General features: G+C 41.6%; 4 protein-coding genes across 7 annotated transcripts; 3 read left to right on the plus strand and 1 right to left on the minus strand.

Moving 5' to 3' along the window:
* Window positions 1-8,363: 8,363 nt before the first annotated feature.
* LOC311491201 (uncharacterized protein) lies at window positions 8,364-24,445 on the plus strand. Its single transcript, XM_084549060.1, has 22 exons — window positions 8,364-8,656; window positions 9,853-10,074; window positions 10,186-10,240; window positions 10,649-10,792; window positions 10,890-10,952; window positions 11,035-11,211; window positions 11,496-11,678; window positions 11,774-12,385; window positions 16,547-16,723; window positions 16,810-16,934; window positions 18,451-19,980; window positions 20,069-20,305; window positions 20,490-20,714; window positions 20,795-20,849; window positions 20,950-21,096; window positions 21,587-21,649; window positions 21,743-21,919; window positions 22,001-22,183; window positions 22,276-22,893; window positions 23,227-23,357; window positions 23,634-23,814; window positions 24,139-24,445. Exons 1-22 carry the CDS (start codon window positions 8,441-8,443, stop codon window positions 24,423-24,425), a joined length of 5,808 nt encoding a protein of 1,935 aa, XP_084405186.1. The 5' UTR covers window positions 8,364-8,440; the 3' UTR covers window positions 24,426-24,445.
* On the plus strand, window positions 12,857-14,877 carry LOC311490860 (protein mono-ADP-ribosyltransferase PARP15-like). Its single transcript, XM_084548600.1, has 3 exons — window positions 12,857-13,074; window positions 13,486-13,657; window positions 13,926-14,877. Exons 1-3 carry the CDS (start codon window positions 12,967-12,969, stop codon window positions 14,210-14,212), a joined length of 567 nt encoding a protein of 188 aa, XP_084404726.1. The 5' UTR covers window positions 12,857-12,966; the 3' UTR covers window positions 14,213-14,877.
* Window positions 24,446-25,954: 1,509 nt separating the features above from the next.
* f13a1b (coagulation factor XIII, A1 polypeptide b) lies at window positions 25,955-35,738 on the minus strand. 2 transcript variants are annotated; one of them, XM_084548579.1, is made up of 15 exons: window positions 34,602-35,738; window positions 31,546-31,769; window positions 30,511-30,699; window positions 30,136-30,384; window positions 29,909-30,027; window positions 29,723-29,830; window positions 29,438-29,612; window positions 29,036-29,174; window positions 28,419-28,522; window positions 28,242-28,330; window positions 27,939-28,092; window positions 27,067-27,342; window positions 26,759-26,919; window positions 26,501-26,637; window positions 25,955-26,102 (listed from the first exon to the last, which is right to left on the minus strand). In XM_084548579.1, exons 2-15 carry the CDS (start codon window positions 31,730-31,732, stop codon window positions 25,961-25,963), a joined length of 2,229 nt encoding a protein of 742 aa, XP_084404705.1. In that variant the 5' UTR covers window positions 31,733-31,769; window positions 34,602-35,738; the 3' UTR covers window positions 25,955-25,960. The 2 variants fall into 2 exon arrangements, with proteins under 2 accessions (XP_084404705.1, XP_084404704.1); XM_084548578.1 differs by having other exon boundaries at window positions 30,136-30,699.
* A 4,201-nt stretch (window positions 35,739-39,939) lies between these two features.
* On the plus strand, window positions 39,940-50,069 carry LOC311486301 (uncharacterized protein). Of its 3 annotated transcripts, none has more exons than XM_084542106.1 (3): window positions 39,940-40,640; window positions 40,867-41,643; window positions 43,617-50,069. In XM_084542106.1, exons 1-3 carry the CDS (start codon window positions 40,637-40,639, stop codon window positions 49,139-49,141), a joined length of 6,306 nt encoding a protein of 2,101 aa, XP_084398232.1. In that variant the 5' UTR covers window positions 39,940-40,636; the 3' UTR covers window positions 49,142-50,069. The 3 variants fall into 3 exon arrangements, with proteins under 3 accessions (XP_084398232.1, XP_084398230.1, XP_084398231.1); XM_084542104.1 differs by having other exon boundaries at window positions 39,940-40,550; window positions 40,819-41,643; XM_084542105.1 differs by having other exon boundaries at window positions 39,940-40,550.
* Window positions 50,070-59,366: the final 9,297 nt, after the last annotated feature.

Consider the following 59,366-nt stretch of genomic DNA (forward strand, 5'->3'; position numbering starts at 1 on the left):
TATACCAAGAGCAAAGAGAAACTGTCACAAAGTCAAATTAAAGTCTGGTTAAAACAAATAAAATAAAAAAATTTAAAATCTTATCTTATCTTATCTTATATATGGGTAAACTGTGACTTAAACTGTATTCTCAAAGTATTCTTTTTGCCAACACCTGATAATCTTGCGTATGCTACAAGATGTTGTGACAAAACAATAATTTACAATTATCATATCCGTTACAGTATATAGTATATCAAATTCAGTGTTCTCATTAATATTACAGTAAACTGGTGAATTTGTTTAATTTTGTTTTCTTCTTTAGGTGTGTACAAAGGCAATCACAAAACGTCTTGAGAAGAGACAGCGCTTGGACGTTTTTCTCATGTACTACCTGAGAGACAACCCTAAGGCATCCAAATTATTAGGAAAGCAACTCTCTTCAGTCGGCTGCACATTTGAGTTAGATTTTGACGAAGAGGAGGCAGTCGTAAGGGGGGATATTGAGAAGGGACCTGGAGGAGCCTTTGGTGGTACTGCAGAGAAATGGGAGGAACAGGTGGATCTGGTCTTCATTGATATCACAGAACACTACATCTGCCATCATGTGTTTGAGCCAAAACAAGTCAAAATGCTTCTGCAGGACCGCTCCTTAGCAGCCGATGATATGAAAGTATACACAGAGAGTGGCTATGCTGTGGTTGTGGGAGAGGTTCAGGTTGTAAAGGCAAGGACTGAACTTCTGGAAAAGAGCATGCCGACCCGGAGGGAGCTGCCTGTTGTGGGGAAGCAGTTCAATCTGGTAGACGAAGAGTTTAGACGAGAAATGCGTGCACATTATCCAGAGGTTAAAATCACCGGGGGTAGTAGCATGATCACCTTGGAAGGCCCTGACAAGGAGGTGGAGTTGGGAGAAGCAAAACTTAATGAACTGATCAAGAGGATAAAAGAAAAGAGAGTTCAGCTTCCCACAGATTTAATAACCTTCTTAACATACAGTAGTGCCATCTCAAAGTACCAAGCACGCTTCCAGCAGAGCCTCAGGAATCCTGTTTCCCTAGAGTTGGGATCAGACCTGCTTCTGTCTAGTCTGTCCTCTGATGCCTTGGATGAGGCTGAGGCAGCAGTGTTGAGAGATCTCAGTGTGGTGGCTGTGGATCTAAAGGGTGCTGCAGCTGTACCTCCAGATCTGGACAGAGTGAAAGAAATCCTCAACACAGCCAAAAACAAGGAGAACTCTGGTGAACTTAGAGTGGATGTCAGCTTTAGCCCAGGACCAAGTGGAACTGCAGTGACCAAGGTTCGACTGGTGGGCTACAGCACAAATGTGAACAAGCTCAAAGAGGTTCTTCATGACTTCCAGATCAATCAGGTTGGGACTCAAGAAGTTCTGAATCTGCCGCAACCTGAATTAGTTGACTGTTTTGATAGAGTTTTAGACCTGATTGGTAAGAAGCATGGGGATGTCTCTTTAAGAGCCTCACATTTCCCGTATCCTTGTGTGCTTGTAGCTGGTCCCCGTTGTCAGGTTCAGGAGGTTCAGGTCGACTTAAATGCCTCTCTATCCAGGCTGATATCAGATACACTGGTCCTGAATGGACCCGGGGCACAATGGTTCTTCCAAGGAGAAGGTAAAGAAACCAAGGAGCTGGTAGAAAAGTCCTGTCAGGTCCTTGTTAGGGAACAGCAGCCAGTGCATTCACCAAGTACGATAACAGTCTCCAAAGTGGACTCAAGATCTCAATGCAGCAGCACCCCCAGCACCAGCACAGCCAACATGGCCAACAGCAGACAGCAGTGCACCATTACCAGCAGTACAACAAATACAACTGTCAATAAACCTATCGTGCAAATCAAACTTGGCAGTGTGGTGGATGAGCAGGTTAGAAACAATCTGTAGACAATTACGTAATTTCTGTTCAAGCAACAATGCACCAATTCATCTTATGTACTTTCCACAGGTGAATGTGCTGGTGGCTCCTATGATCTCCAAATATCTTAAGTCTACTAAAATTGGGAAATGTCTACTGGAAAAAGCAGGGAGTGCAATGCAGATAAACTTTGACCTGGTGGCTAGGAAGATGTCCACCAATGCTAGTAATGTTATTGAAGTTGATGCGCCTCCATCTCTGGGCTGCTCCAAGATCATCTTCATCGAGTGTCTGCCATGGGATGGCGTTAGGGGCCGGAGCATCCAGGTAAAATATGTGGTCAGTTTATACGTAACACCGGGTTGGACAAAAGCGCAACAGAACCATGGAAGGCAATGCACAGTATGATATGGGGTTTTTAATCTTTGTATAGTTAGGTAGTGGTAAAAAAAAAATGCATATACAGAAAGACTGTTGGTTTTGCTCTACTTAGTTAATGACGTGTTGAAAAATAAACACCTTTTGTTTGATAGTGAAGTTTGAAGTTGATAATGGATACATTTGGGTGTGAATATTGTAATCACTGCTGGTAACTGTCTTCCAAGATCTTACTCTACAAATATCTTTGGATCAAGAGGACCTTTGTAAAAGTAGACTTAATATTTGAGCCATAAAACATCTGATTGTGATTCATAGGCTCTTGGCACTGGACTGAAGAGGTGTTTGGACCTCTGTGTGCAACAAGGCTGGTCTTCAGTTGCCTTGCCAGTCATTGGACCTGGCATGGCTTTGAAATACCCCCTGAAAGAGGCCATTCAAGTGCTGACTGACACCATCCAACAGTTCGGATTGTCTGCTTCAAACAGTTCTCTCTCCACCATCCATGTTGTCATTAGACCAGACTATCCTGACTCCAAGGAGGTAACACTTTAATGTATAGGTTTAACTCCTGTGCATACTTCAATATACTGTTTAAAGCAAACATGTATTTTGCAGTGCTACCATGATGTCTACAGACACCTCAGCTACAACATGAACAAGGGAGGCCAAGGTACGCACACATCTGGTTAAGCCAGGAATTTAAACCACATGCACAATATCAACTAGCATTCCTTATAATCAGACTGAGTATCAGATAAATATGAAACACACTGTGGTGTTCTTCCTCTCAGTTATCTTCAGGTCCCTCACAGGTGATCTTGATGACTTAACTGTAACAGTAGGGGGCAGAGTTAAACTACAGGTTGTGTTTGGTGATATCACTGATGAGACTACAGATGCTGTGGTGAACACAACCGACTTCAGATATTTACAGACAGGTAAGAAATACACAGCAGCCATGTTTTGTCCTTGTGAGTATGTACAATAATGTGGAATTATATGTAACTATTATATTTATTATTACTGATAAGAAAAAAAGACAAAATTTGATAGATTGTTAATTTTAGAGTCAACACTTTGTCACATCTCTGTCACTTTTTAAATATCACGTTGAACGAATGTTTTTATTTAGTGTTATCTGCATTTATTTTTGTATTAGTTATGCTTATCCTAAGGCACTCTCTAACTGTGTTATATACATTAAGCCGTGTGCAAAGACATCCTAACTGTGGCTGGATCCCAGGTCGAGGCTACACTGAGAAACGGTGAGAAAAAGGCTTCAGGATGTTCATACATGTCCAAACATACACTGTACATTACATTTCCAGCTCACTGTTCACAGCATCTTACTTGTGGTTGTCTTTGCTGTGTTTGTGTAGCAACTGTGAAGAGAGGAGAAGTTTTTGAAACCCTGCCTGGATCATTCCCCTGCAAAGCCCTTTTTCATGTGTGTGGAGAAAAGGACGTTGGCGTCATTGAACAACTGGTTTGTCGCATCATTCAACTTTGCGAAACCTCTGGATACAAGTCTGTGGCCATTCCTGCCATCTGTGCTGGTAAGTACTGCTTAAGACAGTCAAGATGCTCAGACAGAAAGATAAAAAAATACGTACATGTCACGTCTTCAGCAAAGGTTGTAACATTTATCTTCTTTTATTGGATTGATCATTCAGGAACTGGTGGGTTGGACCCTAGTCATGTGGCACGTGCCATCACCCGAGGGGTCCACACTACTGTTTTGTCCACTTCCCTTCAGAGTCTCACCAACATCCGCCTTGTCCTGATCAAGATCAATGTTTTCTTGGCATTTAAAAAGCAAGCACTTCATATGTTTCCTTCTGCTGCAATCAACACAGGTAAAGTCATCTTATTGAATCCTAACACCAGTGTCAAAAACTTGTTATTTTAAGGAATATTCTCTCTGATCATTGTTGTTGTATCTGTTTCACAGAGGTAGTTCCCCCTCCTCCACTGGTTATCAATGTGGACCCAAGCATTCTTTGCACCAGTTCTACCATTCAGCAGTCCGCCTTCAAGATTATAGGCCAGTGTAGACAAAATGTTGATGAAGCCAAGAGATACCTCAAGAGTCTTTATCAGACGCAGTGCTCCACACAGACTTTCAAAAAGGAGGAGCTTGCAGGTCTCACTCAGGACGAAGTGAATGATCTAAAGCAGCTGGTGGATGTCCTTGGTGTGTACATAGAGAAGGACCAGTCTGGCCAGGGCTGCTGGAAGGTGAGCGGGTTGAAAGATGGCGTCAACCAGGTGATGCAGATGATTCACAAATCCGGGATAAAAAAGTAAAAAAGTTCTGTGTGAATTCAGGACAGGTGAATTTGTGTATGAGCAATTGTAATGAGTAAGTATCTTAAGGCCCGGACTCACCAAATAGACACCAAAGAACTACTGGCAACAAATGGTGACTGCGAAATTGCAAGTTGCACTTGAACATACGGCAAAGACTACAACCAAAACCAGCCTCCACATACTGCATCAGCTGTTCATCCATGGGCTGACTGGGCCTTTCTGTGTGGAGTTTGCATGTTCTCCCTGTGCCTGCGTGGGTTCTCTCTGGGTGCTCCGGCTTCCTCCCACCGTCCAAAGACATGCTGGTTAGGTTAACTGGTGATTCTAAATTGGCCATAGGTGTGAGTGTGAATGGTTGTCTGTCTCTCTGTGTTAGCCCTGCAATAGACTGGTGACCTGTCCAGGGTGTACCCCGCCTCTCTCCCGATGACAGCTGGTATAGGCTCCAGCCCCCCTGCGACCCCCCAGAGGATAAGTGGTTACAGAAAATGAATGAATGAATGTTTCCACTTTTTTTTTTCCACTAAAACTTAATATGAGCTGCTTGTGTACATGAACAACAATCTCTCAGAAGTGAGGCTACATACTACTAAAATGAATGTTTAAGCTAGTTCATAAGACATTACCATTTTCTTTCAAATGATATTGTTAGCAGTATGACGGTAGTAGATATAATGTTGAGAATGAAATGACAACTGGACAACTACTGAGAGTGACTAATTGTGATTTCAACTGTACTTAAATAAAAGACAGCTCAGATGTCACCAAAATGTTCTTTCTGCCTTTTCACACAGAAAAAAAAAATGTAACATTATTTGTGGATTTTTAAAAAAAAAAAATTTTTGGTTTGAAATTGAGTCTAGTTCATGAAATTAGTATCACCATCACTGTCATAAATGCTTAGCCCTTTAAAGAACTATGTTTCCAAGGCCTCCATGTTGGATATAATTCAGTGAACATGAGTGTTTCTATGACAAATATTCATCATCTAATGTGACTGCAAATGTCCTTCTAGTAAGCTTCAAGTATCCCTGTCATTCCTCCACTATTTTCACTCTGTACCATTAAATGGCATTTTATCTGGGCTTTAATCTTGTCTTTATTAGCATCAAACAAATACTATCTATCTATCTATCTATCTATCTATTGGCAATTTTATAAATCTTTACAGTTTATTTTTTGTCTATTCTTCAATGGAACTGTCACCATCATTATCATTAGCCAAACATACACTTTAGCTAAATCTATGGAGCTAACTAAAACCCACAGAGTTAGCTAAACCAACAGAGCGTTCATAATTTAAACCCATGGAGTTAGTTAAGCACCTAAGGAGTTAGCTATCACAATTGAGTTAAACCTACAGTACACTTTAAACCAACTGAGTTGAGCAAATCTACACTTTAGCAAGGCCTACATTTTGCAAGATGAATGACAATAAACATCTGCGATAATCTCATGTGCATCCAAGGATCACCCTATTCAACCCGGGTGACTCCCAGTGGTCTTGTAATAGGCTCCTACAGGTTTTGCTACTGCTTAGACAGACACTGATGTCCAATTTTGTTCACAGTTCATGTTGAACTAAGCTCAATGAGCTACTTCAGGATTTTAATCAAATCTATGAAAAAAAAAAATACATGAATACCACATAAAACACAAGCTTGAAAAATGTATTTCGTATTAACAAGCTGCATTTGTAGAAGTTGTAGCCTCAGTAGGACATCTAGTGGGTTGAAGTTGTAACACTGTGTGATGTCCCTTTTAGCTTCTCAACGTTAAATATCAAATTGTTACTCTATGCCGGTGTAATAGTCTAAACACTAAACAATAGTGAAACATCCTCACCAGTGTTATCAAGTGACCATGGTAGCTGCATAGCAAAGCAATTAGGTAAAAGCCATATTCAAATCTAATGACTCACCTTATGAAGAGAAACGGGGTAGGCGTTCCCCAAGAGTCATTGCGGAAATGAAAGTGAAAGAAAGTTAAAGCTCTTAAGATCACACTGTTCATTCTGTTCAGAATAACACTCGCACAGTGGGCAAAACATCAGACCACACCAGAGAATGGGAGATACGAAAAAAGACGCACCGGGGAACATGATAGCGGAAATGCGGAAGAGGCTGGAAACATCTAATACTACCAGTTTCAACAAAAAAAGGTAACAAATCACACAAAATTAAAATCGGGTCTGTAAAGCCTTACTTGTTATTGTGTAATGTTGTTTATCTTTGTTTACCGTGTTCACCGTTTTACTTGAGTATCAGCAAAACTAAGCTAACTAACAATCAGCTCCAAAAACAACACACAGATGGAAGTTCTTGGCAATGTCATTCTTTTTTCTTTTCTTTTTTTAACCAGCTGGTGGTGCTAGAGTAAAGGTAAGAAAACCCATGCCAGGCACGTGGCATAACTAATAAAACAAAATGCTTTGCAGTTTCGGTCTAGATAAGCCACTGTACTTTGTTCTTTGCAGAAAAGGAAGTGGTTTGGCAGAGGGTTCTTTACAGAATCTCTTCTCAGCATTGTAAGAAGCTTAAACACACTATGTGTACAACCAGTTCACCTCAAAAGTTTAAATCCCCAGATCAGCCACACACCAGTCAATCATTGGTGAGTTAACAAAGTTATATTGGCCTATATTTAAAATAAAAGTAAAATGTTCCTAAATATTAGCATAGAGATGGGCCTGATTGGATTACATTTTTTGATTTGATTTTTTTATTAAATTTCTAGAAGGAATGCATTGTCTTGGAGAAGCAGTTCAAACTGGTAGAAGAAGAGTTTAGTCAAGTGATGCGCACCCTTTGCCCAGAGGTTCAAATCATGGAATGGAAAACAAATAAACTTGTCTTGAGAGGCCCTGACAAGGAGGTGCAGTCAGGAGCTGTAAAATTGGATGAACTGATTAAAAGAATGGTAGAAAAGAGAGTTATGCTCCCTGAGGATTTACTAGCATTCATTAGATCTAGTGGTGCCTTCTCCAAGTATCAGACTGACTTCCAGAGCTTCAGAAATCCTGTTTCCCTAGAGGTGGGATCACACCTGCTTCTGTCCAGTTTGTCATCTGATGCCTTGGATGAGGCTCTGGCAGCAGTGTTGAGAGGTCTGAGTGTGGAGATTGTGAAGCTGCTCGGTGCTGCAGCTGTATCTCCAGACCTGGACAGAGTTAAAGAAATCCTCAACAAAGCTAAGAACGAGGAAAACCGTGGCGAGATTAGAGTGGATGTGAGCTTCATCTCAGGAACCTCAGTGACCAAAGTTCGACTGGTGGGCTACAGCGAAAATGTGAACAAGCTCAAAGAGGTTCTTCATGACTACCAGTTCAATCAGATTCAGACTCAAGAAGTTCTGATCTTACCACATCCTGAAATGGCAGACTGTTTTGATAAGATCTTAGACTTGACTGACATGAAACAGACCAAGGTGACATTAAGAGCCTCACATTCTCCGCATCCTTGTGTGCTTGTATCTGGTCCCCGATATCATGTTCAGCAGGCCAAGCAGGCCCTAACTTCAAGTCTAGCCAATCTGACATCAGACACACTGATTCTAGATGGAGGCCAAGCTCTGCACTATTTCCAGACACAGGGTGAATTGACCAAAAAGCAGGTGGAGAAGTCAAATCACGTCCTTATCAGGGAAAGGAAAGGCGTGAACTCCTCAAGATCACAATACTCCCACAGCCAAAGAGTTCTCAAGCCTTCACTCTCCAGATGGTTCAGCAAGACTCTTCAGAAAAACAACAAAATAAACCTGAAGATTGGGCTTGGAAGTTTAATGGATGAGCAGGTTAGACTACTTCTGTTCTCGTCATTACCAGTCTATGTGTGATTTATCAGAAGACCAGTTTTAATATACTTTAATAATTTCCACAGGTGGATGTGTTGGTGGTGCCCATGCTCAATAGGATTTTAACTTCCACTAAAATTGGGAAATGTCTACTGAGTAAAGCAGGAAATGCAATGAGTAGGAACTTTGAACTGATGGCAGCGAACTGTACTCTCGGCCACGGTAATGTTCTGCAGGTCGATGCGCCCCCGTCTCTCGGCTGCTCCAAGGTTTTCTTCATTGAGTGTCTACCATGGGATGGAATCGGAGGATGGAGTGTGCAGGTAAATTTAAATGTGAATATGTCGGAGAGAAAGAAAGCAAAGGGCAGGGCAAAGGAGGCAATGGAATAGCCTACAGCCTGCCTGTAGTTTAACATAACATTTCATAATGAGTTGTTTTATCTGTATCTTCCGAGGTTTAACTCAACAAATATCTTCAGATCCAGAAGACCCTTGTAAACGTTAACCTAATATTTGAGCTATTAAAGGAATACTCCGGAATTTTGGACATAGGGCCTCATTTACAACTGAGCCGGTGTGATATAGATCGGTGGAGACCGTTTTTAGCACATTTGATCCATTCCTTATATTTGCACAAATCACTGTTGCTAAACTGGTGTTGAGCTAGCGTGCGTCAACGGTAACATCCAGCCTGTCACTAAAAACAGCTATAACTGCTCCGCAGAACACCCGAGACAAATGTATTATAACGTCGGACTATCGATGTACATGTCAGTGTTGGAAGAATCATTTTAGAAATTAAACCAACCTTGCATGGCATTGGAATAGCTTACACTTTGTTCCCTGTTGTTGCTTAGGCTACGGCAGCGGCGGACTGATATTATCTCCGGGCTAGTGAGGCTACAGAGGAAGACAGTTCCGGTTTCGCTGACAATCACGTGAGATTATTTAGCTGCTGTCAATCCTCCTAGGCTAGTGGGAAGGAATCGGGATAACAGGAGACTATGGCCACTGCAAGCTATGCTGAGATTTCGGAGTTTGAGGACGATGAAGATGAGGTTGTTTTATCAAATCAGCCGTACCAGTTTGAGCCAGAGTTGGTTTTCGTTTTGACGCACTACTACTAACACGCAAAGTAAAATTCCGCTGCTGCTGAGAAACTAGTCCCTCAAAATGTTTTATCATTGAAAATGCAAGGTTGGTTTAATTTCTAAAATGATTCTACCAACACTGACATGTACATCGATAGTCCGACATTATAATACATTTGTCTCGGGTGTTCTGCGGAGCAGTTATAGCTGTTTTTAGTGACAGTCTGGATGTTACCGTTGACGCACGCTAGCTCAACACCAGTTTAGCAACAGTGATTTGTGCAAATATAAGGAATGGATCAAATGTGCTGAAAACGGTCTCCACCGACCTATATCACACCGGCTCAGTTGTAAATGAGGCCCTATGTCCAAAATTCCGGAGTATTCCTTTAAAGCCATGAAGCTTGTCTCACTTGTGTTTTACAGGCTCTTGGCAATGGATTCAAGAAGTGTTTGGACCTCTGTCTACAGCAAGGCTGGTCTTCTGTGGCCCTGCCAGTCATTGGACCTGACATGGCTTTAAAATACCCACTTGGAAATGCTTCCCAAGTGTTGGTCGACAGGATTTGCCAGATTGGGTCTTCAGCTTCCTCCGGGTCTCTCTCCACTATTCATATCGTTATTAAACCAGATCCTGGCGCTGAGGAGGTGAGACATCTAATACTTCCATCTAATAACTTAACAACAGATAATAGTTTGAACCATTCCTTTGTATGATGCATCTATGAGATAGCTGACTCCAGCCATTTTTATTTGCAGTGCTACCATGACGTCTATAGACGCCTCAACGTGAACATGAACCAAGGAGGCCAAGGTATACCAGAGAGTAACTCTTCTGAGCACAAAGCAGTGTATAAGTATGTATCTCCTTTACTTAAATATTGACATATTTGGCTAAATATTCCAACAAGAGAAACCAAGATTAATTCAGAAAGGTAGGAAAAACAGGGCTGATGGGATACAACAAGAAGTAACAAGCTACAAGACAACAGATTTCACAATTAAACAGGAAAATTTAGTTTAATAGATGGGCCAAGTTTACTTAAGAAAATGGTTTAGCTGTAGTTTACTTCATACTAAACTGGAAAGCATGTGTAATTAATTGGAAAAGGAGTGACTTAATTGAAGTGATGGGATCTGAAGCAACAGGACATTTAAAACTGTGACACTCAACACTTAGTTCCTTTCTATCAATAGTTGATGATATACATATTCCTCTTAGCTATCTTCAGGTCCCTTACCAGTGATCTCGATGACTTCACCGTGACAGTGAGAGGTGGGGTTAAGCTACAGGTGGTATTTGGCGACATCACTAATGAGACTACAGACGCTGTGGTGAACACGACTGATTTCACAAACTTTAAAGGTAGGCCTGAGGTGTTCATGAGTCCATCAGGTAGATAGAGGCGGGTGCCAAGTGATTAAATGTGTCTATATATTTAGCAATTACCTTTATTCTGCAGATGGCGTGTGCAAAGACATCTTATCCAAGGCTGGACCACAAGTGGAACAGATTCTGAAAATGGGTGAGAAAAAAGAAAAGTTACACACTCCCAAATGGCACACACTGATCAGCTTCTTACACCTGTGTCTTTTTTTTCGGTGTAGCTAAAGTGAATCAGGGAGCTGTTTTCAAAACCCCGCCTGGATCATTCCCGTGTAAAGCCATTTTACATGTGTGTGGAGAAAGGAATACAGGCATCATTGAACTGTTGGTGTACAACATCATTCAACGCTGTGAGACTTCTGGATACAAGTCTGTGGCCATCCCTGCCATCTGTGCTAGTAAATATTGCATATGACAATCTTGAAACATCATGCTATTTATTTATGCAATTTTGGTTGTTGGATCACAAAACCATTAAATTGGAGTAGAAAACAAGGAAATGAAATAACAGTTAAATGAGAATTGCCTTATCTTTCACAGAATGAAAAAAGTGGTTTTGAATGTGGGAATTTAGAGGGACTAGACTCTCTTGTCCAATGGATGTGTAACCCTAACCCCTAACCCTATCCACTGTTTTAGTTTTAGATTTGAATTGAAGTATTAAAGAATGTTATTTGTCCAGGTGTTGGTGGACTTGACCCTGGTCTTGTGGCACATGCCATCCTCCATGGGATTAAGACTTCCACGTCATCCAGGCCCCCGCTTTGTCTTACCAGCATTCGTCTTGTACTGATTAAGATCAATGTTTTTTTGGCTTTTAAAAGCCAAGCAATGCAGATGTTTGCACCTGCAGAAATCAACAAAGGTAACTTGTTGAATCCTAAAATCAAGGTTCTCCTTTGAGTTTTACTCTTTCTGTTTGTGTTTTCATTGTCTATGAATGTTTGACTCACTTTGCAGTGTCAGATCCTCAGTTACCACTTGAGAAACAACAGCCTTCAGTGTCTACTAAGACAGGCCTAAACATCCTCCTTACTAGTTCCACTAGTAAGCGGTCTGCCTTCCTGGTCCTGGGTCTTTGCAGAGAGAAAGTTGATGATGCCATGACAAAGCTGAAGGATCTGTATCAGTCTCAATGCTCCACAAAAACCTTCACAAAGGAGGACTTGGCAGACCTCACCCAGAGTGACATGGAGCAGCTGAGGCAGCTGGTGGAGACTCAGGGTTTGTATGTGCAGGTGGGCCAGCCTGGCCAGGGAGACTTGATGGTGAGTGGGTTAAAAGATGGGGTGATGTTGATGCTTCAGACCATAACTGCCCTTAGAAGAGAAGTGAGAGTCAGGAAGGAAGAGGAGGATTTGTACACTCGTGTGTCTTGGTGTATCCTGGGAAGTCATCACAGCTGGAAAAGACTTCCCAAAACAGCCAATCACAACTTGGAAAATGATAATGTAACAAAAGGCATAGTGGATGCTGAAGGAATCTCATGGAGTGTGGACCTACAGAAGATGGAGGCCAAAAGCCTACTGACTAGACAGACAGCAAAGCTGAAACGACTTGAGAATCAGACAGGTGAGACTTCTTGACAAGCTGGGGTGTTGTAAGTAAAATGTTCTTTTGTCAGGGCACTGCAAGTGAATTGAGTGACTTAATTGGAATTTAGCATGAGCTAAAGCCCCCTGATTCTCTTGCAGTAATGCTACAATGAATGGTAGCTTTAAACATTTTCTAAAACTAAGGAAGTAATTTACTTCAAGGTATCAAATAAACACAAAATACTGTTAATTAAAGACACCTCTACATGCACACACACTAAACACAGCACTCCATACTGGTATGACCCAATAATGGACCAGTTGATTGTTTAATTATTTAACCTGTTTGAAAGTAGGTTATTCAATTAGGTGATTACCTGGGTAACATATTTTCCCATTTCCATTTAAAATGTCTTTTGATAAAAACACAATTTCAAAACTAGACATATTGTTTAATAATACATGAAAATCAAATGTGTCTAGTAGAGTTCATACGTTGTGTGAAAGGTACCAAGTGTCTGAACTGTTTTCAACGATAAATAATGTGCAGTACATAAAGATCTACTGCAGCATCTGGTACTTTTTTCAGATTTCCTTGTTCCACTGTACTGGGACAATATGACTCCTGGTGAAAAGCTGAGAGTAGTTCCACTGCAGCCTTCCTCTCCAGACTACAGTGAAATATCCAAGGCCTTCAAACAAAGCGTCGCCAAGACTATAGTGAAGGTGGGTGGCTTTTACCACAAAACGGTATTGTTAAGCTAAGCAAACTGAAGACTGGCTTGATATCCACACAAAAAGTAATATGTGAGAGTTCTGTGAAAGAATATGTAAAGATTTCAAAGGCACCCTCCACCTTGTATTTGTGCCGTCCTATTTCTCAAATATCTGGCATCATTTTCATATGCAATGTAACGTATTCAGAATTGCACAGGTTTTAATTTATACTAGTGGAATCTAAGAGCAGGTATTCCTTGTATGTTTAAATTAATATTTTGGCCAATTCAAAAAAAAGAAGTGAGGACTAAGCAAACGGCATATGTAGTAGATACCGTTTGTTTGCTATTGTACAGTATATAGGATGTGTTCAGATTAGATTTGTTAATAACCATGTAGCATTTTGGTCTTTTTTGTTAGATTGAGCGCTTGCAGAATATCCGTCTGCGACAAATGTATGAAGTGCAGAAAAAGCACATGGACGTACATGGAAGAGGAGCAGGAGAAAAGCGTCTGTTCCACGGGACGAGCCAGGTCAACTGTGACTCCATCATAAATAATGGATTCAACAGGAGTTTTTCTGGGAAAAATGGTAAGAACCCTTTGTTCCAGTCAAGTTCAATCTATGAGATTCCTTGATTTTAATAAAGCTTTTTAGGAACTAGTACTCAAGCAATTGAGGTATTGACCTAAAAGACTGCAGTAACTGATTGAGAGGCTTGTTTTAGGACTTTCGGGAGACAATGTTATATGTGGTCATTACTATTGTGTTGCTCTCTACCATCAAGACAAGAAAAACTTGCAATTCGTTGAAAAGAGATATGCTAATCCTTCAACGTCCCATTTTCTTGTCTTCTAAGCAACTGCATATGGTCATGGAACCTACTTTGCTGTAAATGCCAGCTACTCAGCCAGTCCCACCTACGCCACGCCAGCTGCGGATGGAACTCAGATCATGTTTGTGGCCCAAGTTCTGACTGGCACCTACACCCAGGGCAGCAGCAACATGAGGGTGCCTCCACCTCGTAACGTCCTTCAGCCCCATGACCTTTATGACAGCGTGGTGGACCGAACAGATAACCCAAGCATTTATGTCATCTTCAGTGATATCCAAGCTTACCCTGACTATCTGATCACCTTCCGTTAGTTCTTTCCTGCTGTAGACGTCTTCTTATCTGACTCACATACATGAACATGCATTATGTCTTACTGAACGGCCAAACAGTCATTCACTGGGGAAAACACTGTTAGGAGAAGAGACAACTAATTCACCATTCAACGGCAGCACATTATAAATGATGTATATAAATAACTGAGAAGTGTCTGTCCATTATGTGACAACAAGAACAAGTTCCCAGATCAGTCTGTCTGCTGTCAAACAAGTGCTGACATACACTTCCAGCTGGCTGAGACAAATATAGCTGAGGGGAATCTGATCCACGTGGGCGGGGCAGCTTCAAATGTGCATGACTTGTAATAACTGGAGCATAGAGAAGTGGCAACATGCCCGGAAGCTTGAGGCTCACACCACTGTCGCGCATTCATGTGGACTAGTTAGATTAGACAGTAATCGTCACTAGTCAAATGGTAAAAATACTTCCAAATAGTGTTCATCATTCACTTTAATTAAGTTGGATTAGCCAATTTAGAGTAGAATCTGGTCTGCAGAGATAAAGTATTCTCTTAAAAAAGAAATTTTATTTTATATTTTATTATTGTTTAAGAGGATGGCCTTAATGCAGTTTCAGATGAACTGTAAAAATGAGTGGTTTGTCTGCAGTTGAAACTATGTAAGAATATGTTTGCACATTATGGAAAATCATCAAATTTTATAACTGAAGAAAATAAAAAAAGTATTTCAAATGAAAATGAAAGAGGATAATTTTCTTCAACAATAAAACTTGAAAACGTTGAGGTTGTTGTGGAGGTCATGGCTTTATGACCAATAAAAGCTTGAATAAAATGAGGTCAACGAGGAAAGGGTTGTCCAAGACAGTCAGTTATCACCACTGACTCATGTACGCACGCCTCTAGCCGACACATGGTCATTAAATTATGCAGTTGTCAGTCCTTTGCCTTTATGACTACTGGAAAATAAGTTATTAAACAGAGAGCCAAATAGCTACATGTAATGTCAAAGGAGTAGCTCACAGTGATGCACACACTGAGAATTATCAGCCAACTCTGTAGCTCTGCTACACTTTTCTAGCTGTTTTTATTTTATTGTTTTGGCAAATTTGTTCAACTACTTTCACAAAAAAAATCTTGGATACATCCATGTTGCCAGCACAGCACCAAACAGTGCATTTATTTTGTTTTTGTGAAGAATACCTGGAATATCAGGCAACTAGGAAGATAATTCATAAACTATATTTGCATTCTATCATAAATGGATCAGCACAGCCAGAATATGACCAGTCTTATGACGACCTTCCTAATATTGTGTAGGTCTCCCTTGTGCCTCCAAAACAGTTGTGACTCATCAGAGAATGGACATGGGCCTTCTGAGGGTGTCCTGTGGTGTCTGGTAACAGAATGTTGTTAGTGGGGGCCTTTGGGTCCTATGTGTTGAGGGGAGGGGCCTCTGTGGATCATCCCACAGATACTTGATCAGTTTGGGATCAGTGAATTTGGAGGCCATGTCAACACCTTGTGCTGTTCTTCATGTTTTTTGAGTTGTTCCTAAAGCATTTTTGTGGGGATGGCTGCTGCCAACGAGGAGTGTCAGTTTACCTAAACCTACAAAAGAGTTAGTCACACCTACAGTTTAGGTGACTGTATTAGCAAGGACTACATTTTGGCTGTGAGTTGAATGGTAAAGGACATCAGTGATTCTAAAACAATTATTTGGTCAGTGAGTGACTCCCAATGATCTTCTCGGGGGCTTTGATTGACCCTGTGGTTCCTCCACTGTTTTATCTCCAGAACTTTAACTGAAGCGAGGTGTGCTATTCACACAGACATACTGCTCTTCTGTTTTGTTCACAGTTCATGCTGAGGGGTGTATAACAAGCTTTGTTCTCGATCAAATCTATGAACACACCAAGCCAAGCACAATAAATAACACATGACATAAACTTAAGTCTGCAAATGTTACAGGACTGTTAATGTTTCTCTGTATTGGCACAGATTTTAGTCTCAGTAGGACATCTAGTGGCTTGAAGTAGGAAGATGTCAGTTATACAACAGGTGTTCATATGAGATAGTGCTTCTTTGGTTTAGACTAATCACACAGTCACAAACCTGTTTTTATCATAGTTTCACAAATTAGGCACTTTTCATTTTGCCTGCACACCTGGACAAACAAGGAAATGCCCTATGATATTGGGCGTGTCTATTTCTTCTTATGTAACCCTGAGAGGTTGGTACTTCTTGTAAGTGAAAGTGAAACTACTGGGCTTTGCAGCACACTGTTCACTCTGGAAGGTGGTAAACAAGCTTCATTTATACTAAGAGTTGTCCAAGTAGTGTAGAATTGTAGGTAAAATGGATGAGTACCCACATCCATTGTTTTTTGAAGCCAGAGATTTGACAGACAGAGAGAAGGAGAAGATCAGGAGACACTTCAACAAAAGAAGAGACTCTGGGGGAGGAGATTGTGGAATAATTCAACGGATTGAAGGCAACATCTATAAAGTGTGCTTCAAGGAAAAAGAAGGTAGGCCATGACAGAAAGTTGAAGTGAATAATTTGTCCAATACATTGGAATTTGAGCTGTTTTTGAAATGTGCTTTGTTGTCACAGATCAGGAAAGGGTTTTGCAGAGGAAGTTTCACAAAATCTGTCTTCCTGGTGAGGAACTACATTTGACGGTGAGCCGAACCAGTACATCACAGAACCCTGATCAGCCATCGACAAGCCAGGCACAGGTGAGGTTTGTTGCTGGTTAGACTGATTCCCGTAAATGTCAACATCAGAGCCTAAGGTTGTAGCAAGGCACGTAGCCAGACTAGTTTCAAGGTATTTCCGAGAACCCTTTCAAATGGCACTATGCCAAACCTTGTCAAATACACACCACAACGCAGTGAGAACCGTATACAGACATATTCATTACTCATTACTTACAGTTTTGACCGGATTACCAGAGAGGCAATATATTCCTTGGATACGTGGTGTATATATGTGTCAGAGATTGCACTAGACTTTATCGTAGTCTGTCATTTTGACTGACAGGGTCATAAAAATCCTATCATAATCTATATTTACCCGTCATTTAATTTTTTAAAATGATAATAACAACATATTCAATAGCATTTAATTTTCATTCATATTTAATTAATATTCAGTCCAAACAAGCTGAACAGAGAATCCACACCGTGGGTACACACATCAAGCAGATGTATGTAGGCAAACTTTTTCTTGGTGACAAAATCAACTTACTATGGCCCTAGTAAACAATTTAACTAAAAATTAGGGGTTGGACTCAATCTAATTAATTAGAGGCTTTGTAATTATTTATTCTCGATTAATCACATTTTAATCGGATAACAATATTTGCCCCAAAAAGCAATTTTTTTTAATTTAAAAGTATTTTAGTGGACGACTGAATCAAATAATAGACACAGACGTGAATATTGTAAACTCAGTCTCTTTTAATGTCTGGAAAAATGCATTTAATTGCATTTCAATTCAAAACAGTAGAAAAAGAAAGAAAATACCCCTGGCCAAAACTAAACAGACCTAAAGTTAAAGAGCCATTTTAAGTACTTTTTCAGAACAGTATTGACTTTAAATGGTTAAAAGTCTGTCTGCTCTTGTCTGTACTTGGACGGGGACTGCTAGCGCTAACAGCTCTTGGATGGCACCATAGGGTTGAAGTGCTTCGGTGGTACACAAACAAATTTTGTCCTAGCAACTTGCCATCATCCGATTCCTCCAATTTGGTAGCCGTTAGCCGAGCTCTGACGTGTGCATCAGCGTAATCGGTGTACCAGGAAATCGTGCACTGATAAAAGTTCCACAATGTTTGGAACGCAAACTGCAATTAGAGACAAGAGCCAATTAATAACGTCACTCACCACTAAGTGGTCAGGGGTGTGAATTGCAATCTGTCAAAATGACAGATGATCATCAGATATTTCCGGCAGCTTTAAAAGAATGGTCAATGACGGAAAATATTCAGTTAACGCAACCCCTGATATGGGTAAACGGTGACTTAAACAGTATTCTCAAAATAATCTTTTTGCCAACATCTGATAACCAAAGTCTTGCCGATGTTAAGGGCATAGTGCAAGATGTTGTGACAAAACAATAATTTATCAATTATTGTAAATTATTGTTTTGTACTGTACTGTAATGTTTCCAGTATACAGTCAACCGAATGCAGTGTTCTCATTAATATTACAGAAATCTGATGGATTTGTTTGATTTTGTTTTCTTCCTTAGGTATTCACAAAGGCAAACACAAAAAGTCTTGAGAAGAGACAGCGCTTGGACGTTTTTCTCATGTACTACCTGAGAGACAACCCTAAGGCATCCAAATTATTAGGAAAGCAACTCTCTTCAGTTGGCTGCACATTTGAGTTAGATTTTGACGAAGAGGAAGCAGTCGTAAGGGGGGATATTGAGAAGGGGCCTGGAGGAGCCTTTGGTGGTACTGCAGAGAAATGGGAGCAACAGGTGGATCTGGTCTTCGTCGATTTCACAGAGCGCTACGTCTGCCATCATGTGTTTGAGCCAAAACAAGTCAAAATGCTTCTGCAGGACCGCTCCTTAGCAGCCGATGATATTAAAGTATACACAGAGAGTGGCTATGCTGTGGTTGTGGGAGAGGCTCAGGTTGTAAAGGCAAGGACTGAACTTCTGGAAAAGAGCGTGCCGACCCGGAGGGAGCTGCCTGTTGTGGGGAAGCAGTTCAATCTGGTAGAAGAAGAGTTTAGTCGAGAAATGCGTGCACATTATCCAGAGGTTAAAATCACCAGGGGTAGCGGCATGATCACCTTGGAAGGCCCTGACAAGGAGGTGCAGTTGGGAGAAGCAAAACTTAATGAACTGATCAAGAGGATAAAAGAAAAGAGAGTTCAGCTTCCTACAGATTTAATAACCTTCTTAACATACAGTCGTGCCATCTCAAAGTACCAAGCACGCTTCCAGCAGAGCCTCAGGAATCCTGTTTCCCTAGAGGTGCAGTCAGACCTGCTTCTGTCTAGTCTGTCCTCTGATGCCTTGGATGAGGCTGAGGCAGCAGTGTTGAGAGATCTGAGTGTGGTGGCTGTGGATCTAAAGGGTGCTACAGCTGTGCCTCCAAATCTAGACAGAGTGAAAGAAATCCTCAACACAGCCAAAAACAAGGAGAACTCTGGTGAACAAAGAGTGGATGTCAGCTTTAGCCCAGGACCAAGTGGAACTGCAGTGACCAAGGTTCGACTGGTGGGCTACAGCACAAATGTGAACAAGCTCAGAGAGGTTCTTCACAATTACCAGATCAATCAGGTTGAGACTCAAGAAGTTCTGAACCTGTCACAACCTGAATTGGTTGACTGTTTTGATCGAATCTTACAACTGATAAGCATGAAGCAGTCCAAGGTGACGTTAAAAGCTTCACATTTTCCCAATCCTTGCGTGCTTGTGTCTGGTCCCCGTTGTGATGTTCAGGAGGCCAAGAAAGCTCTCACATCTGCTCTCGCCAATCTGATATCAGATACTTTGGTTCTAGATGGACCAGGGGCTCAGCGCTTCTTCCAAACAGATGGTAAAGACAGCAAGGAGCTGGTAGAGAGCTCTTTCCAGGTCCTTATCAGAGAAAAGAAAGGTGTTCACTCCCCAAATGTCAACCCTTGGCAACAAAGCAACAGCCTCCCCTGCAGGATCAAACCCAGACCTTCAATTGACAGAGGCCACTCCCTCAGTGTTGGGAGTAACACAGTCTACAAAACAAACCTAAATATCAAGCTTGGGAGTTTAGAAGATGAGCAGGTTAGACCCTTTCCATTCAGTTCTAATATCCTTAACTCAAATCCCACTCACAATGCACACATTTATGTTGTTTCAATTATTTCTACAGGTGAATGTTTTGGTGGTCCCAATGCTCAACAAGCAGCTGACTTCTACAAATATTGGTGCATGTCTGTTAAAGAAAGCAGGGAACACACTCAAGTCAAGGTTTGACTCTGTGGTAGCGAACTGTACCCTCGCCCCTGGTAACATTCTGCAGGTTGATGCTCCTTCATCTCTAGGGTGCTCCAAGATCTTCTTCATTGAGTGCTCGCCTTGGGATGGAGTCAGAGGAAAGAGTGTCCAGGTGAAGCTGAATACTTTTAAGAACTTATCATATCCTCATGTCTTCACTGTGCTTCCATATTTGATGGAGTGGAAAACGTCTTTTACTCTAAGTTTAGCTCTACAAACTCTATGACAGTTTTCTTTACACATAAGTTCAGAAAGAAATATCTACTGTAAGTTTATGTGTAACTCTTGTATTGTAGGCTCTTGGTAATGGGCTGAGGAGTTGTATGGACCTCTGCGTACAACAGCGCTTGAATTCAGTAGCCTTTCCAATTATCGGCCCTGGAATAGTGTTTAAGTACCCTCTGAGGGAAGCCATCCAAGTGCTGACCGAGAGCATTCGTCAGTTTGGAACGCCTACATCAACCGGGTCTCTCTCTGCCATCCACATCGTCATTAAACCTGGCTATCCTGACTCTGAGGAGGTGACTATAAAAAACAGTTGTTGTAACTGATGCATGCATCGGTTATTTTTCGTGTAATGCTGGCATTTTGTCATTTACAGTGCTACCATGATGTCTACAAATACCTCAGCTCAAACATGAACCAGGGAGGCCAAGGTAACTAGAAAACCACTCAGACTGCCTTCATTAACATCCTCACTCATCAAATTCAACATCAAGCTGATATCAGACCATATTGTGGTGCTCTTCCTCTTAGTAATCTTCGGGTCCCTCACCAGTGACCTCGATGAGATCACCATGGCAGTGGGCGGGGGCATTGAGCTACAGGTGGTGTTTGGTGACATAAGCAATGAGACTACAGACGCTGTGGTAAACACGACCGACTTCACAAATTTTCATTATGGTAGGTAGAGTTCCATGAAATGACTTTGATGATACCCCTGACTTTACCACCAGCTGTTAGTCAGCATAAATCTCAAAAAGCCACTGGATGAATTACATTTTCATTGTACCTAGAAGATGAACTCTAATAAATTTGTCAAAAACAAGAAAAAACAGGGATTGGAATAGCAAACTGGAGGTAAGATAACACTCAAAACTGCAAGTAAAAGCACATAAGGACTGATTGTGAAATGGGTGAGGCAAACTGTTTACTTATTCAGTTTGAGTTTCTGTTTACATTTCAGTTCATTGTGTACACTCTCATTTGCCTGTGGGCATTTGCATTAGTTATTTTTATGTTTTATATTGTATGGATCTTTTTATATTCTACTGCTAATATTTTGTATTGTTAGGCATTTGGGTGGACGGCAAAAGAAGAATTAGCAATGGGAAAGCACAGCTTGTGCTTAGTGTGGTTCTGCATTTATAAGCATAATATTTTATTTCCTCAGATGGGGTGTGCAAAGACATCTTAACTGTAGCTGGACCAGAGGTGGAGGATGAACTGAGAGCAGGTGAGGAAGGAGGATCAGACGGACATTGCCAAGCAATCCACACTTAACCGCATCTTGCTTATGTTTCCTGTTTTGTTGTGTGTGTATGTGTAGCAAAGGTGAACCGAGGAGACATTATTATATCCCAGCCTGGAAACTTCCCCTGTAAAGCCTTTTTCCATGTGTGCGGAGAAAAGGACGCAGGTTTAGTTGAGGAACTTGTGCGTAAGATCATTGACTATTGTGAAACATATGATTTCGAGTCCGTCGCAATCCCTGCCATTTGTGCTGGTAAGTACACAGTGAGACATTCTACATGTTTGTTATTAAAGTCAGTTTTACTTCTGATAGTAAACAATTCTGCTCATACAGGAGTTGGTGGGTTGGACCCTGGTATCGTGGCAGGCGCCATCCTCCGAGGAATCAAGGCAGGCACGTCGTCCGCTTCTCTTTGCAGCCTCACCACCATCCGCCTCGTCCTGATTAAGATCAATGTCTTCTTGGCTTTCAAAGAGGAAGCAATGCAGACGTTTGCCACTGCCACCATCAACAGAGGTGACAGGAATTTTCGCAAATTTCTTATATAGAAGTCTGAAGTCTCTTTAAAGAAATCTGATATTAAAGAACTGATTTGTTTTCCCTGTCAGTACCTCATTTCTCTCATCGTCATCAACAACAACAAGAACAGCCACCACAGTCTTTGAGAGATCATAGCTTTCTCCAGACCAGCTCCACAAGTCAGAACTCTGTCTTCACATTCCTGGGCCTTTTAAGGAAGGACGTTAACGATGCCATGGCAAAGCTGAAAAGTCTGTATCAGACACAGTGCTCCAGTCAAACTTTCAGAAAGGAGGACCTGGAATGCCTCTCCGACGATGACATGGAGGATCTGAACGAACTAGTGGAGAATGTTGGTCTGCATATGAACGTGGACCAGACTGGCAGCTTAACGGTGACCGGGTTAAAAGATGGCGTCAAGGAGGTGTTGCACAGGATCAATGTGTGTCAGCAGGGCGCCCTCAGGAAAGCGATGAGATTCAAAGAGGAGGAGGAAATGTACAACCGTGTGGCTTGGTGCCTCCTGGGACATAATGGCAACTGGGAAAGACTTCCCAAAACAACCAATCACAAGCTGGAAATAAAGGATATAGCAGGAGAAATAGTTGACGCACAGGGAACCTCGTTGACTGTGGATCTACAGAAGATGGAGGCCACAGGGCCGAGAGGACAGAGAATGATGCTGAAGCGACTTGAGAATCTGCAAGGTGAGGAGACGGTTCGCTCTCAAACCCCACTATTGAAAGAACCTAAAAGTAATTGTTGTTATGTTTTGATAACATCTTGTGGTAATCAATATGGTTAAAGTTATTATTGTAGCTCACACTAACCGTAATGAGTTCATTTTTAATCTCCAAACATCTGGAGCTTTTTATCACTCGATCATCAAGATGTAGATCAGTGGCCCACTTTTCATGGAAGTGAAGATATTGAGGTTATCACAAAATAAAGCTGTCCTTCCACATTTTTATGAGACACACTTTATCTACTGACTTATAACCAATTTATTGTTTATATTTTTTCTTTTTTCTTTTTTTCAGACTTTCCTCTGTACTGGGACAACATGGCTACTGGCGAAATCATGAAGAAGGTGCCACTGGTGCCTTCCTCTCCAGAATACAAGAGAGTGAAGGAGGGCTTCAAAAGAACTGTTGCCCGGACTGTAATGAAGGTGGGTGACTTTACATTCAGATTTTCTGTCAACTCACTGTACAACAGCACGGCCCATTTTCTCTTTTTAGATACATACAACTTACAGTATATATCTACTTGAGGAAAGCAGTGGATTCAGTACCTAAAATACTGTATATGCATGTAGTGTACTGTTCTGTGTAAAGGCATACGGTTCTTTTTCCTAATTAATGCTTTGAACTTAAAATAAGTAAAGATTGTTTTACCATTTAGCAGGAAGTCTGGCAGCTCACTGTTTTTTTTGGTCCTGATTTAGATTGAGCGTCTGCAGAACATTCATCTTCGTCGTGCCTACGAAGCCCAGAAGAAGCAAATTTCTGACAAGAACGCATCTGAGGGTGGAGCGCATGAAAAGATACTGTACCACGGGACGACCGAGGACAACTGTAACTCCATCATGAAAAACGGGTTCAACAGGAGTTTTGCTGGCCAAAACGGTAATGCTCTTCACACAACAAATTAATGCATCTTTCACTGCTTAGAAATCAGTACTTGCTATATTTATGACTGGCTATGGATTATTAGTGCCAGTACTGAAATCTAACTGTTTGTATTTCTGGGAATTTAGGTGAAACTTGGGGGAATAATTTGTGGTACATTAACAGGCTGATTCTAGCATTTTAGGATTTAGATTTTAATTAAATTGAACCTCACCATTTTTTGTCTTCTTGTTTCGCCTTGGTTTCTTATAATTATGATGATGAGTTGCCTCTTACATATAGTATTTCTTTTTTTTAATCTTATTTTCCTCATTCTCTCAGCCACTGCATGTGGTCATGGAACCTACTTTGCAGTAAACGCCAGCTACTCAGCCCATCCCACCTACTCCAAGCCAGCTGCTGATGGAACTCAGTTAATGTTTGTGGCACGAGTCTTGACGGGCATCTATACTCAGGGCCACAGCAGCATGAAGGTGCCACCATCTCGGGACAGCCAGCGGCCACATGACCGTTATGACAGCGTGGTGGACCGAACAGACAACCCCAGCATGTATGTTGTGTTCCACGATAGCCAAGCTTACCCTGACTACCTCATCATCTTCAAGTGACAGTGAGGGGAATGTCACATATTTTACACTGAGCAAGTTTACAGTGGAAAGTGTAGAAAGTACACAAAATCTAAACAATATAGTAAGAGGACCTCTGTTTCTTACATCTTCTTAGGTATATTAAGCACAGTGTAGTATTAAGTTTTAGAAACTAAATTAAATTTGAAACCACAACATGATGATATATCTGTGAATCAAGGCAAGATATTTCTTTTATGAATGAGGATGTTTCTGTTAATGCACTTTTTCTGAAGAATAACTCACATGCAGTTGTTAATCTTTTATTTGATCTACTTGTTGATCTGTTCTTGCACAAAGGTAAAGAAAAAATGAAAAGATTTGTGAAGACATAGGAAATTGGGGTGCTGACGCTCCTGCACTGCTTTTTCTGTAATAATTAACTTCAATGGCAATAAAAAATATAATTAGAATATTAACTGGGATAATTGTGGTGTAAGTGTAAAACTATGAGCAAAGGCTTGTCTTTGTTTTTTTCTGATTTTTCACATTTGAGGCTTATTTTCAGTGTGTATGGAGCAAATTAGATTTGTTTTAGCCAATCATGATGAAGTGCCCAAACGGGGACACATGGTGCCTTCAAATAGGATGTGTTTATAGTGTTACCTTACCCACCCACTAGTGTGCTAAATTGTTAGCTTCATTATCTTTTAAAAGCAGTTGTCTCAAAGCGGTCTTCTTACAACTTACAGCCATAGTTACGGCACTATAAGACAGTGAATGTCCAAATGTTGCAAGGATATTTCCAGAAAAACACAACCAAAGCAAAATATTTCCCACTTCAGCAGTAGACCCAGTCATGACAATATCACACTGCCTTCCCGGCTAGCGCTAGTAACATTAACCCAAGGCAGCACATGGAGCGGCTAACACTGCCAGCACCCTCCAAAGTATCCAAAAAACAAAGCTGAAACAAAGGCAACCAAACATATTTGGGCTCTAAAGCTAACTAAAAGTCAGCTAAAGCTAAAGCTAGCAAATTAATACAAAAAACATTATTATCATGCAGCATTTTGTAAGATTTCAGAAGATAGATTAGCTTTCGTACAGCATCCCAGCTCTCACTGCCTTCCTGTTTCCAAATACAAATGTCCCTAGTTTTTCTTTGGTGAATTAATTTTGGCTTAATCAATATTTTTAATATTATATATTGCTATGTGTTATGATACTGTATTATGTCAGGGAAGAAACTTTGATTCTTTTGGAATTGTTCTGACCCCTAGTGATCAAAATGTATTATTGCAGATTTAAAATAAAACCACTCTTGCGCTTATGAATCCTTTCTCTCTTGATCATGAAAAAAAAAAAATCACACATTTTCCTTCTGATTAGCTACGAAACTATTTAAATGTATGCCATTTTTAAATGCGCCTGCTATTTTTATAACAATTACATCTGTGATATTTTGAAACCATAGACATTGTTGTAAATGCTGAAGCTGTGTTATAGGCTTGTACTCTATATAGGCTGACGTTGCGCTGCATAATGTTGAGCATCAGGCGATCCCGAGGCGATCCTCAGAGTTCGATGTTGACGGACACCTCGCCGTTGACCTGCCTGAGAGCCGGACAGTCCAGAGTAGCAATCACCCTGGATTTGCCAGCCCTCTGAGGGGTGAAATACTCAGCCCAGGTCAGAGAGGAGCCTCCTGGGATCAGACTAGACAAACACAAAGGACTGAATTAGATACCACAGGGAATGGACTGATTAAGAATAAGTAACACGATATAAACATCCAAGCAGGTTTAATTATTTACTAATGCGTGACTCATCACCTCAAAGTTACTTCACATATGCATCCTTTTATAGGGAAGGGCATTAACAACATGCAAGTAAACAACAGAAATTCATGTACTGTATTCATAAATAAATTTTTCTACCTATGCATGTTTTTACCCTTATATTAAAGTAACAGCCATCTCGGACATGTGCGCTTCTATTAGCTAGTAGTTAAACGGAAAGCTGGAGTTAGTTTTAATATACTGAAACCTTTCTTTCTTTTTTTTTTGTGGAAAGATCATTTCCTAAGAAACCTATTTCTTCCATTTGAAGCTCACCTGTAGTATCTGGACCTGGGCAGCATGATCCCGGGTCCTTCCATTCGAATGTATACACCATCAAGGCTGAAGGTGAAGGGGTTTGTAAACTCCACAGTCGCTAACATCTCTTCATTCACTTTGAGTGGCCCTGAGACCTGACATACATCAGTAGAAAGTGAGTTTTCACATTTTATAGCATTTTGTATGAGTACTAACTAATTAATGACTGATATGAGTAGATAGATTTATAGAGTAAGAGCCAACATCCTCTCAGACCTTGATATCGAGTTTGGGATTGTGCAGGGTGACAACTTTCATTGCAGACACAATCTGGCCGGTTTCTTTGATTTTCCCAGTAGCGATAAAGTTGAGGCTGGCCTGTTCCACCAGATGTTTCATGTAGTTCTTTGCCTCCACCATCACCATCTCCTTGACACCTATAAAATGCAACCAGACTTCACTGCACTGACACTTTCTCTGTTTTTTTGTGTGTTTTTTCTTTAAATCCAAACTTCAAATGATAAAAGATAAGGTTACGCTCAAATACTGCCACTAGAGTCCCCTCCTCTCCATCCCTTACTCACTTTTTTTGGGGCCAATAGTCACTGTGGGGTAAATGAACAGGAACTCAGCGCTGGTGACTCCAGTATAATACACCACACTCCCGCTGATGTACATGTCGATGGTGCGGCGCTGGTCGCTGTGGTTTACAAACTCCAGGTTCAGCTCGAAGTCGTCACCGATGGCAACCTCCAGAGTGGGCAGGGTCAGGTCCACGTCAGCCAGAGGAGGGTCAGATTTCTCTCGTTTACAACCATACTCTTCTGCCTTTTCCAGGACGGTTCGCTCCTCTGTGCTGCCTGGAATAGATGATTTGAATATATTTAGTAGGTTTGGGTGTTTCTGTAATTGTTAACACATTTTGCCACAAATTTGATATCAGGACTTTTTTTTTTTTTAATTTTAGATGAAGCCATTCTTATCCTTGCATAACTCATGCATATAGGTCATGATTTTCAGACTGAAAGGCACAAATCCACAACAGAAAAAAAAATAACAGTGTGTAATCTGGCTGCCACAGTAGGGCACATAGCAGATGATTTAATTTGTGACGGGGCATTTTTGCACAAAATGAAAAACAAATGGACTTAACACAGACTGACTGAGCAAGATAATCCATCAAAGTAAATATGCAACCTCATTCTGTGTTTTTGCCAAAGTGTTTCATTTTTACTTGCTTCATTATGACATTCATGTATTCATGTAAACATGTCTGTGCACTTTCAGCATATTAGTTGTGATGTCTGAATAATTTAAAAGTACTCTTCTTAAATTAATAGCGGAAGGATTTTATGCAAAACACACGAGCCTCTGCATTAAATTAGAGGCTGCAGCAGAGAAAAGGCTCCTGATGCCTCTTAAAACACTGAGATTTGTGTTTGTTGTAGTCGCTGACCTTCAGCAAACTTGTACTGATCAGTGATGTCGCGGTAGGTGACGTCTCCCGGAGCTTTGGTCAAAATCTTGCGGCCTACGTGAGCCTTGTCCACCTTGACTGTCTCCATGGTGCCATCATTGCTCCGGGCATAAAACACCACATCACTGTTGACCTGCAGGGAGGAACACAGAGATTTTATCAAAAAAAAAAAAGAAAAAGAAAAAAATGGGCCTTGATGTGATTTGAATTTGTCTGGTTGTTGGTTGCAAACAAGTCACATTCTCACTGAGTCTAGAAAAAAAAAATGCTAATGACACTCACCTCAGCAAACACAAAGGGGGCATCAAATGGGAAGCAAATCTGTCCATGTTTGATGGCCTGGACTGATGCTGGTCCACACCTATACATACCTTTATGGATAATGGAGGTTTCCTTATTGCATTGCTTTTTAAAAATGTATGTACTATATATATATTATTTCATATTATTGTTATTTACCATCACTGGTCTCCTGTGGTGTTGAGTCCACAACCTGCCAGCCTCCAAAACCAGAAGGGAGATCTGGTCTGGACATGTAGCACTCATTCCAGCAGTGGTAGTTCCTGGGGAAAAGATAGAAAATACAATTAAAATCCTGTTTTGTTATTATCTAACCATGAGTGTTTCTCATAGAAGCCTTGTCCATCTTTCATTGTTTCTTTATTATAAACAAACTCAAAGCCGAGAAAACCAGTTGGCCCGTACACTGATTTTAGTGGTACGGGTGTATTTACATCCTGAAGTTCTGGTCTACAGGTCCAAAAGTCTGACTCCTCTGACTCCTCCTTGACTGAAAATTGAGGCCACGCCTCCAAATCTCATCAGCCTGTCTCTGTGGCGCAATCGGTTAGCGCGTTCGGCTGTTAACCGAAAGGTTGGTGGTTCGAGCCCACCCAGGGACGCTGCATGTTTTGAATTTGCTTCCTGTAACTAAAACTACGAGTAGCTTGAAAACTTATATTATATATGTTATTATATATATTATAAATTTTATACTGCAAAACATCATTAGGAAGAGGATGATCAGCTGAAAACAGATCTCTGCTTATTGACACACTAAACTGAAGATGCGGTACCAGATAGAGTCTTTGGTGCGGTTTCGGTCAATTCTGCCATTATCATCCAAGATTATGTCGGTCCTCAGGTTCCCATCATTGTCATGAGCAGAGTAGAAGTTGGTGACGATCCGGGATGGGATGCCCAGACAGCGCAGGACTGAAACACAGAGGCAGAATATAAGCAAAAGAGAAATCAAGGTCAAGGTGTAAACTAGAATAGAAGGTTTTCAGCTGAATAAACTGACCCAGTGTATATGTGTATCAGCCGAGATAAGATTAAAAGCTCAGAAAAGGTGTCTCTTAGCTTAGCTTCCTTTCCTTTCTCTTTGTGTCTAGGAGTAAAATAATGTGGGATATTTTACGGCAGCTAATTTGGCCACTAGCCAACCAGGAACTACTTTGATTCAGTCAAGATCTCACAGGAGTTGAAGACGGCAGCATAGACCCAGCACTGTGCGTAGCGGACTGGCATTTTGCTACTGGCGTAGCTGAGCAGGATGTCTGTGCTGCCAGTCCAGGAAGTGGGCGCCACTCCGTAGGTGTATTCACCGCTCCAGTTCCCCACCAACACGCCATCGTCGTCTTGAGAGTTAAGCTGAAAAGATTGACATTTATTGTACTGATATAATAAAGCACAGAATTTTAGCTATCGTAGGCATATTTGAACTGAATCAGAGGAGGTACATAAAAAGTATTTTTACTCACCATGGCAGAGGCCTTTCTTGTCACCTTAATGGGGTCTCCTCTGTTGGTGATGGGCATCTCAGACCTGTCCATGATGTACAGACATGCATCCAGGACTCCAAAGTTGAACTAGGAACAGAAAAGTTTCGGTCATATGACCTAATAGCTAAAGAAGTCTTTTAAGGCACCAGTCTATCTTTCTCCTACCTGTCCATAGTTCCAGTTTCTCTCAGAGATGTCGTCGGGAGCGCCGTGATAGATGATCCCCATCTCAGTCATCACACACTCTTCCCTCTCCTCTTCATCATCCAGAAACACGGCATCGTCTGATTGAAGACAACAGGTCAGGTGATTTAGGAACATGGAACTGAGACAAAACAACTGAGCACTTCAAAAACAACGCAAAACTGTAGGGTCGTGGGTTTTAAACACACCTGCCACCCAGGGATTGAAGAGGATGTAGAAGTCTCGGCTGGCGTCTCGCCTGGTCCTGCGGATGCCATGAGGTGTCAGCACGGCGACATACATTTGATACTTCCCCACAATGCAGGTCGCCACTGGGGTGATGCCCATGGTGACCGTGTTGCCGGAGGTACTTATGATGCGGCCTTCCCAGGTGCTCTGACGGTCCTTTGTGGGGAAAACAGGAATGTAGGTGCCCTTGCTGTATTGAGGGCTGGAACCTGAGTGAACAGGAAGCATTAGTGTCAAGCTCCAATCAATGAAATCAATGGAAGAGTGTCTATCATAACAGTTTTGTTTTCTGCAGCATGTGAAATAGTAGATTACATGAGGTATGTGTGGCTCACCGATAACAAACTCCAGAACGAACTTGTCTTCAGCGGGTTTGTAGGGACGATCAAAGGTGACCTTGACCTGGAACTCTTGTCCTCGGCGAACGATGAGATAGTTAGAGTTGAACAGCATGGTGTGGTGACTCATCCTGTTGATCTCATCTGCCTTCTTTATCATGTCTACTTCAAAGATGTCCAGATACCCTGAATGGACAGAGGAAGACGGATGACCGTTAGAGGAAAATGTCTCAAAGGGTATGAATTTGGTGACACTGAAAAACAGAACAACTGACAGATTTAGTCAGTGATGTTTGATTTCTCATGTCATGTCTTTTATGCTGGTCTGTGTTTGAAAACTTTATTTAATCGGGATATGTTTCTGCTTTATTGATGCTTCGATAAGAAAACCTTGAAAATTACTATAGAGCCAGAGTGAAACTCCAGCATAATCTCATACACAAAAAGACTCAATTTCAGCATTGTTGTAAACCCAGGAAAATCTCTTTGCATTCAACAACTGAATAAACCAAACTTGATTTTGCTATGATTTTTTTTGGAGGGTTGTGGGGGCATACAGTAATTGGGAGTTGTTCTGTTCTTTTGTTGTCCTTCTACAGTTAGAAGGAAAACCCAGTCGACCGTGTGTGATTGTCTGCTGCAAGTCACTGCATTCATGAATTCCTGTCACATCTGGATATCTCTCAGTGTGCAGCACTTTGACAGTAACCCAGGCTGGAGTGTAGTGACTCTGCAGGAAATGAGCCAAATTTATCTTGTTTGGATGTCATTCAAGTGTCAGTCAAGTCCTACTGGAGACCATGTGACTGACAGGAAAAGGGCTTTATCTTCTCCAACTAAAACATACTATCATACATCTGTTTTCTGCCCTTCAGTTCTGCTTTTTTAATTTACAAAAATAAGCCTCCTCCAAAGTTGGTCTAAATAGGAGCTGAGAATTGACTTTGCCTTGCACTATTTTCATATACCATCTGGCTTACAAAAACTTACAAATGCCTACAAAAGCACACATTTAAAATACTTCTTCCCCACCAGTCATAGGTGGATATCCTCTTGGGCCTGGAACACCGAAAAACTCCATCTCGGGGATCTCTGTTGTGTCAGAGTTGGAGCTGTCGATCGGAACCGTGGTGCGTCCACGGTTCGTCATCTTGGGAGGAGGTCCGGTGGGAACGGGGGGAGCAGAAGAAGGGGTTGAGGTGGGACCTTGATCCGTCATGGTGGGAATAGTTCAGGACGGGTGATTCCTTGCAGGACTAGAAGATGAGAGAGGACAGAGAATAGTGTTAATGTATAAATAATTCATTGTCAACTAAAATCTCTGCACTGCTATCAGCATAGAATTTCTGCAACCAAACTGACATTCTATGGTGAACTTACAGTTAAGTGCGACCCTCTGATCAGATGAAATATATTTCTAAAGACTGACTGTCCATGATGTACAGACATGCTGATTGGTGGACTGAAAACTCGACCACGCCCCTTGACCACCTCAGCAACCGCGTTAGTCTCTGTGGCGCAATCGGTTAGCGCGTTCGGCTGTTAACCGAAAGGTTGGTGGTTCGAGCCCACCCAGGGACGGTGTATGTTTATTGACGTACACATTGTGCGGTGTATTAATATACTCTCTGTATTTAAATACTTTCGATTTAGACGTTATGAAGCATGATAAATGATTGCATGCATGATAGCGTTCAACTGAACTTGACCTCTCTGAAATTTAGGTTACAAGTTTAATTAGCCTTGAGCAAAACAATACGTTTGGGAAACAGAAGAATAAAAGACTTGACCTAGGTGCAACCGTTTAATATTTTTGAGGATGGCCAAGATATTATTATAATACTGGATTATATAACATAAGTCACAATCAAAAACTAAGGCCTAATAATAATAGGCCACGCCCATTAGCATATAGACTCATGTCAGCTTGTCTCTGTGGCGCAATCGGTTAGCGCGTTCGGCTGTTAACCGAAAGGTTGGTGGTTCGAGCCCACCCAGGGACGCTGTCTGCTTACTTACATGCAGTCTATAACTGGAGCTTCAAGTTTTTAAAAACTTTGAGCTTTTTGGAAATTATTTGGAAGACATTACAAATAAAAGACTAATAATGGCATATGCTGTTATAAAGCAAGACATTACCAGAATAAAGGGATTTCTTCAACAAATACAGGTGGGTGTGGATTGAAAAGGTAAGCCACCAAAACACATAAATTTGTCTCTGTGGCGCAAATGGCAGTTAACTGAAAGGTTGTTGGTTTCAGCCCACCCAGGAAAGTTATGTGCTTATTAACATGTATATCTGTAACTCTGTATTCGGAAAAAAATATGTGTGTACTACTTCTAATAAAACCGTGTGGGACTTAAATAAATCATTTAGGTTAGCCTTTCCCTGTCTGTCTGGCATGTTGTCACTCATCCCACACAGACTATCCGTGCCGCTGGTGATTCATATGAAAACAGAGCTTCCACAGTGCTGAATTATGACTCATCACATCACCCCAATCATCGCTGTCTTTTCGAGCACACCCATATTATGCAACAGTGAGTCTTACTCTCAGGCAGGTGCCTGTACCACAAACTTGACAAACTGTGTACCCCGCTAGCACCTTATGAAAACAGCTGTTGTGTGTTTAATGGTCAAATCAGCCACACCACATAATTATATCACGGCACGTAGCTTTATGCTTTCCTGGCCTACAGAGGTAGCCTGCTCTGCCTTTTGGAAGCAGGTTTTAGGCAGACCCCAGCTGGGTTTAAGGTAGATATAATTTTAGGTGTGTTTAATGTTTTGTGGATTTATTGAGTCATACTAAGGATACTGGCAGTCTTTGTCTACACTGATTCACACAGGACTAAGTTATAGTCTCATAGTGTTAGTCACCACAGTGGTTATTTGGGTTTTAGTTGGTCAAGCAGGAATGGAAACACCCAAGTTGGGTTACAATTGAATTCTTATTACTATGTCAACCGGAACACTGCTATTATAATTGTGCCTTACAAAGACAGAAATAGCAAAGTGATCATGGTTAATTTTCAAAATAAACAGTTTGGGCTCTAAATTTAAATCATTTCTGATTTTGACTACTAATTTTCATGTAATGTTATATTACATTATGTTATATGGGGGTGTTGCACATGATGGGGTGATCTCAAGTAAAAGTACAAAAGTATTATAACCTAAATTAAACTTCATTGAGGCTGTTTTTTTTATTTTTTATGTTGTAGCTGGTGAAGCCTGGCCTGTTAATTCACATAGAGTGTAGTTCTGTATATTGATTTAAGTATAGCGAAGTTGTTCTCGTGTTGTGTTTATATCATTCAATCTTTCAAATTCCATCATCATTTCAAAATTCAGATTTCTGCAGTACATGTACTAATGTTGTTAGGTCCTTTTTTTGTTTTTTTCAGAGACTGTTAATCACTGACATACGCACAGGCACGTTTGTTAACACAACTTTGTCAAGTGCTGACACAGGAGAAACTTCCATACTGGTTTGTTGGCAGAAGTGAAACTGTGCTCTTAGAGGTTTAGAGTTGACCATAAAACTGACCAACTTCTCTTGCTCTGAAACTGTGGTCAAATTAAATGTGGACCAATAGCATAATATAAGTTAAATACATTGTATACACTTTCATCTGTTGTACAATTATTACTATCATTATTTTTTTTTTTTAAAAAACACCTTTTAGTTGAAGACGAGTTTTTAAATTTGCAGATCTTTTTATAAATCCTAAATAAATGTGTCCTAAATGTTATTTGTTACACTGTAACTGTAACTTCCAATAAGTTAATTTGTCTTATGACTGAAAAAATTATTTAGTCATGTGACAAAAAGTTCAGTGCAAGAAAGTGCATCAAGAATAGTCACAAACTTCTAACACTGTGTATGTAGTGATACGCAAGAAGCTTTGCTGGCGTTTCTCTGCGTTCCAAAGATTTCATAAGAACTGTAAAACTGTGTAATGACTCTCAGATGTATCAGCACATTAACGTGCATCTACACATCTGGAGGGTATGAACAACACAGTTACCAAATAGTCAAGGAATTTCAGTGTAAAAAATAGTTGCACTATATAAGAGTACTTACCAACTAGCCTTTGTATCCGTAGAATAACTGCAAAGAGTGGATGCACGTCAGCTGAAGTTGTAGAGGAGCTGGTGTTGGATGGAGTCAGTCTGCTGCTGCTGCTGCTGCTGCTGCTTCTCTGGCCAAGAGTCTTCTGCTTATATACCAGAGAGGCAGGGAAGAGCTTTAAATGTGTGTGTTTGTGTGTCTAAGACCTTTGCCGAGAGTGTTGTTGTGGGTGTAACTGGTCAGTCCAATTTGGGAACAGGATGTGGAATGTACCATCTCTGCACAACCCACCCCTGAAACCGGGTCCAAACACATAATGCCACTGAGTAAGATCCTGTTGTGTGATTAGATTAGATTAGATTAGATTCAACTTTTTTGTCATGACACATGTACAGGTACAGAGCAATGAAACGCAGTTTAGCATTTAACCAGAAGTGCAATAGGCAGTAAGTGCACGTGGCATACATATTATGGTATAAAAGTAGTATGGTACAGGTTGTTTTTTTTACAGCATATGGACAATATTTACAGATCATAATCAGGTGAGACCATATACACAGGTGAATAAGCAGGATATACATAATGATTGAATGAGGTACTATGAACATATTATACAGATGGATTTGTTTGTTAAATGTGAGTAGACTATAAACAGGAACTATAACATAACATAATTTACAATAAAGGAGATGGGCAGATGATAAATTAGGCGGTACAAAAACAGATAAAGTGAGCAATTTACAGTGCATAAACAATAAGCAGTAGCTACCTAATGTTACTAAACTAGTGCAATATTCAGTACATAATACTGTGCAAACAGATTATTTAAAGTGTGCATGTGCAGAGGCCCCTCTCCTCAACCCATAGGACACAAAGGCCCCCCAGTAGCAACATTCTGTTTCCACAACAACTCATTCTGTGATGAGGCACAAGGGAGACCTACACAATATTAGGAAAGTGGTCATAATATTATGCCTGATCGGTGTATGTACGATCATTGTCTCAGCTGTTTTATAAATACTAGTTTCTTAGACTTAACAAACCACCATGTAGTGGCAATAAGGTTGTCTATGATGTTGCCTGTGTCCAGAATAAAAAAAAAAAATTGCATTTCAACACACCACAAAGACTATGGCCAGATAGCCAGATGTGTGTAGTAGTCTGTATGTTTCATTCAAAAACAGAAAAGGGAAGCGCGAGGTCTGCTAATTTACAAACTATTGTATAGAGCTGGCCTCGCCTGATTTATGCTGATCACTTGTTCTGCAGTTTATTTTTTCCAGATGCCCATGTTGTTGTGAAAATCTTTGCATACTCCCATTTTAATGTTCTCAATGGGCTGAAAGGCTGCCAGCATGGGTCATTCTGAGATCGAAAAACAAAGAAGTAGTTGTTTGTAAGCCTGTGTTATATATGGAATGTATTAAATTAGTATTGTAAATTATTTGTATTTATCTTCCTCCCGGTTTGTGAGTTCGCTTTATTCTTCACAGTGACTGATGTTTTACTGAGCGTGGTGGTTTGCTGAGTAAACAACACATAGCATTCTTTGTAACATTGCTTATTTTGGGGGATTTAATTCTGTCTGTTCAGTCACAGGTGTGTTTGGACTAGGGTGCTCATTCACTTTTGATGGTGGTGTGGTATAAGGTGGCGTATTTACTAGTGTGGTGTTAGTTTTTGTAGGGTTGGTTTTGGTTTGTGTTATCATTTCCAGAGTCCGCTCCACCATAAGGTGTTTGCCTTCCTGGTCTGTTTGCCCTGTCCTCCTGTTGCCTTTTTTAATGGTTTGAGTTTTTGTTCTTAAATAGACAGTTATGAAACAACGTTTCTAAATGAAATGTGTGGTTTCTGGATCATCAAAGTACAACTAGTGTTTTCAGTCCCAGGTCAGCACGAGGACATCAACTGTCATTAAAGCTGTTCCCAAAGAAAATTAATCAGTTTTAGTTTGTGACTACGCTGTGGTTCATGATGGTTATGTTTAGGCACAAAACATGTTTGTTGAGGTGGCACATTTTAACATTTTGGGTTAAATTAGTAAGTGGCTACTTTTTAAAGGTAGGGGACCTCTGTCACACACAGCTCGGACTCAGCATGAACCCTTTTGGAAAAACATTGCTTCATATGCCCACAGGGGTGTAAATTTCCATGGGGTGCTTAAAAACAGAACATGGTCCCATTACAAATTCATGTTTGTAAGTAGGCCTGTCAATCAACTGAAAATCATGATTAATCGCATGATTGTCCCTGGTTACGATGCGATTAATTGCAAATTATTCGCAATTTTTTTATCTGTTCTACACGTACCTTAAAGTGATATATTTCAGGATGTTAATACTTGTTTGTTACTGCAGCAACCTCAAAGGTAATTCATGCCCAAAAACTACGCTGCACATTGTAAACTATCTATCGCCTTTGACGAGGGGATGAGGGCTCTCTGTATCAGCTGTGACCAGCAAGTGATGTTTGAGACTTCAGTGGTAACTCCGTTTACATCGGCTGCTGAGAGTGTTAATATATTTATAAATAAAAAGAACTGCTGCTCAACATTTACGAATCTTCAAGTACTTTTCAAGCTTTAATTCTAGATGCAAGCTGCAAGATTAATAGTCTCGGTTGGTACTAATGCTCCTGCTGTTGAAGGCGTGGACACGCGGCTTAAAAACAGTAACATTTTTGATGCAAAAGTGTCTCTAAGGAACCGCAGTGATGTTAGAATGTGTCATAGTTCCGCTTAGAGTTCAGCTTTGGTGGACTTAAACTTTGGTTAGCTGTTACTTCATCAGTCAATGTTGAGACTATACTGACAGCAGAGGGAAGTATTTATTCTCTACTATTTAGAAATCAGCTGGATTCTTTATGCTCTGATTGGGTTGTCTCCAAGTGGTGTCTTACCCAGGCACACAACACACTGTGGTCTCTTCTGGTGAAATCGAGATATGCCTTGTCATATTTTTGGAAGTTATGTTTCCAGCTGATGAAGACATCCTCGGCTATGCGGTTTGCTGGGAATCCCCTCACAAATCTCTTCATGGTGTCCTAGCAACACTCAAGCAAGCCTCATTCAACTGCCTTCCCGCAATAGCTCCTCGCTCCCCACTTTTGTAGACACTGGTTTGGATTATGAAATTGTGTGCTAACTGGTAATTTTAGGTGTTTATTTTTTCTCTTAACTCACATTTTATTGAACAGATTGTGTTCGTCTTTGTCTTCACCTCCTTCCGCATATCCGGGTCTGGGTCGCGGGGGAAGCAGCCTCAGCAGGGAAGTCCAGACAGCCCTCTCCCCAGGCTGTGCCTAGAAATTCTGTCCATAAAAGTTATCAACAGAACCGGTGAAGAAAGGGCAGCCCTGGCGGAGTACAACCCTCACCTGGAACAGGTCCGACTTACTACTGGCTACACGGACCAAACTCGCACTCCTTTGGTGCAGGGAGTGAATGGCCCCAAGGAAGGGGCCATCCACCCCATACTCCCACAGGATGCCTGCAGGATGTAAGCCTTCTCCAAAACCACAAAACACATGTGGACCAGTTGGGCAAATTCCAACTTCCCCTCCAGCACCCTAGTGAAGGTAAAGATCTGGTTCACGGTCCAAAACCGCTTTGTTTCTCCTCAATCTGAGGTTCAACCATTGACCAGACCCTCTTTTCCAGCACCCTGGCATAGACCTTGCCAGGGAGGCCGAGGACTGTGATCCCCGGTCTGCCACTCCAGAGGCTCTGTTGCAGAGACGTGTCAGACAGGACAGCTCTACAACACCCAGAGCCTTAAGATACCTGGAGCTCCGCTGCAGTGGAGTTGTTTCACTACCTCGACAACTTCTTCACCAGAGATTGGACAGTCCAGCCCCAGGCCCTACGACTCTGAACAGATTGGTGTACAGTGATAAACACAATGCCAAGGACAAATATATAAAGCAATGGAGACGACAGAAAGAAGCTGCAGGAACTGTTGGGACTGACTGTGACTCACAAACCACAGCAGATCATCAATAACCCACCATTTCTGCGATACACTTTACTTTTCCATATTGGCACTGACATTGTGTTGAAGGGTAATAAAGAGCAAGAAATGAGTCAAAACTGCTGAAGAAGAGCCAGTGGAGCCATTGATACATTCACTCAATCATCTTTTACAACTATGAGAAGAAAATTCCACCAGTAGTACTCCAAACATGAACATAAAATGTGGTTTAATTTCCCTCTGAGACAGAAATGGTGAGCACACTTGAAAAATACTGTAAATCATTTACTTTAAGAAGTGAATTGACACATATAAAGGAGGAGGCTGTGATCTGGCAGAGTTTTTGGGCTGTTTTATTATTTATGATATGGAGACCTTTAAATGTCGGACACCCTTGTATTTGGAGGGAATTGCTTTGGCTGCTGCGGGGGCCCTAATAAAACATAATTCAGTTGACATTTACAAAAAACAGCATGGGCGTAAAAGAGCCATCCACCATAGCAATATTCACAGAACACCTAACTTTCCATAAACAAGGCTTGTTTTTAGTAACCCCAACTGGTGCTGGGGGAACGGGTGAATCATACAGAACATGATCTAATGTTTGTGTGTATGAGTGTTTTCATGGTACCAACAGTACAGGACATGAGTACATGTTGCACCATGTATACAGCCAGGAGCACCACACAGCCAGGGTGTAGAGACCACAGGCATGACGAAAGGACACTGGCTCTATTCACAATAAAGCAACTGTTCGAAAATAAATGAATCTCTAGTCTAGATTTTGATTAATGACGGCTAAGACATGCATCCACGGTTATTTTTCAGTTATTTGCACCTGGGTTGCATATACTCTTTAAAAATACAAAAAACATAAAGTGTTTGCACAGAAAAAAACGGGTGCATGATCATTTACAGTTAGTATTTGTACTATATATGAAATATTCTCACCATAAGCTCTATTTCTAAGTTGTCCTGGATCTTTTCATCATATACATACATCTTCATTCATTCATCTTCTGTAACCGCTTGTTCCTGTTGGGTCACGGGGATACATCTTTAAATTAGCAATTTCTCATGTTAAGGTCTGTGTGAACAACAAGAACAGCGACTAAACAAATGTTGTGGTGAGATTTCTTCAACGGCTTGTGTAAGGTTAATAAGGGGAAGTGAGTCTCGGATATGAATCATGACTGGTTTCCAGTTTCATACTGAAGTGCATAAAGCCACATTTAGGATATTTTAATGCTCTGATGAACTTGATTTCAGTCATGTCAGATTTGATGTATGTTACCATTTAATGTATTCACAATAATCACATAATGCTGAAATATCACTGGATTCATTATTTCCACTCAGTATGAACCTCTCTTTCATCTGGACTCTGTTGTCACTTCATCCTTTATGACATTTTTTTTATTTGTTCTTTCTAGAGTTTAGTCTACTTGCTTGTGCACAAGGCGTTGTTCACTCTGTCTCATGTTGGTAGAGGAAACAGAAGTTCCACACTAACCACAGAGCAGCGTCTGATGGCAAAAAGCCATGCAGCACTCAAAAAGAAGCATGCATACGAGCCCATGTTCTCTGCATGTACAATACCTGCACACGTGAATACATTTTTGCAGCATGCACGAATGCAGCCATGACTTTGTGCATCTTGCAAGCATGTGCAGGTACAACTTTGTCATGAAACATTGGCGTGCCACCTTGTAGCTTCCTGTAGCCTTGAACAACAGCAATGTTGAGAAACCCACAGACATGTCACGTGGCAGAGCACAGTCTGAGACAGAAGTTACGTTTGTGCTGCAGGATTCCTCACTTTGGATCAATTAATCACCGGAGGGTTTCTGTTTACTTGCGCAACAAACTTGAAGAGGTTCTTCCTGTAAAAGACACATACAGGAACCAAGAAAGAGGAAGAGGAAGAGAGTGGACTGAGAGGTGATGGACACGACAGATGAGAACCACAGTGCTGCAACAGTCACTAATGGTGGTGAGTTCAGTGTGGATCTTTTGCATATTTAGTTTGTAAACTGCTATAAACGTGGAAATAATGCTTGTGCAGAATGAATTTAGACTATGGGTAAAGATAAATAGTTTAAATACTTCTTAATTTAAATTCTGATAAATATTTAAATATCGTTTTTCAGTTTTGTTGTAAGTGTTGGGTAAAAGAATAAAAAGGTTTCAAGTATAGTTTCCTGTAAAGCGGTGAACAGATACCTGACTGCTGTCACATTTATATGCTTTGTGTCATTCAGCTTTTCCGGTACGGTGCACTGAGGAAGTACTTCTCACTCTCTTCACAGATGAGAGTCTGCAGGCCGCCATGGACTCCAAACACTCCCCTGCCTCACGCCGCATCCCACCTGCTCTCACGGAACTTAGACTCGTCCTCCTGGGCAGGAAAGGAGCCGGGAAGAGCGCAGCAGGCAACACCATACTGGGAGGAGCGGGAGGGTTCGAGAGCGGGAAGCCCACGGAGGAGTGTGTGAAAAGGCGAGCTGATGTGGTGGGGAGGAAAGTCACTGTGGTGGACACACCTGGCTGGGAGTGGTACTACCCACTTAACAGCACCCCCAACTGGGTGAGGAGAGAAACTTTACGGAGCGTGTCACTTTGTCTTCCTGGACCTCACGCTGTGCTGCTGGTTGTTCGGTCCTGTGCTTCTGTGACGGATGACTGCATAAAGGAGATAGAGGAGCACCTAGAGCCGCTAGGAGAAGGAGTGTGGGAACATACCATGGTGCTGTTCACCAGGGGAGACGAGCTGGGCCTGGTGTCAATAGAGCAACGAATCGTGACGAGCGGTCCGGCTTTCCAAAGACTCCTCCAGAAGTGCGGCAACAGATACCATGTTGTGAATAATCTGAACAAAGGAGATGGGACGCAGGTTAAAGAGCTGATCAGGAAGCTGGAGGAGATGGTGGATGGGAAGAAGAGCGGAAACAGTCATTTAGAGATGGACAGCGGGGTTCTGTTGGGTCTGGAGGCCGACGGGAAGAAGAGAGCCAGGGAGAGGAGGAAGAAACAGAGGCAGATGGAGACGCAGATGCAGAGAGGGACCATCAAAGCTGCTCTCATGAGTGAGTTCTTCATTTTAGTTATTTTGTTTCTGCTGATTCACAATTTGTCCCTTAAAAAGGTTACCAAAACAATGTATTTCAGTGCTAAATGAAAAGCTTCTGAAAGGGAAGCTGTAAAGAGCTTTGTAGCCCCTTATTCTCCTGTATTGTTCACTTTTAACTACTTCAAACACGCACAATTATTTCCACAAAAGGAAAATTTACGTGCGCTACTTGCCTGATGTCAAACAGCAGACGGACAGAACATAAGAAAATCACAAGTACATTTAATTACAGTATAATTTTCTCTGGAGTTGGTGAAGACCAAATCAGACACCAAATTTACCGATAGGAATGATACAGTATGTGACTTTGTAGCGTAGGCTTAGGCAAAATTATATTTGGGCGCCAGACAGGAAATAAGTAAATTTGTATTTTTCAACCTGCCAATTTCAATTTCAAACTTCTTCTTAATTAATAAAGTTAGCCTGGTTAACTCAGTACCATTGCTACAAAAGGGATAAACAAAATGAAAACACCACCAGTTTCAATTTAGTTCAATAAATTAAATTAGATGTATTTTAACGATAATATAACCCACATACATAAAGACCAGAATAATATGCCATGTCATCAACACCACACACATTTTCCCGAAAGGTCATAAGTCAAACAGAAATTCCCATAAATTCAGAATATGGTCAAAATAACCACCAATTATAATGAAAAGAAAATATGTCAAACGTTTACTCTCCAGTTTGAGGCAGTTCAGTTCAGTGTTTGTGGGTGAAAATGTAGGTATGTAGGTGATTGAGAGTGGTGCGCAAGCAGGCAGGAGTGTAAGAAGCCTGGAGAGTTGGTAAGATAACTTAACTGAAGAGAGGGTAACTCTCTTTTCTGTCTGTACCTGGCTGGCCTTAGGCAGATGGGTCCCTCCATATGAGCTGGGTTCTGCTCAAGGTTTCTTCCTGTTAAAAGGGAGTTTTTCCTTGCCACCGTCGCCTTCAGGCTTGCTCTGGGGGTTTCAGGCCGGGTTTTGTAAAGCGTCTTGAGACGATTTGTATTGTTATTGACACTATATAAATAAAATTGAAGTGAAGTGAATTGAAGTGAAATGAAGTGAATTGAATTGAACTGAATTGAATTGAATTGAACTGAATTGAATTGAACGTCCACCGTGGGTAAGCAAGTCAGACCAAGATCCTCACCCATTGTCAAATGAAAGACTCCTGGGAATTCACTGGCAGCTTTCCTCGAAAACAGTTTAGGTGCACCCAGCTGGTTTTGGTTTAATCTTCGTTTATTTCTTTGAAATAAGTAATTAGTTAATTTACTTTTAAACATATCATTTCCAAAAACTCGATTTTCCATTAGTTATCTTTTTGGTACTCTCACTTCTTTGTTCTCCTCCTTGCGGCTTAGTTGATTGACAGAGAGAGATTTTTTTTCTCAGGTGTGTCCCATTTACCTCCTCCCTTCCCCCTTCACTTCCCGTCTAGACACATAACTTATGAAGAATCCATTGTGTCGGTGGGATCTGTAAGTACACAGTAGTCTTCTCGTAAAACCCAACTTGGAAGTTGGTGGGGACCAAACTGTAGCTAAAATTGGAAATTAATTAATGTGTATGTTGATCAGTTCACTAATACATTAGCCAAAATAAATGTATAGAAGTGCCATACTAGTGACAAATACATAACTGATCAGGTACTGTCAAAAACGGGAAGAACTGACACACCTGTCTGCAAGCTCCGTGTTTTATTTAAGCCTCCTTAAATGAGGATGAATAATGTACATTTTTAGTGTGTTTTGTTTGAATAAGTCAACAAATGTCAAAAAATCTTTGTAAGCCAATAAAATTGTGAAATGTCTGTCTGGCTATTTTGGCCCCTAATGGAATAAAAATAAACTAATGCTTCTTATGCTTCTCACAGTTGGTTTTATGGTATTAGCACATGTGAGTACAAATCTGTACCTTTTGCTCTTTTTGTCAGGCGATGGTCTTCAAGCCTCTGAGCTAGATGCCCACCAGTCCTTCTCGAAGACGCCCCGGCGACTGCCTGAGGTCAGACTGGTTCTACTGGGTGAGCGTGAAACTGGAAAGAGTTCTGCTGGGAACGCCATCCTTGGAAAGAAGGACTTTTTCCAGTCGGGAGCAGTTACAGAGGAGTGCGTCCGTCAGCAAGCGGAGGTGTCCATGCGGCTGGTGACTGTGGTGGACACACCGGGATGGGAGGCAGGTGTGGCTGGGGCCACGACGGAGAGGGTCAAGAGGGAGATTGTCTGTAGCGTGGCCTTGTGTCCTCCGGGGCCCCACGCATTCCTGCTGACTCTGAGGGTGGACACGCTGGTGAGGGCGGGACATGTGAGGGAGCATCTGGAGCTTCTGGGAGAGGGTGTATGGAGGCACACTATCTTGTTGTTCACCCATGGAGATCAGCTTCGACAGGGGGTGGACATTGAGCAGCACATCCAGGGAGGAGGCAGGGACCTGCAGTCGCTGCTGGAGAAGTGCAGGGGCAGGTACCATGTTATCAGCAGCTTAGACGGAGGAGGAAGAGGAGCAGGCTCTATGAAGGTGACTGAGCTCCTGGAGAAAGTTGAAAAGATGGCAACGATGAACAGGTGTGAAGCTTTTTCTGGTTTGGTTCAAGAAGTCAGGGATTTGAGCCACCAAAGGAATGAAAAGATCAACCAGCGCCTGAAGGAGATGGGAGATAAGATGCTGCGTCAGGAGACAGAGTTGAAAAAAATGAGAGAGAGGGAGATGAAGAGCTTCAGGTGGTTGTTTGACAGAAAGAAGAACGTGAAATCTCCAGGGAAGGCCGACATTCAAAGAGAAGAAGAGGAGGATGAAGACAGGAGGGTTGGCGAGAGGAAGAATGATATTGGCGAGCTGGAGGAGAGGATGCGATGGCTGACGGAGGACAGAGAGAAAGAGATTCAGGATTTGAGCCTACAAAATGAGAGGATCCGCGTAGCACTCGACCAAAGCCAACGAGAAAGGGACGAGGCGATGCTGAAGCTGGAGCTAAAAGAGAGAGAGATCGAGGAGCTGAAAGAAAGAACTGACGAGCAGCAGCTGAAGCTTCTGGACCTTGAACGTGCCAGCGCAGAAAATGACCATGAGAAAAAGCAGAGGGAGGACGCCATTAGAGCGGAGAAACAAGAACGGAAGAGACAACTACAGAAACTGGAGGAATCCATAAAAGTTCTAAAGACAGAGAAAGAAGAATGCATTAGGACGTTTGATAATTTAAAAGCAGAAATACACCGGACTAAAATAGACTGTGAAGGTTTACTCGAGAGACAAGTGAAAGAGAAAAACAGGGAGATGGCAGAGATGGAGCAAAAACTCAAAAAAGAAATGGAAATTAAACTTCTCGAAAAAGACAAGCAGCAGGAAGAACTGTTGAGGAAAGCGTCAGAGGAAAGGGAGACAACTCTCAATGACATGAAACAACATGATAAAGATATGGCGAGTAAATTAGAAGAAATGAAATCACAACATAAGAAAGAGATGGAGAGAAAATTGCAGGAGAAAGAAACAGAGATAGAAGCCATAAAACTGCAGCATCGGGAAGAGATGAGCCGACAAATAAGTGAGGCACAAAAAACGATGGAGTCAATGAAAGTGCAACAGCAACAAGAACTTAATAAGATGACGAGACTGACAGCAAATGATTTGGAAAGGACCAAACAACAGCATGACGAAGAAATAAGGAGCATGCAGCGAGAAAAACAAAGGCAGATTGAAGGGCTGACAGAGCAGTTCACAAAAGAAAATGAGGAGCGTTTGCAAGCAAAACGGAAAGAGATTGCAGAGCTAGAACAAAAGTACCTCGCCCAAATGGAAGAAGAAAGGCTAGAAAATGAAAAAGACAAGGAGAGGATTAATCTAAGTCACAAAAATGACATGGAACAACAGATGAGAGAGAAAGAAAATCTGCTAGAGGCCTTAAAGCGGCAGCATCAAGAAGAGATGGCCACAAAAATGGATGACATGGTGCGACTGATGGAGGCAAAGAGGGCCGAACACCAGGAGGAGACTGAGAGAAAGGTGAAAGAAAAGGAGGAGGACGTAGAAAGAATCCAACGACAGTACACTGAAAAACTACAGGACATGCAGCAAGAAAGACAAAGAGAGACAGAAGAGCTGAGACAGCAGCTTGTAAGAGAAATAGAGAAACAGCAGCAGGAAAGACAAAGTCAGATACGAGAGTTAGAAGAAAAGTTTGCAGCCGAAATAGAAGAAATGAAGCTCAAACATATGAAAGATAAAGACACGTTGAATCAAAATCACGAAAAGGACATGTTGCAAAAACTGCAAGAGAGAGATAGACTAACAGAGGAGTTAAAATGTCAGCTCAAGGAGGAAATCAAAGCAATTGAAATGGAAAAAGAGAGAAACAAGGAGGAGATGGAGCAGACCCTGGAGGAAAGGGAGAGAGAGATTGAGGAGATGAATGTGAATATTAAAGAAATAAAGGAGAAACTTCAACAAAGTGAAGAGAAAGAAAAAGATCATTTAAGATGTAAGACGACACTTGAGCAGCAGTTGGAAGAAAATGAGAAAGAAATGGAGGAGATGAAGCTGAGCGTGGAAGAGTTGAAGGAAAGGTTGCAACGAGAGGAGGAGAAGGAGACCCTTCATTTGAGCGACAAAAAAGAAATGGAGCAAAGACTGGAGGAGAGAGAAAGAGAAACAGAAGTCCTAAAAGAGCGTCTGAAAGAGGTCGAGCAGCAACTTCGGCGGGCAGAAGAGGAAAGAGAAAGAGACGACTTAAATCACAAGGAGCAGATGGAACGCACTCTGGAAGAAAAAGACAGGGTGATAGGAAAGTTGGAGCAACACATAAAGGATATCGATGAAATCCTGCAAAGAAAAGAAGAGGAGAGAGGGGACATCATCCTAAACCAAAAGAAAGAGGCAGAGCAACGACTGCAGGACAAAGAAAGGGAGATGGATGAGATGAAACGACAGCTTTTAGACGACACGGAGAAGAAACTGAAAGAGAAGGAGGCCGAGATTGAAAGCGTTAAACAGCAGGCCGACTCCAGGGAGGCAAGATGGAGGGAAGAGCAGAAGAAGAAGGAAGAGAAAACTGCAAACGAGATGAACAAGCTCATAGGAATCATCGACAAGAAAACAAAGGAAACAACACAAGCCCAATGCGTCGCTGCACAGAGAGACGGCGAGATCGGCGAGGCAAAAGCCATGTGCGCCAACTACTTAAAAGAAATAGAAGAGCTGAAAGCGAACAACGAAAGCATGACCTCCAGTATCGCTGAGATGCGGCAAAGCCACGCAGAGCAGGAGAGAAGAAGGGAGGCTGAGACGATGGAACAACTGCGCGAGAAAGAAGAGGCGCTCGACCGCCTGCAGCAGAGAGACCGAGAAAACGAGAAGGAGATCGGCCAGCTGAGGCTGACGATCGAGCAGACGAAGACGGAGCTGAAGGAGCTCACGCACAGGATGGAAAAGGAGATGACGAGCATGATTGAGGAATACGAGAAGGAGATTGCAAGGAAAAATGAGGACATAGAATCGATTTCCAAGGAGAAGGACGGAGCCTTAAGTCACTTGGAGGAACAAAGCCAGGAGAGCGTCAGGGTCGTCACGGAGAAATACAAGGAGAGTCAAAGGACAGTCGAGGAGCTGCAGGAGCAAAACGAGAAGATGAAAAAAGAGACGGAAAATCTCAAAATTAAGTGCGAGGAGATTAAGAAAGAAAGTGAGGAAGAAGTTAGGAAACATCTCCAAGGATGTGAAACTGAAATCCAAACTGTCCTCCAGGAGAAAGATCTGGAGGTTAGAGCATTAAAGGAGACCAAGGAGAAGCTGGAAGCAGAGATAGAAAGTTTGAAAGAGAGAGAAGGGGAGAGCGAGAAGCAGGTGAATGACCTGAGAGAACATTTCGAGAAACAGCTGATGGAGAAACAAAGTGAGCGAAGAACGAGGGATGAGGAGATCGAAGAGGAATTGTTGAGGAGAGAAAAAGAAGTGGAGGAACGGGAACGAGTTCTGAGCAGACATGAAGAAGAGCTGAACATAAGAGGACATGACCTCAATGCAAAACAGGAAGAACTTGCTGAAAAGCAGGTAAAGATAGAAAGCAAAGAACAAGAGCTTACAAAACTGGAGGCGAGCCTCAAAATGAGACATAAACAGCAAGAGAACATCGATAGGTACGAGCAAACCGTGAAGCTGAGAGCGCAGAACGTTGAGAAAATGGAAAAGGACCTTGAAGGTTTGTTCAAAGCTCTGGAGGGCAAAAAGGAGGAACTGAGCTTTCACGGCCAAGATCTTGAGAAGAAGGTAAAGGGACTGAAAGATCAGGGCAAAGAGCTGAAAGACAGAGAATACTACCTAAAAAATGAAGAACAGGAGTTGCTCAGCTGGAAGTCGGAGCTGCAGATGCAGAACGAACACGTCAGCTCCACAACGCAGCAGTTAGACGAGATGGGCCGAGACCTGGCTCTGCTCAAGGAGGAGCTTCACCACAAAGAGAAGCAATTAAAGGAGTCGCTTAAAAAACTGGACAAATGGGAGCAGAATCTTAAAGAACGGGAGGAAGAGCTGTGCAAAAGAGAGCAAAAACATTTAGAGAATGGAGAGCATGTGACTGATGGTAATGTCGACGAGAGGAATTCTCTCCTTGTGGAGGCTGCAGCTGAGAGCTCTGAGGACAACTTGTACCAAGAGGTCAGTGAGAGGAGGGAAAAGGGCAGAGGAAAAAAGTCAGTTAGAGAAGAAAGCACAAAGGTTAGGGAGGATCAGAGGACTAAAACAGCACTGTCAGCTGCAGAGAGCAATAACTGTCACTTTGAAACACTAACAGAAGTAGAAGGAAGAGGAAGAGAAACGAGGAAGACAGAAACAAGAGAGGAAGTGGAAAGTTCAAAGGTGATCAGTGATTTCAAATTGCCATCTCAGAGTTGTGGAAGATCAAACATTTCTCCTGGTTTGGATTTAAGAGTCATGGTTTTGGGGGAGACCTGGTCTTCTCGCTCCCCAGCTGGAGTCACCATCCTGGGCGGAGAAGCGGCCAAAGTCAACGGATCCAGCTTCAGGCCTTGGAGAGGTCAGATAGCCGGGAGGCGCCTCGCTGTCGCGGAACCGCTCGGCCTGAGGTGGCGAGACGGACCCGATCCAGCAAGCGCTTCTGAAAGGAAAAGCATTCTGGACAGCATCTCCTGGTGTCACCCAGGTCCGCACGTCGTCCTCCTGCTCATGCCGACCTTCTTGACCTGCACGCGGAAGTACAGAACAGCCGTGGAGGAACACATGAGACTGCTGGGAGAGGAGATCTGGCAACGCACGCTGGTGCTCTTCACGTGGGGGGAGATTTTAGGAGAGACTCCAGAGCAGCACATCCTGAGGAACGGGGAACTGATGGGGCTCGTAGAGAGATGTGGGGGCAGGTATCATGTGCTGACCAGCAAGAAAAACAGTGCAGCGATCAAAGGACTATTTGAGAAGATAGATGATATAGCAGAGAGCAGTTTTAGGCATTGAACTGAGATTAGATTGTGAATTTTAAATATGTTTTTGTACTTATTATGTCAACAACTTTTAATAAATTTAACACAGATTAATATTTGATCATTTAACCTTTTTGAATCTCAAATCTTTTAATTTAAAGACAATTTTAAAGATAAGGGCTTAACTAGCCATAGCCAAAAAAGGAGCAGTTCATTGTACAAAAGTAAATTGTGTATTTTCTTTTAAAATCTAAATCCAAAAGATAAAATAGTTGTCAAAAAACTGCAGAGAAGTAAGTTTTCCTCTAAAATCTGAGGGAATTACAATGACAAATACCTGAAATTTATAATCTTGTTGCCTGAATGATTCAATCATCTTATTTATTACTTTATAAATGACTCAATTCTGACTGAGCTGTAAACCCAACCTGATTTTTCTCACAAACCTTAGCTGACCCACACTCTCACCACTCACCAGACTTTCATGCTTTCTCCACAAGATGGGGACCTTGTGTCAGCATAGAGATTGCTCTCTGGGCACCAATGTAATCAGTGTTGAAAGTCACAGACGGTAAGGAGTTGATGGTGAAAGTATAGTGAAGCTAGTCAGATTTTTTTTTTTTTTTTTTTCAGCCATGTTTTACAATTTTCCACGTAAATGGCTACTTTTAAAAGGAAGAGTACACAAAGCTTGACTAGCAGGCCCATGCTCCGTCTTGACTGGAGGCATTTCAGGAGAACCAAACCATCTCGCAATTATAACCCCAGGGAGCCTCCACCACGCTGAGAGGACTCCTGCTTTGACAAGTAAATTATGACTCTTGATGAGAGGAGTACCGCTTTCTCCGAATGCAATTTTTGACAGCCAGGAAAATGCGGGTGGATACATACAACAACTTCCATCATCTGCGGAGCCAGATGCAACATCCAAAAACACTTGTGTGCAATCATCAGGCTAATAATTATGGAGTGTGAGTGCTGGTCTGTATCTAACATGGCAGCAATGTTTTTTAATCTGTCCATTCAATGCGGGCTGCCTTTAGAGGCAAGATGAGAGGGTGTTGTGTCAAGATGGATCTCTGCTTCTTTGATCATCTCTGCAGGGTGGGAATGTTTTCAAAGCGTCTGGGGAGAAATTAAGGAGGGGGGAAAAAAGTTGTCAAATTGCAGTTGATGCAGACATCATTTTCATTAGCATAGCGTTTTAAAGATATCAGGTAGAGAGCACAAACTCAGCCATAATATCTAATAAGAAATGCTCCTTTTTTCATTTTTAAATCTTTAGATTCATCATTATGTATTCATAATGTCACAAAACTTGATTTATTGGTTATAATCTTGGATTGATTAAAGAGCACGATGGTTTAACAAAATGTCTCAGCAAAAGTGAAACGCTCATGTTGGTCACTTATTGTGTCCCCAGATTCTATGAGTATTTGTACATTTCTTTTTGGTGCTGGGTGCAGTATTGGACCCCAGATATTTAAACCGTCCATTTAAATGCATCATCCACATATATTAGCTTTCTTGTTCCATCTCCAAAGCTGAGGGAAATATTACGACTGTAAATAGTATGTGTGACAATGCATCATTCTTTAAATATGTTTAGTTTGCTTTCTTGCTCAGAGATCATTGAGGAGATTGATCAACTTTTGTTGACCATTAGCTTGATTAGCTAAAAGTAAGACTTAGATAAGCTTTGCACAGTGCCTGTGCTATAGGTCAAATCAAGACCTTGATGTACTGTAACATGTTAGAGAAGTCAGGTAAGAAAATCTTTCTGCACTTCAGGTAAATATGAAGTTATTGCCTGTTAGACTAACCTAGCTACAGGGAAAAGGTGAACAGCTAACCTGTTTTTGTCCATGATTGTGGAATACTGGACCAAAGATTGTTGGACCCTACACTTTTAGACCATCAGTTTATCTCTCTTTTCACATACATTGATTTCTTGTTCCATCTCTGAAGCTATAAAATGGCCACTGCAAGGGAAACATTAAAACTGCATCATGCCTTCTTGCTCAAAGTTCATCGAGGAGAATAGCTTTTTTACTGAGAACACAGATAAGGTTGATTAACTAAATAACTTTTACACACAGTTAACTGTGTGATGTCACATTACTATGCTACTGTATATCCTATAGCCTAACCTAGCATTAAGTCTGGATACAAGGGAATTGTTAGCTTGCCCTGTCCACACAACAAAATCGACCTACCGGTGCATCTAAAGCTCATTAATTAACAAATTATAGGTTGTTTTTCTGCACAGAAACATGTACAATTGAAATGTCTTGTGGTGTTCTTTTTTTTTTAATGACTCTATGACCCGACAGAACGTACAAATGCTAAGCTAACTGACAGCTAGCTATACCCTTGTACTTAGCTAATACGTCCACAATGTTTTCACAATTCTCTCAGCAAGAATGAAATACATATAAATGAGGATGCCACATTATTCAAGCTGCTTAAAGTATTAATATTCCTCTCACTATGGTCATTTTATAGCGACAGACATAACACCAGAAAAAAATATTATTTGGCTGTTTATTTTTTTACAAATCATTGCTTATCCTAAGAGAGATAAACTGATTATCTAAAAGTTTAGGATTTAATAGCACAAGCATACAAAAATGTGTTTTTAGGGAACTTTGATCCCCAAGCCCTTCACACTAATTCTTCTTTCCATTCGACGGCATTCGGGAAACAAAAATCGCCACTATATATGTGAGTTCAAAGGTGAAGTCTTGCTCCATATCGGCATTCTCATGCTGAAAGGTGCAAACAGTGGCTGATGAAACCACTTTTGGGCACTCATTTTGGTTTTAGCTGGCATTAGTTCAGATTAAGGCAACATGGTAACCCTAATTTATCTTTATTTGGAGCCTTTTAAGGTCCTGAATGAGGCTTTTTGGGAAATATGGATGGGGCCACATTTACATGCACTACAATAGACGCGAACAGCGCAGTCAATCATGCCTACAAATGCTGGAAACAAAATTACTGGGCTGTGTTAAAACAGAAGTTAATGGTTTGGCTGATTTCTATTAAGGTCTGTGCACTCTCATTTGAATAATGGTCTTTCCAGGCCTGTTTTTTCTTTTCAGCACTTGACCCAGGAAGGAAATAAATGTGATTCCGCTTTAACACTTCCATTAATATTCAAGTGGCTTTAATACTCCAGGTTTAATTCGGACTCACCGTAATTAGCACGGCAGTCTGGCGCTAGCTTATGATAAATCATGTTCTGATTGTGCATTTGGTGGTGGAAGAAGTATTAATACCAAAAATACACAGCTGGCGTGATGAAGGAATACCTGCAAGTCATTACCTTAAAAACAATTATTTTGTTCCCTGTGCTTGAGGTTGTTTAATTGCAAAGAAAAAAAATCAATCCAACATCTTGCTTTGAGTTAACTTGTTTTTTTTTTTAATCACTGTGATGAGTTGATGTATGTTCCTTTGTGGTTTGCCTGGTTAGCCTGTGAGTAAACTTTAAAGCAATATTAAGTCACTCATTGGGCTGCTCTGAGTAGCAAAGGCGACTTATAGGTACTTGGAAGGGAAGGTATTTGTATGGTCGTGGTTGCAAAGGTCGACACTGGTCCCTCAAGGGCAAGAATTAATACTGAACCTGATGGAGGATGAGAGGATCCAGATCTGTCCACACCATGGCTGCCTCCCAGGGGATACATTTTGTTAAGTTTAGCCATTTAGGACCGCTCCAAACTGTTACATAAACCGCCCATGATCCAACACTGCAGTTTGTACCCAAAATAGTTGTACCATGGGCACAGAGGTGGCCAGATGTCTGCCGAGAGAAAAGACGCTTAATCTGAAGCTGAAACAAAAGTCGACTGCATTGGATGGGAGTGGCAGATAAGAATTTGGGGCTTTGTTATTATCCACAAAATCAATGATTTAGTGCCCTGAGATGTGCTGACAGATACTTGAGCTGTTATATATCACAAATGTGTGACAAAATAGAAGATTTCTTTCCTATTTCTGGTAGCTCTGGTTACTTCCCCCCGCCCCCTTTTGTCTTGAAGACAAGGGGAGAGATAGCGAGGAAGAAGAGACGATGCAGCAAATGATGAATGCCCCTCTGGACTGCATCCTTTACGGCTGAGTGCGTCCAGTGGGCCAGAGCCAGGTCCTGGAATCTAGCTAATGAGACACACCCCCCTGAGGGCCCGATGCCGTCCCATTGGCTGAGAGCCTGGCGGCGGCCAAGATGGTTGGCTGATCGAGTCCTGTGCGAGCAGCTGTCAGAGCGCGTTGCAAGTCAAACTCATAGCATTCATATCCAGCACGAAGAAGCTAAATGAGCGGAGTGAAATGTATACTGAAAAATAACATGTTGGAAGAGTCGGCAAACTGCGGGTTTGATTGGGACTTGGAGGTTCAGGAATTTACTTTGACATGACCACATTTAAATTTGTATCTTCAGCAGGTATATTGTATTTGATCATATGTGCGTTTAACCTCCGTCATATGGCTGAATGAGTTATACCTCCACCGAGATTCATTTTACGCCAGTTTCCAAGGTCTTGTTGACACTGAAGACACTGCGGGACGTCATACAGATATGATGAGTCACATCCAGTCACTCTAAAAAATATATGTACATTTAGATTTTATTTATTCAGGAATATATCCGAAGAGGGGCTTTGACAGCAAAAGCGACATGCTATGTATCTTGCAGCATGAATAAAATATTGTATTTTTTAGTTCAGAAGCTCTCAGCTGGAATGTCCTACAAATATTTTTAGTTGCACTTTGACTGCCCTTAAACGTGATGCGGGCGTTTGGGGCAAAGAGGAACACGGTCGCCCGTGCCTTGACCGATGTCAGACATGTTATGAATAACAGGGAAATGATCTAAAATGTCCGGAAGCATTTTTGGGATTTTGCCCAAGAACATGACTGAGAAGGTGCAACGCAAGTTCAAGACTTAAGAAGAACACAACTACAACAGAAGACGTGGAAAAAGTCCAACCTGCTGCTTGTTCACCCCATTTTTGACATTTAACTTCTCTGTCTGTTGAGTTCAGCTGAAGGTCAGGATGCAAGAAGAGAGGATGATGAACATTTCTGGTCCTAAATGAGCTCCGATCAGCTCTTGGTGGCAGATGCCTGAAGGCTGAAGAATGACAGGAAAAATGGAGAAGGAGGAGGAGGGGATAGCTGGAACCAGAAGGGAAAAACTGAGGGAAATGACTGCTAAGTACGAATGTGAGATGTAAAGCATGGATGGATTATGAGACAACAGGCCCCTGGGCACTCAAATATAAAAGCACCCCCCGACTATCGTACATAGGGGCAAGCTGCATCGCTTTGTTGTCGATTTGAATGCATCTTTTAGTTGTTGCGAGTCTTCTTTTGGTCCTTTTAAATGTCTTTGCAGCGGTTTTGGTCTTTGTCGTTCTTGGCATTTGCAACCATTTCACGTATTTGGTCATTATTCATCTAGTTGCAGTCCTTAATCTCGCATCATAGCCATGTTGCATCTATATCTAGGCTCTTTGTAATCTTTCTGCATTTCTCAGTTGTCATTTTGGATCACTTTATGCCTTCCTTTATAGCCGTTATGCATCTCCGGCATGAAATCTTTATGGTTACTTCAAAACCGAGTCCCCTGACGTGTTTGGGCTCCCGGGCCTGTGCCTGGTACTGCCGCTCAGTAATCCAACCTTGGTAGAAACTGATAAAAGCGCAACAGAGAGCGGAACAGACACAGAGACGTGGGGTCAGCTCGGACCAACAGAGGCACGCTCGTTTTTTTTTTTTTTTAATCCACACAGTCGCAACTATTACAGCTCCTGCGTCAGCCACTCTCCCCCTTCCCCACCCACGTTGGCATCTCTCTCTCTCTTTTTTCCCCCCACTTTCTCCTCTGATTCATAGTTCGTCAATTTGCATCACTTCACGCGCTCTTTTTCCTTTAAACGTACGGCTGTGTCCTCATTTGGAGGGTCATAGAGTCAGTGCGTACCACCGTGCTCGCCTTATTAATCAAAGCTGCAGAGTGTACTGTAATAACAGATGTGATAGTTTCTGAATGCCCAGAAGCGGGGGTCAAAAGTTCACAGGAGATGAGCGCACTCTAGTGGTGAGCACCAAGTCCCATCTGCACAGTATGTATGCTATAGTCTCCATTTTATGGTTTGTTCATTGTTTAATACATGCGGATGTGTTCACGGTACAGATGGACGCATGCATGAACGTATACCCTCGGGAAATGTTTATTTTCATACATTTGCATTACGACACAACGCTTTGTGCACTCTTCCTATATATTTAAACACACATATAAAATTCACCCAAACACACGCACATATACATATATATTATACATACACGTGTGCAGAACACAAACATACTAATGCAGCAGATCCTTGAATGACCTCTTCCATTTACGTTATATAAGAGGAAAAAAAGATTTGTGTGAGCGGGGAATTACATGGCTGTCCTAACTTATTACACACACACACACACACACACACACACTAATGTTAACGGCTGCAGAACAATAGCGTATTTTACCTCATCTGAACTCCTTATTTTCTTAAAAAAAAGCGTTTTTAGTACGAAAGTTTTTTTTCAGGAAACACACGCATGTACCACCGCTCCCCTACAGGCCAATGCAAAATATTCCTCTGTAAGAAAAAAACAAAAAACAAATTCGTCTTCCGTCCACGCTTCACATTGGGCTATGAAAGCTAACCCGTCTGGCCGTCTGGCACCATGTAACACCTTGGAAACATTTTCTTTCGCCTTTCCTCTGGGATCGGATAGAAGGAGCATTTCGCCTTTATCTCGATTACCCTCATGAAAGTTTGATGGGCAAGGCAGAGAGCGGGAGTCACGGCTTTGGATGGAGGTGAGGATCAGATTAAAGATTAATTCTGTATTAAAAAGCCTCCACTGTCGCGTGAGGGACGTAAGGAAAGACAAAGAGGGCAAGCGGCTTCCTTCGAGATGTGACTTAAATGTGTCAGTGACACAAACATAGAGATAGATGACCATGCTTAACACTCTCCAATCAGTTGTTGTTTCAACTGTGTTTTCATTTTAGAGGCTGTGGTTTGTAATACTATTTAATTTTATCGTGTTGTACTAACACATGTTCCTATTATTTTGACTACCCCATTTTAGTCAGTGGGCTAGGCTTAATAACAGAAACACTTTTGTGTTTAATTCAGTACCGTTTAACAGCACCACAAACTACATCCTCTTAAATTATCATTTAGTTGAATTAACACCTTTCTGACACTGTTGACAACCCGTGCACTGTCACCTGGGATGGGCTCCAGCTTTGTTTAGAAATGTGTTACGGTTTTGTCCAAGGGGGGAGGTGGTAGGACCCAAGTGCAGGACAAAAGGCGGCGAGGCAGGAGTAGGCAAGACTGGAGTTTAATAAAATAAAAAGGATACAAAAGGCGCTGCTGAAAAAAGCAGGAATTCCAATAAACAAAATCAAAACTTTCAAAGGACAAAAGGTAACTAGAGACTAGAAACAAAAGAACACTAGGAACACCGAAGATACGCAGAGGGGTAAAAACATGGAGACACACAGGGTAGCAAACCATAGGGACTCACAGTAAGAAACCATTGGGAATGACGCGACAGGAACAAAGGGGAAGGCAGGGCTATATATGCACACACGAGGAACCAAGGGGTGACGAGACACAGGTGACAGAAATCAAGAGACACAAGGTGAAACCAATGATCTAAACACAGAAACACAAGGAGTAAAACAGGAAATCAAAAACTCAACAAAGTAAAACAGGAAGCAGGGAGACAAGAAACATGAACAAAACTCAAAACGTGAACACAGAAACAGAACCATGACAAAATGTCTTCTTCTGATGAAGTTTTATTGGTGTTGGGAATACTGACAGTGTCCTACCTAGTTTTTCTGCTGATTGTTGCAGGGTTCCTGTACTTTTTATTTTTTATTTTGTTATCTAATGGAGGTCAAGAGCATTAGATTTAATACAGCCAATTACTATCCTTTATCTCTGCAACCTGTGCGTCACTGGAGGCCTCCGCCTAGGGACTAACCTGTGAGAATGAGCTTTTAGGGGCTGTGATACATGTATTGTGCATTGCCCCAGTTAAATAAACAATAAAGATTAAGATAAAGAACTTGTTTCGGGAATTTCCCTGCATTAAATGTCGTTTTACACGTCTCATTTGTCTAACTTAAAGGTATAAAATAAAAAATCATATTCATCTGGTAGATTCTATTTTTTTCTTTTTACTTTTTTTAAACAAAACAAAGACTAGCTTTTCAATTAAATAATACTTTGTATGGTGAAGATCATTTGCTGGTCTGACCAAACAAACCTGCCCTATTCGACACTGATAAAGTCAGTGGACTGTGCTCGGAAGATTAGGCGGAACGCTGGCCTTCCACCTCTGTGACTCAGCGACTAAAATGTGTGTTATGGGCACTTCGGAAACAGCCTGCATGCAAGGCCACAAGCATACGTAACCTCAAACACAACCTTCGCTACCAAGCAAAGCCTGGAAACTCTGAGCAGTGAAAATAAAGAAAAGGGATCTGATGAGTTGTTTGCCATCATTTTCTTTTTTTTTTCCTCATAAAGACCTGGTTCCATCTGCAGAGAGCGAATGGACGCCAATCACTCTGTTGAGAATAATAGGAACTATTTTAGCGGACATACATAAACAGAATTGCTTCATGAATGCCAGGATGTGTTAAACATCTTCCATGACCTCAGCAGTCAGCAGACCTCCCCCTTCGTGAAATGACATCAGTTTTCTTTAGTCCTCAAAGACCGATCAGCTTTTCTTGTAGAAGAAAGGTCCAGTGTGCACAAAGTTCGAGAATTGCATCACAGCATTCCAAATGGGATTGAAGCTGTGCAAAAGTGTGACCTTAATCCTTGTTAGCGGCTTGTTATTCATAAATTGTTGGTGTTTCTATTACTCTATCTGTTCTCTGTAAGTAATTATGTTGAAAAAATAACATACTACACACAGCCCGCTTTTACAACTCACTGTGCCTTGACCTAAAAGCCTTGACTGAGGTTCTTTGCCAAGTTGCATTATAAATGAAAACATTAAGTACATTTTTACATTTACAGTTTAGTTTATCTTCTCAACAGCTGAATGTATTTAAGATCGATTGAGTCAAATAGATACCATCTAACGTGTCTTTTATCTGGATGTTGCTTCGCTCACAGGATATAAAAACAGAGCTGTGAACCAGTACGCTTAAACTGATGGCCCCGTCTCGTATTTTATTCCTGTATGCACTGGGAAGGCTGATGGATGGCAGGAAATAAATGGCACAGTGGCTGGACACACGACAGAGATGATGGGTGCCCCTTTGTGCCGGTGTTGCAGAACTGAGCAAACTGACCGAACGGCCGCGTTCACTACGCAGACACTGATAGCCAGATGAATAAATGGACATTTCAGCTACTCAGTTTAGCTAATTTTAATTTAATTAACTGGAGCGTTTTAGAGACAAGGATCTTGCCATCGGCTGCAACCAGTGGGAAACCTTGTAAAAGGGATCTGGGACAAATTGTGTTTTGACATTTTTATGTGCTTTAAACTGTTTATCCCTACAGGACAGTAGTAACAATATCTTTAACAGAATTAGATGACTCTTGTGGTCATTTTGTATGATGGATGAAGGGCTTACATGACAGAATTCCTTGTCAATCTGCTGTACAAAGAGAAACATCCGTGGAAGCCGGTCTGTGTATGCAAAGTGTCAAAGCCTGCAGCCTGCATGTTGCAGCCTTTGGAAAGCATGCAGACGTAGCCTCTTGAGGTTACTTTAGCCTAGCTGGGACTCACACTGTGCCCGAAGCCATTAATGAATATGCATGCCTCCTAGTCCGTCATATCAGCTGTGCTCAGCCGTGTGTGTCACATGTAGCAGGTTAGGTCTTTTTATACCCATCAGCTTTGATCACAGGGTATTATTTCCAAAATGCTTCACATTTTTTGCATTAATGCACGTCCACATCTGAGATTTGTCTTGGTTGTAGAGCCTATTGCAAACAACTGCCTGTTTGTCATGATATTTATATAAAGAGGAGAAAGAGGTACAGCTTATGATGTATAGATTCAACATATAGTATCTGTGTGTCCTGCTGCAAAGCCCCAGAGCCTGGGTGCAGAGTAAATCTTCTAACCTTGCAAGTAAGTCGGCCCTATCATTAAAAATGCATGCACTGGCATATGGTGTGCTGGGCTGCTTTGGAGGGAATATAGCA

The sequence above is a fragment of the Chelon labrosus genome (genome assembly GCF_963514085.1).
Source record: "Chelon labrosus genome assembly, chromosome: 1".
Classification (NCBI taxonomy): domain Eukaryota; kingdom Metazoa; phylum Chordata; class Actinopteri; order Mugiliformes; family Mugilidae; genus Chelon; species Chelon labrosus.

Bases quoted from the DNA above. Each gene is read 5' to 3' on its own strand.
- LOC311491201 (XM_084549060.1), top strand. From the start codon at position 8,441: ATGCTCAATAGGATTTTAACTTCCACTAAAATTGGGAAATGTCTACTG. The intron at 10,075-10,185 runs GTGAGACATCTA...TTTTATTTGCAG, and splicing joins CAGATCCTGGCGCTGAGGAG to TGCTACCATGACGTCTATAG. The intron at 10,793-10,889 runs GTAGGCCTGAGG...TTTATTCTGCAG, and splicing joins TGATTTCACAAACTTTAAAG to ATGGCGTGTGCAAAGACATC.
- LOC311490860 (XM_084548600.1), top strand. From the start codon at position 12,967: ATGACTCCTGGTGAAAAGCTGAGAGTAGTTCCACTGCAGCCTTCCTCT. The intron at 13,075-13,485 runs GTGGGTGGCTTT...CTTTTTTGTTAG, and splicing joins TCGCCAAGACTATAGTGAAG to ATTGAGCGCTTGCAGAATAT. The intron at 13,658-13,925 runs GTAAGAACCCTT...TTGTCTTCTAAG, and splicing joins GAGTTTTTCTGGGAAAAATG to CAACTGCATATGGTCATGGA.
- f13a1b (XM_084548578.1), bottom strand. From the start codon at position 31,732: ATGACGGATCAAGGTCCCACCTCAACCCCTTCTTCTGCTCCCCCCGTT. The intron at 30,700-31,545 runs GTGGGGAAGAAG...CTGTCCATTCAG, and splicing joins AGGATATCCACCTATGACTG to GGTATCTGGACATCTTTGAA. The intron at 29,831-29,908 runs GTAGGAGAAAGA...TTCTGTTCCTAG, and splicing joins GAAACTGGAACTATGGACAG to TTCAACTTTGGAGTCCTGGA.
- LOC311486301 (XM_084542104.1), top strand. From the start codon at position 40,502: ATGGACACGACAGATGAGAACCACAGTGCTGCAACAGTCACTAATGGT. The intron at 40,551-40,818 runs GTGAGTTCAGTG...TGTGTCATTCAG, and splicing joins TGCAACAGTCACTAATGGTG to CTTTTCCGGTACGGTGCACT. The intron at 41,644-43,616 runs GTGAGTTCTTCA...TCTTTTTGTCAG, and splicing joins CATCAAAGCTGCTCTCATGA to GCGATGGTCTTCAAGCCTCT.